This window comes from Medicago truncatula, chromosome 4 (assembly GCF_003473485.1).
Source record: "Medicago truncatula cultivar Jemalong A17 chromosome 4, MtrunA17r5.0-ANR, whole genome shotgun sequence".
Lineage (NCBI taxonomy): Eukaryota > Viridiplantae > Streptophyta > Magnoliopsida > Fabales > Fabaceae > Medicago > Medicago truncatula.
Genome location: NC_053045.1, coordinates 47,850,840 through 47,912,553, shown reverse-complemented (window position 1 = coordinate 47,912,553; position 61,714 = coordinate 47,850,840). Strand labels below are relative to the sequence as shown.

The 61,714-nt window shown below is 32.7% G+C and overlaps 5 protein-coding genes, 1 long non-coding RNA gene and 1 pseudogene across 9 annotated transcripts; 4 read left to right on the top strand and 3 right to left on the bottom strand.

The window, feature by feature from the left end:
- Nucleotides 1–9,586: 9,586 nt before the first annotated feature.
- Nucleotides 9,587–12,497, top strand: LOC11407259 (uncharacterized). The gene is given in 5 exon segments (XM_003608477.4): nucleotides 9,587–9,847; nucleotides 10,153–10,300; nucleotides 11,879–11,949; nucleotides 12,041–12,193; nucleotides 12,195–12,497. Coding segments are annotated over 5 exon segments (774 nt in total). The 5' UTR covers nucleotides 9,587–9,628; the 3' UTR covers nucleotides 12,378–12,497.
- Nucleotides 12,498–15,421: 2,924 nt separating this feature from the next.
- Nucleotides 15,422–21,840, bottom strand: LOC11407258 (adenylyl-sulfate kinase, chloroplastic). 3 transcript variants are annotated; one of them, XM_039833634.1, is made up of 7 exons: nucleotides 21,395–21,840; nucleotides 20,347–20,487; nucleotides 17,076–17,225; nucleotides 16,854–16,972; nucleotides 16,655–16,739; nucleotides 16,391–16,437; nucleotides 15,422–15,992 (listed from the first exon to the last, which is right to left on the bottom strand). In XM_039833634.1, the coding sequence occupies exons 1-7, from the start codon at nucleotides 21,648–21,650 to the stop codon at nucleotides 15,894–15,896; spliced, it is 897 nt and encodes a 298-aa protein (XP_039689568.1). In that variant the 5' UTR covers nucleotides 21,651–21,840; the 3' UTR covers nucleotides 15,422–15,893. The 3 variants fall into 3 exon arrangements, with proteins under 3 accessions (XP_039689568.1, XP_039689569.1, XP_039689570.1); XM_039833635.1 differs by lacking the exon at nucleotides 21,395–21,840 and adding an exon at nucleotides 20,802–20,983; XM_039833636.1 differs by lacking the exon at nucleotides 21,395–21,840 and adding an exon at nucleotides 20,802–20,983 and having other exon boundaries at nucleotides 20,347–20,470.
- Nucleotides 21,841–27,195: 5,355 nt separating this feature from the next.
- Nucleotides 27,196–32,415, top strand: LOC11406848 (calcium-transporting ATPase 2, plasma membrane-type). Its single transcript, XM_003608473.3, has 7 exons — nucleotides 27,196–27,457; nucleotides 28,612–28,666; nucleotides 28,746–30,682; nucleotides 30,832–30,990; nucleotides 31,100–31,271; nucleotides 31,383–31,681; nucleotides 31,988–32,415. Exons 1-7 carry the CDS (start codon nucleotides 27,281–27,283, stop codon nucleotides 32,225–32,227), a joined length of 3,039 nt encoding a protein of 1,012 aa, XP_003608521.1. The 5' UTR covers nucleotides 27,196–27,280; the 3' UTR covers nucleotides 32,228–32,415.
- Nucleotides 32,416–32,538: 123 nt separating this feature from the next.
- Nucleotides 32,539–34,417, bottom strand: LOC25493533 (cyclin-D5-1). Of its 2 annotated transcripts, XM_013602047.3 has the most exons (5): nucleotides 34,104–34,417; nucleotides 33,931–34,023; nucleotides 33,527–33,827; nucleotides 33,278–33,414; nucleotides 32,539–33,178 (listed from the first exon to the last, which is right to left on the bottom strand). In XM_013602047.3, the coding sequence occupies exons 1-5, from the start codon at nucleotides 34,332–34,334 to the stop codon at nucleotides 32,978–32,980; spliced, it is 963 nt and encodes a 320-aa protein (XP_013457501.1). In that variant the 5' UTR covers nucleotides 34,335–34,417; the 3' UTR covers nucleotides 32,539–32,977. The 2 variants fall into 2 exon arrangements, with proteins under 2 accessions (XP_013457501.1, XP_024637555.1); XM_024781787.2 differs by having other exon boundaries at nucleotides 32,539–33,414.
- Nucleotides 34,418–36,717: 2,300 nt separating this feature from the next.
- Nucleotides 36,718–40,909, bottom strand: LOC25493532 (formin-like protein 6). Its single transcript, XM_013602046.3, has 4 exons — nucleotides 39,377–40,909; nucleotides 39,069–39,280; nucleotides 37,881–38,122; nucleotides 36,718–37,758 (listed from the first exon to the last, which is right to left on the bottom strand). Exons 1-4 carry the CDS (start codon nucleotides 40,699–40,701, stop codon nucleotides 36,964–36,966), a joined length of 2,574 nt encoding a protein of 857 aa, XP_013457500.1. The 5' UTR covers nucleotides 40,702–40,909; the 3' UTR covers nucleotides 36,718–36,963.
- A 7,040-nt stretch (nucleotides 40,910–47,949) lies between these two features.
- Nucleotides 47,950–48,535, top strand: LOC25493530 (uncharacterized). Its single transcript, XR_003011064.2, has 2 exons — nucleotides 47,950–48,089; nucleotides 48,190–48,535. It is a non-coding gene; the product is annotated as an uncharacterized lncRNA (long non-coding RNA).
- Nucleotides 48,536–48,779: 244 nt separating this feature from the next.
- LOC112420922 (receptor-like cytosolic serine/threonine-protein kinase RBK2) lies at nucleotides 48,780–49,748 on the top strand (annotated as a pseudogene).
- Nucleotides 49,749–61,714: the final 11,966 nt, after the last annotated feature.

Here is a 61,714-nt window from a genome sequence, read left to right as displayed (position 1 = left end):
GGGGCGGGGGAGGTTGAATTGTGTTGCCTTTTAATGGTTTCTTTTTCTGAGTGTTAAGACTTGATCAGAATCTAAGGTATACAAATTCTGATATAAAGTATGAATACAACATATAGAGTACAAAACACGCAGATAAAGAGATAGAGAAAAAGAAAGTAGACATAAAACAATTTTATACTGACTCCTTCTACAATCCAGGAGTAGTCCAGTCCACTTGCACTTCCAAGGAATTTCACTATAATCATAAAGGATTACAAAATGCTCAAGGACATTTTCAAGAGACTTCTCTTTGCTCAAGCACAACTGCAAGACACTTTTATGCTCTAGGACTTTACCTAAAGACTTCCTGCCCAAAGACAACTCCAAGAAACTTCCCATTGCTTAAGCATAACTGCTTAAGACTTTCCCTTGCTCAATCAGAACTGACTGAGACTTCCTAAGTGCTCAATGTTTCACCAAGATACTTATATGCTCAAGCACGCAGGCGAGAGACTTTCTAAAATGTTTGCACAACTGCAAACAAGTTAATTTATTCTTACATTAGATTTAACAACGATAGTGTAAACTGAACAAATGAATAAATTCCTTAGAATTTCTAAAATATAAACTTGATACTGTGGACTATACAAGATTAGTTTTTACTTTTTTTTATATAGGAATAAGTGGTTGAAGTGTCAATGCCTCACTTGCAATTGATCTTTACAAATTTACAATATATTATTTTCATTTGGAAGGTTGCACCGTATACAAACACGTTTACCTCACCATTGTGACATGTACATGCCCCTCAATGTGATGTGGCATCTTTTAAAATTCAACCTAATCTCTCCTAAACAATTGACTCATCGTAAAACAAAAAACAACAACAATAAGCTCAAGAATAATTTTTATAGTTTTCTCTAGTGCCGACTTGTTGTCTTTCCTAATTTTCCCTACTTTTTCTGTGTAGTTCCTTCATATTAAGCACAAAATCATCATTGTAGAAGTACTTACTTGTCCTTCCTTCAAAAAAAAAGAAGTACTTACTCATCCTATTGGTAAATTTGATCATCTTTCATCCATTTTGCTCATCTTCCATCCATGTAGAATGAATAAAACCATTATCGTGACCTTGAAGTAGTATAGTAATATGAATTTGGACGCTGAAATTAAAGTATCATATGAATTGCACTACTAACAAATTTCCATTCTCATCCTTAACAAATTATATATCTACAAAACCATTTATTTTGTAGAATAAAAAACAATCAACTTAGTCTCTAAATTATTTCATCTCATCTTCAATTTAATCATTAAATTAAACTATGTAAATATAATAATATATAAGAGTCAACCTTCGAACTTCATATCCATCAATTTGGTTTCTAGTATTAAGAAACTAAAGACTAAATCGATGAATTTTCATATATTTAGAAATTGAATCGACGAATTTTTTTCTAAGAATTAATTATTATATTCATATGCTTTATAGAAAAAATGTGATAATTTAAAAAGTATTAAATCAGTAGTTTATTATTCCCTCCATCCTGGATTAACTGAGCCAAAAGCTTATTTCACACGTATTAAGAAAAATGTATAAATGAAGTAGAAAGAAAAATAGTTTTAAGTGCACTTGTTAAGTATCGGTGCATTCTCCACTATCATAAATGTAAAGTGGAATATATTGAATTGGAAATGATGAAAGTAATATTAATTAGAGTTATAAAGGGGAAAAAGTAATTAATATTGTATTGAAAAGTGAAATAACTCAATTATTTTAAAAAAAATTTTGTTTTTTACAAATGACTCAGTTATATCCGCCGATAATTATAAGTTTTTTTTTTTTTTTTTATCTAAGCAAAGACTGCTTGTGGTTGTGGATACGAGTAGGTTGTAACACTATAACAACATAATGATCAAGCTAGATGTAGGTTAGTTGAATTGTTGACAAACCTTGCCGGAATTTAGTACTCACGCCAGACAAGACAACAGAACAGGAATAAAATTCCATGAGTGGCATAAATCGATTGGATAGTTAACGTCCCAGAAAGCGAGGAGCAGAACAGAACATTCTAGTAAATTGTAATCTCTGCCATTAAACCAATAAAGTTGTGAATTTGCCATTTTCTAATGCCATTGTGATTTGTGAAGCCATGCTAGTCCATCATCGACTAAATTGTGAAAATTCTGATGAGCTCTACAAAACATAGTAGTGTATGATTGCAACATGTTCTTCCTGAAGAGAGGATAAGAGGAGATAGCCACACTTTAGACAAAATGATTCCTGCGAAACCTATGCTTTCTCACAGATTGAACATACTTGTACCTATGGTTCCTGTGCATTTTTTCCCAATGCAAAGAATAGTCAATGGTGTTCTAGATTCTTACCATTCAGAAAAGTTTTCAATCCATAAAACTTTTTGGAAAATGCTAAGGAATAATATATACTCTCGTTCCTTTTTAATTTATGCAAATTTTGTATTATACTCCCTCCGTCTTTAAATGTAAGCAAAATTTATTTTTTTGCTTATATTTAAAAACGGATGGAGTATTTATTAGTGATGCTATTCATCGCAACAGAAATTATCACGAGGCACTCACGAAACTGTTTCCTAGTTATAATTGTCCAACCGAATAAAAGGCTGAATTAGTGGAATTCATGTGGCAATAATGCTATGTAATACAAATATATACATCCTGATAAATTCGGGAAATTTTATTCGCTGCACTTAGCAAATATATACAAATATTTATCGATCATTTTTATAGTTCAATACAATATTAGTTATAGAATTATCAATAATATTAATATCGATAATCATATATAATATTATTACCGAGGGAAATAGATGAAGTGAAATAATAAATTATATCTATTTTTATTTTAATTTCTTCAAAAAAATAAATTATGTCTATTTTAAAAGAGAAATAATGGGATTTAAAAGTAACAAAGCCTATTGATTGTTCTGATATGTGTAAAAGAGTCTAAAAATGATATGCAAATAGGAGCCGATGAAATAATAGTTACTATGTTTTGAAAGGTGTGGTAAATGTTCTAAAAGTATAACAATTTTTTTTTTTAATATATTACTTCGATCTCGAATATAAGCAAAAAAGTTAATAAAATTAATGTATTTGATTAAAAATTTGAACCAAATACTTCTACTTTATTTAACTTTTTTTTTACTTATATTTAAAACATAAATATTTTTTTATTTAATAAAAAAATCCAAGCAAATGACATAAAAAAAGCTAAGAAGACAATTCATCATAATATTCAGAGTTCAGCGGAAGTATACAATAGGTTGGAGCACCACATTTGGCTAAGAGAAACCTCACAAATGAGACCGACATCATATTTTGATCCAAAACCTTAAGACATTATGTATACGGGTTATCTCGCTAACACGTTGCTTAAAATCTACTCTTGCATCCAACCTACTCTCACATGACACATTAACATCTCTTTTTAAGTGTGAGACTCTTTATATTTGTGACTTGGTGTGATAGCCTAATAAGGTCAGAGGCACAACATGGTAAAAAAGGTGGGTTGGTGGCAGTTTCAAAGAGGGATGTTTTTTTTCTTTCTTTCACGAGAAGAGAGAAAGTAAATTAGAAAAAGAAATTTGAACATAGAGAAGTAATAAGGTAAAATAATAAGTTGATGTTAATTTTATGGGTTTGTTGAAGAAGTTGTAGATTTTTGAGTAATTATACTACCAAAATATTCGAGTTATTCAAAATATATCAATTTAAAATGTCTAATAAACATGTACTTTGTTAACTTAGTATAATACATCTATGTTTTCCTTTTGTGAGATCCCACAAATGACCAAAGATGATTATTTTTTTAATAAAGGAATAAAATGCAAGGGCATCAAGAGAAAGTTACGACTTCTCATCTATGTTGATATCTCATAACTAGCTTTCTCATTTGCCCAAACTCTAAAAAGGGTGAAGAAATTTGAAATAATAAAGGCTGAATAAAAAAAAATTGCATGAAAACGAATGACATTCAAAGTATCAAAGATAAAATAATAAACAAATGAACTAACAAAGCAAATCATTGTAATGTTTTGTCAAAAAAAAAAAATCATTATAATGTTTGTGCTTCCCATAGAGCTTGCATTGGGTTGTATCATCCTATTAGACTATGAGAAATGACACACGTGAGATTAATATTATATCTTCATTCAAATTATCTTGGGACATATATGTGTGTCATCTCACTTATATGTTATTCAACATCTACTATTCCATCAATTGTAGAACTTTAACTCATATTTGATATATTAGCATTTCTCCCCCAATTGTGTGACTCCCGCGTCCGTAAATATATGACATAGTCAAATAGGGTCAAACAGAGGTTCCTTTCTTTCATGAGAAGTGAGAAAGAAAATTAGATATTATTTTTAGATTGAGATAAATGATACCTGTAAAAAAGTTGTGTTTTGTCCACGATATTATAAAGAATAAAGCGAGTCGAAGAAGTTCAAGATTTTTGAGTAATTAATTTACCCAAAAATTATACTTAATTAAAAAAAACACGATAACATTTAAAAAATTCTAATAAGCACACATTTTGTTAATTCAGCATAACACATTAGAGTTTTTCTATGGTTAAATCTCACCAAAGACAAAAGGTACAGAAATTTAAAATAATAGGGATTGATAAAAAAAATAAATTACACGGAAGTGAACAACAACAAAAAATTTAAATTCAATATAAAAATTAAACATCTACTTATATTGGTCATCTCATTTATAAGTGTCTCAACATCTACTCTTGCATCTAATGTGAAAATTTAAATTACAATTGACACAATAACATATCTCTCTTAATTGTGAGACTATGCGTCTATGATCCGGTGACACAACCAAATAAGGTCGGGCGGAGGTACTCACTCCGTCTCATAATAACTGAGTCATTTGCAAAAACAAAGTGTCCCAAAATATCTGAGTCATTTCATTTTTCAATGCAATATTAATTACTTTTTTTCTCTTTATAACACTGATTAATACTACTTTCATCACTCTCAATTCAATATATTCCACTTTGCATTTCTAACAGTGGAGAATGCACCAATACTTAACAAGAGCACTTAAAACCTTCTCTCTCCTTCATTTATACGTTCTTCTTAATATGTATGAAATGAACAAATGACTCAGTTAATCCGGGACGAAGGGAGTATAACATGATTAAAAAGGTGGATTCATGGTGATTTCATCGAGAGAGGTTTATGATTCTAAATTTCATGAAAAGAGAGAAAGGAAATTGTAAAAAGAAAGAATACGAAAAAGTAATTTGAAAATGAGATAAATGATTGGAAGAAAAAAATAGTGTGTGTTTCGTCCGTGAAAGTATTGAAAATAAAGTGAGTTATTGGTAATTTTATGGTTTAGTTGAAGGAGTTAAAAATTTATGAGTAGTTATTTCACCAACAGAAAAAAAAAAAGACTCAATTGAAAAATGTCACATAATTTTAAAATATCGTTTTGTCAACTCGGCAAAACACATGCATTTTTTTATTGTTAGATCTCCCAAAGAGCAAAAGTGAAAGAATTTTAAATAATAGAGGTTGAATAAAAACATTTGAATGAAAGTGAATGACATCCAAAAATGTATATTTAATATCAAAAAACTTATGCAAATGAAATCCAAAAACTATCAAAACAGTTCATCATGATGTTTGGAGTTCTTAGAGTGCCTACAATGAGTTTGATCATCACATTTGACTAAGAGAAATCCCACATGTGAAATTCACATCACATTTAAACCTAAAATCTTAAGACATTGGATATATTAGTCATCTCATTTATATGTTTGCTTATTGTCTACTCTTACATATAATGTAGAAGTTTAAATCATACATGACACATTAACGTCTACCCCTCAGGTGTGAGACCGTATGTATTTGTGATATGATGTGATAATCAAATAAGCTCAAAGGCACAACATGGTAAAAAATGTGGTTGGTGATAGTTTCATAGAGGATGTCTTTGTTCCTTTCTTTCAAGAGAAAAGAGAAAGTAAATTAGAAAAAGAAAGAAGATGAAAAAGAAATGTGTACAAGAGAGAAATAATAAGGGAAAAACTTAGGAGTGTGTGCTTTATTCGTGAGAGTATAGGGAATAGAATGAGATGCTGATAATTTTATGAATTTGTTGAAGGTGTTGAAAATTAATGGGTAATCATGCTACCAAAATAATAGATTCATTCAAAAAATGTCACATCAATTTAAAATATCTAATAAGTGTATTTTGTCAACTTAGTAGAACACGTCTACATTTTCCCATTGTCAAATCAGACCAAAGACTAAAACTAAAGAAATTTAAAATAATAGAGGTTGAATAAAAAAATTGCATGGAAGCGAATGACATCTCAAAACTAAAATTTAAGATACAAAATTTAACAAATGACACCACAACACTAACAAAACAAATCATAATAATGTTGAGACTTTTGTGGGAACCTGTATTGGATTGTATCATAACATTAGACTAAAAGCAAGCACACAAGTGAGATTGACATCACAGTTACATTCAAAATCTTAAGAGATTATGAGTCATTCCACTGATATGTTATTCAATATCTATTATATGGCATTCAATATGTTATTTTAACCCACACTTGACACATTACCATCTCTCAATTAAATACGATACTCTTTGTGTCCGCGATCCACCACCACGAAGCACTTCCACTCCCCAAAAATGTTGAAGCGTATATGATATCACCATTGGAACTTACGGGGGAGACAACACTTGTGTGATTCGACACATTGCAGAAAAAACAACCACACAGGTGAGAATGATGTCGCATCTTCTTCCAAAATTTTAAGGCTTTAGTATGAGTTTTTTTTTCCACTTATTTGTTCTTCGACCTCCAATATTTTATCCAATGAGATTTAAATGACACTATTTTTTTGTGGTGTCCGAGGTTTGAACCCCAGACCTTCCATATATTATGCATTGTCCATACCAGTTGAACTAAGTCACGGGAATTTTAATTGACACTTGATACATCACAATATTCTCTCCATTAGATATGCCGAAATTCTAGCCCGTGCTTGGCACGGGTGTTCAAACTAGTATACAAATATTTTTCGATCATTTTTATAGTTCAATACAATATTAGTTATAGAATTATCAATAATATTAATATCGATAATCATATATAATATTATTACAAAGGGAAATAGATGAAGTGAAATAATAAATTATATCTATTTCTATTTTAACTTCTTCAAAAAAATAAATTATGTCTATTTTAAAAGAGAAATAATGGGATTTAAAAGTAACAAAGCTTATTGATTGTTCTGATATGTGTAAAAGAGTCTAAAAACGATATGTAAATAGGAGCTGATGAAATAATAGTTACTATGTTTTGAAAGGTGTGGTAAATGTTCTAAAAGTATAACAATTTTTTTTTAATATATTACTTCGATCTCAAATATAAGCAAAAAAGTTAATAAAATTAATGTATTTGATTAAAAATTTGAACCAAATACTTCTACTTTATTTAACTTTTTTTTTACTTATATTTAAAACATATATTTTTTTTTTTATGTCTTCTAAGATGTTAATCGGTAAAAGGATTGGAGTTGGTTAGATGTATTTACCAAAATAAGCCAATCCTTTTTTTAAAATACCCGTCAACCATACATGGCCATTATGGAGAAATCCTTTATTTTTGATATCTTTATCTTATGGAGTCAAACAAATTCTGAATTCATTTTATTGGGGTAAGACGAGTGAGCCGACTTGAAATTTTGGCATTATAAACCCAAAGAATACAATTTGGATTTTCATTTGTTTATCTTTCAAAAAGATTAACTGCATTTTATATGTTTCAAATCTATTTACTTGTGTTTTGAAGGATATTTAAATGTTCACTTTCAAAATTTTAATGGAAAGAAAAATAGTTCTTTCTATTCAATATCTTTAAGACGCAAAGAAGAAAAAGAAAATAAAAAACTCTTAATCAAGGAATTTTTGGACTTGGATTAAATGTTTTTTTGAATATCATCATGGTTCTAGTATGAATATGAAGCTTTTGAATTGATAATATAGGATCTTCTTAACAAGAAAATTATTGTCAGTAATAATAATAAAAAAACCAAATTAAGGAGTTTGAATTGATTGATATATAAATGCATGGCCCAACTTTTTTTTTCTTTTTAAAAGAGTTGCCAATACTTATTTTATATGATAAACCCTGTGATACACAAAAATGTGATGCACCAAATGAGGTCCTTGAGAATAATCATGAAATATAAGAAGGTTCTCGTGAGCTTAGCTCAGTTAGTTCAGATAATGCATAATATATGTAATGTTCGGTGTTTAAACCCCGGTCACTGTCAAAAAAAAAAAAAAGACATAAGAAGAAGGAAAAAATGTTGCACAAAATGTTACACCCGCCACTAGGTCCCGTATTGCAACATCACAAAACTATTGTACCTTTTATTCTAACTTTATCCAGTCTGCAAATACCAAAGACGTCTTAGGGAAGGTGTTTGGTATTTGATATTAAGAAGATAATGTGCATAATGTAGGCAATGTAAGTGATGAAACCAATAACGTGTTTCGTTCGGCATCCCTTAAAACCAAGTTTGAAAACCACACCAACATGGAAGCTATACTTTGTATCTTGTGGAAATCACGGTGAAAAATCAGATGAACGTGTGAAACCAAACCAACACAAAGTCAGTTCATTTGATGCTAAAATTTCAGGAGACAATAAGTTCGATTCAGATAAAGACAATATCTTGGTCATAGTTATTGCAACTGAATATGACTTTTACTTTGATTACATCCAAACCATAAATATATAATCCAGCGGTGCATGTGCCGAATAATGGTTTGGGAAATTTTATGAGTGTGTGTATTTTCTAGTTTTATAAGTGAAATTATAAGTCTTGTAAAAAACATGTGGGCTAGGGGTGAATACATGTGGATCAGGGGTGATAATCAGCCAATCAAAATTATTCGCGAGCAATTCTTGATATTGTTAAGTAAAGCGAAACATTCCATCAAAAATTGTTTGCGAATAATTTTGATTGACTGATTATCACCCCTGGTCCACATGCATTCACCCCTCTCCCACATGTTTTCCACAAGACTTATGAAGTTTCTCTTATAAAACTAGAAAATACACACACTCTGAAATTTCCCGAAACATTATTTGGGACATATAACACTGCTGATATAATATTAACTTAAAAATTATATTAAACTCTCTATGAAAGTAGACTACTCTAAAGTTAGGAGTGGTCTTAAATTTGTTTAGAATTATTGGCTTTTTTCCTTTTTTTTTTCTAGCTTTCAGTTGTTTTTTACAATTACTTTAATAAGTGTAAAAAAAAAAAAGTAGTTTAAATTCTCATAGTAAAAGTCTACTATTTCACCTCAGAATTTCTCACTTGATTAAAAGTAGTCAATCGAGAGTTATGATCCGATCAAATCTTACACACAAAAACTTACAACCCCGGTCAAAAGTAAAATTGAAGTACCTATTGAGCAACTTTCTCTATTCAATTGTTTACAAATTGGGCCTAAAACGAACCATAGCCCAAAGAAAGCCCAATTTTCTTTCACTATCATCTCACTCACCAACGTTCTCATGAAACGAAACCTGAAAGAGTAAACAATGGCAGAAGAAGAACTCAACAATGGCTACTGTAGCAGCAGTGGCGATGAAGACGGTGACGCAGCATGGAAAGCAGCCATTGATTCCGTTGCTGGAACATCCTCCTATGTCACTTCCTTCATGAATGGATTTTCCGCCACCAACAACAATGACACCAAGAAGAAGCATAATGATAATCAAAACCCTAAATCCCCAAAGATTAAGCACTACCAACTTAAGGTCCAATTCTAAATTTCTCATTTTTATGTTAATTAAGTTGAAATTTCTAATTAAGATCCTATTTATTCATTTAATTTTTGCAAAAAAAAATAATTAGGATTTTGGTATTTTTTGTGATTACCAATGCCCACAAAACAAAATTCAGTTTTTATTACCAAGTTCATGTTTTTTTGTTTAGTGGAATTTGAATTACGTTTGTAGGTTTTTTTCTTCTTTTGCAAATTATTGTTCATCATTAATAGTTCTGTATTGTACTTTTTTTTTTCTTCTGGTTTTTGGTTTAGATGATTTATGTTTATTGACAGGCACTAAAGCTTTTGGATGACATATTGGAAAATACAATTGAGATAGTGAAAGAACCTATTCCTGTCCTAGATGAGGATCCTAATGTCGATGATTGCGGTATTCGCTTGTTTAGACATTCTAAACCAGGAATAGTTTTTGATCATGCAGGTAAATTGGCTTGTTAAGATCAGCTTCAATTCTATGATATATAGCTATAAAAAAATTGATTTTAGATTTTGGATAGTTTTGGACTTTGCTGGTTGGTAATGGTTCCTATTTTTCTTGTTAAAAGTTGGCTTTTTGTAGTGTTTCTGGTAGCAGGTAAACCACTAACCAGTCACCATTGTTCTTTGACATTTATATACAAATTTCTCTGAAACAAGAAAAAAGCTGAATTGGGTAAAAGCCACTGATTGGGCTGTAAGCTAAAGCAGAAGTGCTTTTTTTTTTTCTTCTATCTTTCAGAATAGTACTTATGCTTACACACCCTGCCCTTTGTCTGTGGTTAAGAAGTGGAGCCCAGATGAGCATGCCATGCATCTCTTTATTCATTCTGGAATCTTTTGTTTGATTGTTGTCATCAGAATTCATAAGATGATACTTGTTTTACACTGTTTTATGCATGTTATATTGCAATGTGGTACTGCATTTCTATAATCTGTTGACTAGTTTGTTAACCACTCTGAGAGGTTATCATTGTGCATAAGTCACTCCAGAAAAGCATGCTTTGGGGACCTATGCTATAACTTACTACTGAATTGCCAACTAAACCCTGAATAATGGTCCAAGCTATTACTTGGACTGGACCAGTGTTTGTGACATTGATTTGGGATGATATTAGTTGATTATGATTAAAAATTAATTTAGTTAAACAATATATGCTGAGAATTTTTTTTTTCTCAAAAATAAGTTTGAAGTAAAACTTAGTTTAGAATTTTCAACTCAAACAAAACAGCAAAAGCATTATTTTATTAGAGACAAAATTGATTTTGGTTTGGAGTAACCATATGTCAAATTCTCTACAAAATCCCATTTCAGTGAAGTGAATGGAGGCTTTTCCGTCGTTGGTGCTAAGTCGTAACAACTTTTTTTTTTTTTGACAGGCCGTAACAACTACTCCCTCCGTCCTAAAATATAAGCAAAAAAATCTCATATTCTTTGTCTCAAAATATAAGCAAAAAAGACTAATTTTTATGCTATTATTATGTTTTTTCAACCAAATCATCTTTTCCAATGTAAAATTAAATGCAAATTGCATTCAATTTGTTCTCCTTTTTATTTTCTCCATAATTTTTAACCAATGAGAATTATTTTTACATCTTTCCATGAAACTTATTCCAAGGAGAACACAAAAAATTATACCTCAAATCACTAAGTGTTAGTTTTCTTAATAAGTGTGAATTACTGTTTTTTGCTTATAAATTAGGACGGAGGGAGTAGTTTACTTGTCGTAATATATTTTTAGATATTAATGGTTTGAGGAACTAAACACAAACACCGTAAATTTGATGCAACATGTTGCCATGATATGGTGTGCAACCCAGACTCCAAACTGATTTTTATTTTTCACATTCACACAAACTGGTTACAGTATGGGTTTGATGGAAATTCGAGATGATTTTTTACTTTTAAGTTAAATAAATATTGTGTAAGGGGTTGGAAAATTATCAATTTTGTGATTTATATTGCTATTTTACCGAACCACATTTGCATATGTTGTTTACGCTTACATCTATATGGCTGCAGATGAACCCCAACCGCCAATGAAACGACCTAAACTAGTTCCGGGAGAAGATATTGATGAGAAATCAAAGAAGGTGTACTAGTTAATCCATAGATGTCTGTGTGTGTTGCTTGATTATAATGTATTTTGTTTGTTTTCTTAATGACTATTTGCTACCTCAACAGTTTAGAAGACGGATTCGATCTATTGCTGTAGATGGAAATGATTTAATTGCTGCAGCAAATGATGCATACAAGAAATCATTGGCTAGACTAGAAGCTAAAGATGCAGCAGCAAAAGCTAAAGCCAAGAGAGAGGAGGAAAGAATTGAGAAATTGAAAAAAATTAGGGGAGAAAGGTGGTTACCGTCCATGGCCAAGGAGATGCAGGCTAAGATCAAAATCAAACACTGATAGTGTCTTCGGAGATGCAGGTCAAACATCAATACTGACGTTGGCTTTGAATTATTATAGTTTTTACTTCAATGCTATTTATGTGTATCTTGATGATAAAAATTGTTGATTTGTTAGTGGCTTTTTGTACCTCAAAACAATGTAGTTATAAATTATTTATTTAGCTATAAAAAAATATCTTGTATTTTTATCAGTGACATTAGTTTTTATTAGTGTTTTATTAGTGCAAGGCATTGTTGATCATAAAATGAGTGTCAATAAGTTTTTCATACTCTTATGTGTGTTGCTGTGGAGGCTCGAGCACCTCCATCCTACAGCGTGGTTTCGCCCCTGCCACGCTCTCCGCTCTCCTTCCTTTTAAGCATACAGAATTTTGTAGCTCCTACTCCCACACTCTCCTTCCTTTTACAAGAAAAGACTCAACCCCTGCATACAGAAAGAAGTTGAAGACAAACACCTCCCCTTGCAGATTTTGGCCTTTATCCCCACTGTATGTAGTCTTTGTCTTCCTGTCGTTGGTTTTGAATCCTCCGACCTATCACCTTCCTTCATTGTAACCCTTTGTTTTCAGTATTTTGTTTTTTCTTGGAAACATCATGTTTTTGTATGTGTTTTATGTTTGATCCGAAATACTATATCTTTCTGATTGATTTGTAGTACTTAATTTCAACACACTAAATCCAAAACTATGTAATTTCCGTAGGTTGTCTAAGAATTTTTAGAATCTGCATTCTCTACCGCATACAAGAACAATTGGAAGCTTTTCTTTATTTTTTTTCTTTTAATTTGGCTGTCACTGCTTGCAACTTCACCTAGACAAGAACAAACATCAAAGGCTGAAATTTGCATTGCAGCTTGTCCAAGTTTAAAAATTTGCATTGCAGCTTGTCTAAGGTTAACTCCAAATTTTTAAATCTCCAAAATGTAATTAATACCGTAGGATAAACAATGGTATTTCAATAGTTTAGTGCATACAAGATAGTTTAGCTGGAGTGAGGTGCTAACTAAGCTAGATGCACCACAACTCAAAAAAAAAAAAAAAAACAATATACACGCCAACAATAGTTACGAGACTTTAAATGAATAAAGCTAGAGCACCTATACTTGACAATTGACATGAACATGAGAATTAGACGAGAGAATTCATTTCTCATAAGTGAAAAATGGATAACGTACTGGTATCTCGGTATTTGATACGTATCATGCACCGAATACTTTCCGATACATATTTGGAGAGTATTTGGATATTAAATCTTACTTTTTAAAAAAAAACAAGTGTCCCGTACTTTTTAGATACATCGGGAATAGACGGTGGAAAATCGATACATGCGGATATGTGATGTTTCTATTATTTTACTGAATTCATATTAATTAAGGTGCACTTGTTTCAAGTTATTATATTTTAGAGGGGTTTTTTCAAGTTATTTTCGTAAATTCTTGAAAATAAAACGATATAAATATGTATTTTTATGTTTGTTATAAGTTCTCCTTAAAAAAAATGTTTGTCATAAGTTTATTAAATTTGATTCCTTAGTATAAAATATTCTTGACAATAAGAAAACTTTCCTAAATATAAAGCTGGGAATAAGGTTCTCATAAAGATGAGAATAATTTTAAGTGTAACAACTACTGGAATTAACCTTCCTACAATAATGTTTACGAGGATATTATAATGTTAACGAAACAAACATGTTTTTAAAATTCTGTCAAAAAAAAAACATGTTTTTTAAATATTTTAGAATAAAACTCTCATCCTCATCCTCTTGAATCAAAACAATTAATTGGATAAATCTAGTAAACTTGAAACAAATTCTTTTTAAATTTAAACCGTAGCCGAATTTAAAACAAATTTTTCCTAAAATTTGAAAACAAATTGTACTGAAATTGTTTCTGCTTTGATTTATCCAACAAGCATCCTCGTCACTTACATGAAATTATTGATAATAAATAACCTCCCCTTGTATAAGTTACTCTAAAAAAAAAAACCGTTTCCCTCAAAAACAAAAGATAAAATTGAGGAAACATCCCGGAAACAACGTCTCTTTATAAACTGCCAGTTCCCGTAAGCACAAACCTAGAATCGATTCTCTTCCTTTATTATACTTAACTTTTCTCAATCATCATCACAACAATATTCCTTATTCCTCTTCAACAAGCACACATTGATGTTCAATGATGATAAAAAATGTGGTAGCAATGATGGTGGATAGTGTTACTCACTTTGTCAATACACGTTGGGCTCTTCAAGAAAGGAGATGGTCTAATACTTTTCATATTGTCATGTCTGCTACCGTGTCTGTAACCATGCCATTTGTTCTCTGCTTTTTGTCTGCTTATAATCATATGCAAAGACGAGGTGATATTGTATTTTTTGCCTCTTTCTGATGTAAACTAGTACTCCAGGAACTCACTCTTAATCATTTAGCAAATCTTATTAAATTTTTATTTATAAGTGATATGGTATGAGATGAATTGTTACGGAAGCTTTTCTTGTTAATACTACACCCAATTTTCTTTTCTTCTTCTAGACTAGATAAGTGAAGATGGCAGACCATCAACCAGTTCAACCTACGAGTCAGTCATTTTTTCAAACCAAACAGTCAAACACTGGGAAAATTTGTTGAGTGACGTAACATGTTCAATGCTCACGATAGGCAAGGCTTTAAAACAACATATATCATCCTTGAATTTTTTCATTCATGCCCTTTTGAGAACATAACGCTCTTAGCAATGAATGCATTCTAATTTATTAATTTTCTTTACTGATCTTGATTTCATAACTATTGATTCTGCACTTCCTGACTGTCTTTGTATGGTTTGGAACTATGGCCATGTTTTGATTTTCATGTTTCAAGACAAATTTTGATGTGAAAATAGAAGTTGCAAAGTGTATCTTCGCATACAACGCACGCCCACACTCTTGTCATGGTACAAACAAACAGGTTATTACTGTGTTGTTCAAACTTCAATGCCAATAAACAAGAACCAAGAAAGTAGTAAGGCTTACCAAAGCATAAGTACTTTTGTTCACCATTTCAACAGCACCCCAAACTCGGGATCTCCTCTAAGAACAATATTTTATTTTTTTGTTAAAAACTAACTTCCTATCCACTATAGCATTTTGAATTATTAGCTAGACAATTTTCAAAGGTGTAAAAGTCAACTCAAAGTTTTTTTTTTTTAAGAGTAGTCAACCAATGCTAGTTAACTTTGAAGAATAATTTACTAGTACATTTCATGTATCTCAATATAATCTCAATCCCTATGCAGTACCAGGCATCGGTACCACACAGAAATCATAAGAACTCCCTAGTTGCATACCTACACAGCGCTATACATTCCAAACATCCAATATTGGCTAAAAGACACAAATCACATATACTAAATCCTTTCTTCCTATGTGCTTATGTCAATCAGCACCAACTTATAAATCCTTCCCCATGGCTCTCCATCTTATGATTTAGTACAGAAGCAGATGTGCAGGAAACGATGATTTCCTTGCAGCTGGAAGGAACAACTTTTTATGTGCCAAAATCTACAACACAATTTAACTACAGGCTACGAGAAAGGACCCTTTAAAACCCCATTATAGCAAACAAAAAAGAAAGGCCCCTCTAAAGAAAAGTCAGGCCTGCAGATGTCCACTCTTCTCCAAATAGGATATCACTGTTTCTGCCATATCTTTAGGGGACTTACAGTCACTTCCTTTCTGTTGTAATATTATCTGCAAAATAAGGGAAGCAAACTTTACAAATGAAAACAAAAAGCGAAATCAATTAAATGGAAGAAAAAAGACATTGAATAGAATCCCAGAGGCGAAAGTTCAGCAAAAGACAACAGTTTTCCCTTCAAAGTTGGATTAAAGCAAGTAGAACTAAAACATTTCAATAATGAGTCAGTCAGTTATTTATTTTCTTATTTGGCAATATTATTTAAACACCATCTTTAAACCAGTAAATGATGACTCAGTTTTTTTTTTATTTTTTTTTATTTTTTACGGTAATAATGAGGCACTATTGACCATGTCAAAATGGTATTGAAAAAAATTAGTGTAACAATTCTTTCCTATTGCTATTCTCTTCATCTTTGACATAACTAAGATGAAAAATACAAAATACAAACCTCACAGCAACAAGGTGGTTCATATGGATCATCTATACCAGTGAAACCTACAGCATACAAATACACAATTCAACCCCAATACAGGAACAGGTACTCCGCAATGTTGATTAGAAATAAAAAAAGTTAAGCATGGCATATATAGCTGAACTGCTGATGCTAATATTATAAAATAACAAATACAGCAGTACGAGATCATAGCACCTTATTGGAAGATGATACCAAATTAGATTGCAAGTACCAATACGAAAAGTTTTACCAATATACCTTTGATCTTTCCTGCACGAGCAAGCTTGTATAGGCCCTTTGGGTCCCTAGCTTCGCACACATGTAGTGGCACGTCTATGAAAACCTGCAACAAGTGAGCAATTGTATTAGCTATGAAGAACCCCTATTTGTTTTATAATTGTACAGTACCTGCCAAACTATCTGCATTATTTTGATCACCACAATAACGAGAACATACCTCAATGAAATCCCCTTCTGGCAGTAGTGCTCTGCAAGCATCTCTATCCTTTTGATAGGGTGATATCAAACTAGTGATGCAAATAAGACCAGCATCTGCAAAGAGTTTTGCAACCTCACCTGAAATTTTCAAAACACGATATAATTGGAACATATAGGGGAAACATTTATGAAGCCAAGAAATCCAGTGTACATATATTTATTGAAGAAAATAGAACCTCACCAATCCTTCGTATGTTTTCTGAACGATCTTCTGCTCTAAAACTAAGATCACGGTTTAGACCATGCCGAATATTGTCACCGTCAAGGATGTAAGTCAGTTTTCCTCTGGAGTGCAAGCTTTGACTCAAAGCACATGCAAGAGTACTTTTTCCTGAAATTAATGACTAATGAGTCTTCTTCAAAAAAAAAAATTACTAGTGAGTGCAGAACTCAAGGGTGTGCATATGGTATCTAAAAGAATGAGAAGTAATCGAATAGCCTGACATCTCTCAATAAATTAAACTCACGGATTTCAATTTTCATACAATATCAAAAAGAGAAAAATTTAGAAACAGGAAATCCATTTGCCAATTGTTGTATTTACTTTAACATATCAGGGATAAGTAACAGTGTGAGACAAGAATTTCAATTTTAGGGAGGATTCCAATAAAACCCAATACTCTGAGGCAGGGAACTCAGAACTGTGACAGGTGGACAACATCAGAGTGTGGCTTTTGAAATAAAATCAGCTTGGGGACTAGGAGCAAGCTGAGAACATCTCAATTATGAGGGCATGCATCGGAATTGATCATTGATGGCCCTTAGAGCTGAGATAGTTAATTCAAGCCTTGCTAATAAAGTCTGGGGTTAATTATGTTTTTATTCTTTATAAAATCATCAACTTCCATTTTTAGTCCTTATAATATAAATTTTTCCCGAATTTTAGTCCCCTAAATATTTTTCATCAACACTTTTGATCCTTCTATTAATTCCCAGCCTATGTGGCTAACAAAAGTCCACGCGACACTTGCCACGTGAACTTTTGTAATGATGTAGAAGGTTTCTGATTTATTAACACATATTATTATTAGTTATAATTGAAATAATATTAAATATTGGAATTTAGGGTTTTTAAGATTAAAAAAAATCCTCAAATTCTCCAAATCACACACATGAACATAGTCCCAAGGAGAACAAAGAGCGAACCCAAGATCTTAAAAACTATATATGATGGTTTTGGGAGTAACACAACCAATACGTGATGGAATTTGGGGACCAAAATTATTGACGAAAAATATTCTGGGGATTTAAGTCAACAAAACTTTATGGGAACTAAACACGAAAGTTGATCATTTTATAGGTACTAAAAACATATTTGACCCTAAAGTCTGGATCCATATAACTAGTAACTACTATACGACCATGCTGATTGAGTTGCCACTATCATTGGCAGCCAGAATGACTCGGTTGCTGATGTAGTTATGCAGACAAAGCACTAACTGTGCATCATCTAAAATAGAAGCTTTCTGTATTGATTAAATTGCTGCCGGAAGGTTTGGAAATCTTCAAAACAGAGTTAGGCATTTAGCTCCCTCCCTAGAAAAAAAAAATCAATTGGAGCGTTGAAAAATTCCATATGATTGCGTCAATCTTGGGTAACCACTGTGCTCCCAAAACCAACTCACTGCACCTCCAACGCAACACCATCACCTCAGACGTAAATTTAGGTTGTTGAAGCTGCCAAGAAAACCTTCTATAGCTATATGAGGCATCTGCCAACATTTTATCAATCACATGGACTGTCAATAGCCTAATGTTCTCTAATTTACAACTTAATATCTTAACTAGATGAAGGTCCAAGAGATAATTTGCAATGCCACTATCATCTACTAATGGTAGCAAATCTTCAACCTATAGGGGCCACTTACAATCTTTGTTCAATAATTTGAGACTCTAATCAAAGTCTTTATGGACACTAGCAAGTAGCAACTGTTCTTTCTGCAGTCTCCAAACTCGATGGACTGCTTTTACACTTTAGCTCCTCCTTATCCATCTCTATCACTAAGAATTGAGTGTTTTTATGCTTAAAATTGTGACAATAGTAAAAGGTTCGTCACATAACATACATAATACAACTTTTTCCATCTTGTCAGCCATTTCTGATGCATTGAAACTCCCAGTCCTTTGTGTTTTAGACTTAATTTTGTGGACTTGCACATTGGTATTGATATTCATCATAGATTTATTGGACCCGGGGCACAGGACAATGTGATGTGTTGCTTGCTGCTATCAGGGAAACTGCACACACTTCCTGTGTGTCTCCAAAATACTACATAACATCAGAGGTATAGTGTCGCCAGTTTGGGATGATATTAAACCTAGTCCTCACATAATTAAGGTGCCTCCATCACCAAACCTTACCATCAAGATGAATTGAAGTCAACTGTACCTTGGATTCAGGTGGGTGTTGTCCTTGGAGAAGAAATGTTCACACTTGTATAACCACTCCGTCAAATCGAGGAAACTTGATCTTCGAAGTACGGGTAGAAGACTGGTTTTGGGTCGAATTATAGTTTCCCTAAGCATTTCTTGTATTTATCAGGCTCACGTTCGGACTTCAGCTTGTGGGTTCCCTAATTTGCTTGCGGTTGTTCCTTCCAGATGAATCTAGGTAAACCCATCAAATCTGTAGAAGTCAGTTTTTGAGCCCTTGATGAATAACAAACAGTTCTAGGTTGAGATCAAGATCCTCCGAGTATAATGCGGTAGTCGCTGAAAATTCCTAGGAATTCATTGAAGTGATTTCAATCGAGTTCTGAGCATAGCGCTCATTGCCAATAAGCTTTTCATGAGTTGATCAAAACCCAATTCCTTCATTATGTTAGATTCATTGCGCTTTTTTGAATAGACTGCTCTCATTCTAGCAGATTCAGCTGTATGGCAGTTTTGTCTGCATTTCAAGGACAATTATGCCTTATCCACGGGTAAGCACCAGCCTGATGGTCTAATAACAATTGAGATGAGAATTTGGATTTTAAGGAGGACTACATTAAAAGCTCATTAGGCAGGGAACTCATAATTAAGAATGAATTCTGATAAAGTTGAGAGAATTGAGTGTAGAGTAGAAAGAACAGTTGTTTCTGAAATGTTGAGATGATTTTCTTGCTTGACCACTTGGTCATGATAAATGCATGAGAAGATACAGCCATTTGCAAAGGAATATTACCACTATACTCATACCAACTCAGCAAGTGCCAAAACAGAAAAACTAAATGGATAAAATGGCGCAAATATGACTGAAAATAAACAAAATATAAGATAAATCCAACTTAAAAATGACTTAAAGCGCTGCAAGAAGTAAGCATAGTTGGACAAGAATCTTCCTTATATTGTGCTTTATTTTTGCAAAGTTTCACTACCTTATATAGCTGCACAATTGTGCTTTATTTTCGCTTGATTTCATGAAACAAAGCAGACAATTGTGGACACTAACTACCTAAAAAATCACAAACCTGAACCACTGAGACCAGTTAGCCATATAACACATCCTTTTTGCTGAAGCAGCTGCTGTCTATCACATTTTTGAACTGGACAATCATGCCACAAAATGTTCGTCGAGTTCCCAATATTTGACATCTGGCGGAGATTTTTACCTAGTTAGATAATAAATCAGTCAAAAATTGTAATCATCATTTACCCTATCGCTACTCTAAGAATGACCAAAAAAAGTCAACTGTTTGTACATATGCATCAAAATTCAATGCTTGCTTTAAAAATACAATTCAACCAAGCTGACCAGATTTCCAGTTTCATTGACAGCTGAAACCAAATGACTCAGAAACACTCAAATCTTATCTTAATAGATGAGGACGAAAACGTAGGAAAAGATAAACGATAAACAGAAACAACTATACAACACTAATCATCACTCATCCTATTACTTGTGATTATGATTCATGACTCTTACCTGAGAAATCAATAATCAAAACGGTAGCACTTATTAACTCCTGAGAACTAATTGAGAATCTGTTTTTTCAATCTGCAAACAGATGCATCCATCTTAAGTTGATTATTTGGCCAATTGCCACAGTATAAATTACAAAGTTTCTGTAGCTACACGTTACTGAATTGTGAATGTGTGACCCACATAGCTGTACATATTTTATTTTATATGGTTCAATAGGAATCTCTTACTACTCCATCTTTCTTTCCTAATAATTATTATTATAATATCATTGCATGTAACCAGTGGGAACAAATGACATTTATTTTAATTTAATTTGATTAAAATCATAAAAAAATAATAATAATAATAATGTTCTAGATTCTTGAATGAGACAATTCACCTAATACGATTGTATAATGAAGCTCGTTTAAAATGAATTGAAATTGAAATTACTTGATGACTCTAAACATATATAGTACAAATACAAAATACGAATACAAATACAGAGCAAAAAAAGCATTTCACAAAAAGACATTGAAGATTCGAGATTCCAGATCTCGAAAGCTTTTCAATCCTACGAAAAGAAAAAGAATCTGAAATTGAAAAAAAAGTACCAGAAAACGAAGTACTGTTATTATCCGAGCAAGACGATTCAGAATCGTTCTTAGCCTGAATTGGCTTCAATGTGTATGCCTTCAATCTCGCACGGTCGTAGAAGAGTGCTAGGCTTCTCTGACTGCGGCACGATCTACCGGCATTGAGTGGGAAGAGTGTAGGAAACCCTAGGTTTTCCGTCGGCAATTGTCGGCATTGGACCGTACGGTATACGGCGGTGCTACGTGACGGTGGAAGTGATTTCACGGTGGTCATTTACGGCGGAGGAAGAAGAATTAGGCGGCAAAATGTTTATAGTGATTGAAGAATTAAGAGTTTGAAGGAAATGGTGAGGAAGATTTGACTATTGAGTTTTTGATTCCGTAACCGTTTTCTGTTATTGAGTTTTCATTGATATTTGGTTGGTGCCATAAGAATTTTTTTTTAATTCCAACCACGTCCACCAAATAATTTCGTCATTTCTTCTTAAAAAAAAATTAATTTCGTCATTTATTAGCAGTTGAACAAGATATTATGAATTTTGTCATTTATCTATTTGAGGAATTAAATACCATAAATCATACTTTTTCATATCAAAATATAAGTTGTTTTGAAAAGGAAAAAAAAAATTAAATTATAAGTCGTTTTATAATACAGATGAAACATTGATGTTACTTTTTTCTATTATAATGTTAGTCATTTATTTTATTTTTTTAATTCTTTAATTTATCTTATTAATATCATTTATTAAGGACAATTTGGTAAAAAAACTCACAATATTTATACAATTGATTACATTTCATAATATTATGAAATGTTCAAAACAATTTATATTTGAGATGGATAGAGTAGAACACATTTTTTTTAAAGAGGTTAAAATGAAATATATTACTCAATCAAAATGTCCTTCCTAACACAAGGTATACCAGAAAAGAACAAAGAGTTACAAAAATATGTATAGAAAAGGGAAACATAAACAAGAAAACAACGAAAGAAACAACATAAACCGGTTTTTTTAAAGTGGTGGTCAAAGACTTTATTTGTTCCTTTAGAAAAAAGACTTTATTTGTTTTTAAAAAAATGAGGACCAAATTTAAGCTTTTATTTAATATAGTTATTTAAATCAATTTCAATAGCGTACAAATATTGATATAATTAAAATTTTACTTTTATATTTTATTTTGATGAGATCCTTGTGAAGACATGTAAGAATTGAGACAGAAGACTAGACGAGTAAAAAATTGAAAAAATTGTGATAGGATGTTAGTCATTTTTTGTTGTGGGGATCAGAGTTTGAATCTCGAACCTTGCATATATATTATGTATTTTTTCCACCAACTAAACTAAGCTCACAAGCACAATAGGATGTTAGTCTAAGCAAACACTAACAGTCTATATCTTTTAATCTAATAATTTCATTTAATAATTAAAATTAGATACATAAAGAATAATTTTTTTTAATAATAATTTCGGTTAATCCAATATTATTTTTTTTGACAAAGATAGTAAAATTTCATGTGTAATTGTGTAAAAGTAAAATTATTTTATGAATGAAATTAAATGCTTGCCTAATTTAGGTGACGCATTCATGTAATTTCTTTATAAAATTAGATGTTTGCCTTGACACTTTCATGTATTATGTTTTAGTCTTTTTGACTTTGAGGGTAACTCTTTTGACTTTATTCAAATTTCATTCTGTGAAGTCCGAATACGAGATACGATACGGATACGATACTGCACCGATACGCTGATACGAAAAAATTTCAAAAATCAAGATACGATACGGCTGGGATACGTTAATAAAAAAAATATATAATTAAATGCACAATATAATTATAGCCTTTTTTTTTTTAAGAAACTAAAATGAAATTTATTAAAATCACAGTGAATCCTAATCAGCACAAGGAATGCTAGACTAGGTGTCGTATTACAACCATTTTTTAATATGCAAATATATTAACAAACACAAGAAATCAATCATAGGCTCGTAACACATCGACATAAATATAAATAATATTGACGATTAAGAGAGTGGTGATTAGTCAATTACATACACAATATATACCAAAAAGAGCATCATCGGTGTTATACTATATCTAAAAAGAACATTGTTAGTGCTATACTATATCGATCTAAAAAAGAAGCACTATATCGAAAAAAGAACACATCAGTATTCAAGAATTAAGTTATTTTAGTTAACATTAATCGTCTCAATATCCTCTCCTCCATTTCCATCAACAAGATACAAACTAGCTTCCAAATCTGGTTCATCCAAAGACAACTCTATTAGCTCAATTACAAAAAAAACAGAAATCAAAATAATATAAAAAAACACACTTATCTGTGCGTATCGTAACAAATAGAAGTATCCTTCGCGTATCCGGGACGTATCGGAAAGTATCGGATAATTATTTTTTAAAAAAATAAAATTTAATATTCGGATACTCTCCGGATACGTATCGAGAAGTATCGGAACATCATCCATTTTAAAGTATCGGGGCTTTACAGGTTATTTATTTCAACCATTAAACTAAATAAATTTAATGACTTCTAATGGCAGGTGACCTTTTAATTCCTCTAGCAACTCGTATCAAACATCCGTTTCGTATATTTTGGTTGCCCAAGGCGAATCTAAAAATTGGGTGTTAGCTAATGAGTATAAAAAAATTGAATTCTTATAGTGTAAAAATTATTTGTTTGAAAATGATAACTTTTATTGCGTTAAAAAATGATCTAATAAAATCATCAGATTTCATACAAAAAACATCGAAGTTTTATTTAATATTCAATGTTCGTACAAAACAATTCTCATGAGTACTTTTATATATTCATTAATAATTGTGTCCACATCAATATGTTATATGATTAGATTGTTCAAGATTATCTTTTTTTACGATCATTTCATCATTATTTGAATGCTCTTCTACTTCTTTAGAAACAAATTTAAATCCAGCAGACATTTTATTTTTTTTTTCCTTTTATAATTACGAGATGTACCTTTTCGCCGCAATATTATACAATAAAATAATAAAACAAAACAAATAAAATAACATAACCATGCTCGCCGACAAAGTTGTCGTTCGAACTCTTTTTCTTCTTTCTCTTTACGATGTTGTTGCAACTCTGTTTCGGGTGCCTTTCTTTTTTGTTATATGCTGCTACTTTGCTGTTGTAAATTAGGAATTTGAACTCCCTTTAGTAACATCATATGATAAATTCTAAATGGGAAAATAAAGGACTAATCTCATTACTAACAACAACACCATCCTTTAGAATTTAAGTTTTTTTGTTTTTGATTTTTTTGCTTATTAAACCCCTAAACTATTTTTTTAGGCCCCAATTTCATACTTAATTTTTGGGGTCTAGAATAGTCACCCTCTTCACCCTATTTTAAATACAACCCTGACATCAAGCCACAACGCCGTTGCTCAAGAGGTAAACTGCATCCATTCATACAAAAAGTACATTTATCAATATAAAATGCGTGATAAAATGTCATTAGTCAATGCTTTCTGATGTCTTCTTTATAAATATTGAAAAGATTCTTCTTTATAAAATATATTAATATAATATAAGTGATATATCTTTTAAGTGATATATCAATTATCTTTTATAGATATATACATTTATACAATATATAAATATAATTGAAAGGATTCTGTTTTCTAAGTGATATATCAATTGTCTTTTTTTTTTTTATAGCAAAAGTAAGCTAGATCATTTCATTAATAATTAACTGGTATAAATAAGAGGGTACAACATAGAAAATATGAGGGTCAGGATGAGATAAGGAGGATCTAGCTATATTATGAATAACTTTATTTGTTTGTCTTCTGACATAACTCACAATAAAGGTATTGTGAGATGATAATAGATCCTTACATCTAGTAATGATATCAATTATCTTGTTATTTGGAGTAGAATGAGAGTTAATATTATCGACAACAAATTTACAATCAAATTCAAACATCAGAAGGTATGTCTTGGTTAATAGAAAACTTTATAGCCTCAAATAAACCTGATGCCTCAGCTCTTGAAGAAGTAGAGGTAAAAACAGTGCAATTTGAGACACCTATTAGTAGTGCTCCCGATGAGTCTCGAATATAAGAGCCAAATCCTGTAATAGAATTGTTACTATAGAGTGTGCAATCCACGTTACATTTAACCGTAGAATTGGGCCGTTTTATCCACGAGACTTATTGGTGTGTACTCCGAGTTGATTGCCTTGCTTTTTGCATACAACACCATTCGTGAAGTGTGTGTTGTTGACATGCTAGATAATGTGAGAGGGGAACGTGTCAACGCCTTCCCAAAACTTAGAATTACGGCTTTCCCAAAAGCTCCATAAAATCATTGATGTTGTTGCTTGTTGATGAACTTGTAACATGTCAAAAAAATCAAATTATAGACTAATAAAGTCATCAATATTACATAATATGTCTCGAACATACTATCCAACCGAAGTAACTCCCAATATTTCATCGCTTTTGGACAAACGAAGAAAATGTGAATGTGTTTCAGCTTGCTCTTCATAGTGCACACATGAATCATCAATAAGTAACTCCTTTTGAATTGGGCTAGAACAAGTGGGAAGGCAATTGTGAGCCAAACGCCAAAGATGTGTTCGAATTCTTGGTGGAATCCACTACTTCAAAAACCGAGTCCAATTGTGAGATGTGTATGATGGTTGCGTTGTTGAATTTGCTTCTAAATTCATAACATGTACACCGATTTAACAGTGTATAAACCGTCCAGGGAGCGAGCCCAAATGCGAGTGTCTTGCATATTACGTGTGTGGAGAGGGATAGAAGTGATGACAACAACTTCTGTAACAGAGGAAACGAGATTGATAATATCATTGTTCCATTGATTCAAATTCGGGTTCAATAAGTCATATATATACCAGCAGTGAGTTCAAATGAGCAAGAGGAATGATTGATGGTTTTAGTGCAGGAAGGGATTGAATCGAAGGTGACGACCAAACATTTATTTGGGAACCATTGTCTATTTTTCGTCTATAACCCAACTTGATAAGGTCTTGGGAACTCCATATGCTGCTCCATAGATATATCAATTATAGAATTAACTTTTATATTTATGGAATTTATGTTTATTCTAATTTTAGTTTTCATATTCATGTTGTATTCTTTAACATTTAAATATAGAAAATAAGATTATTATGTACCAAAAAAAATAGATTATTCAAAAAAAAGATATAGAAAATAGTTGTGTACAATTGTATGTGTGTGTATATTCCATAAATTTCCAACACAGGGATTGTTCTTAATCTCTAAATGCAATCCATTTTTTGATAGGCCAATTTCATTGAGCCAAAAAACCTAAATAATTTTTTTCATGCTTTTTTTACGGCTCATTCCATTATAAAATAAGAATTAGCCAACACAAAGTGAATAATTAAAAATGTACATTTATCAATACATTTAACGTGAACAATGTTTTGAATAATATATATTATCTAAAAGAATTGGAAATATGTCAAAAATCAATATTTGACAATTTTTTAATTTAATTAACTTAAAAAAATACTATAGGTTTAGGTGTTGTTGGTTCGTTGACCCCGCCAATTTCGTTCATCCGTACTTGTTTCCCGAAATAAAAGACCGTTATTTATTCTCAAACACAACACAAACTAAATTTCGGATCCACACTCATTTCTCTTCCTTTTACTCTAACTAACTAACTAACCTATTCCTTCTGTCTTTTACGAGGTTCACACGTCACTCACTTCTTTTTCTTTCAAACCAACAAAAAAACCATAACCTTAATAGTAACAATTTCTAAGAATGTTACTACTGATTGTTGTTACACCGTTACTTAACATGAGAATTGAAACACTTATATAATAATAACAAACATTAAAGAGAGGAAAGTTTATCAAAAGCGTTATGGAGAGTTATTTAAATGAGAATTTTGGAGGTGTAAAGTCCAAGAATTCTACCGACGAAGCTCTTGAAAAATGGAGGAAACTATGCGGTGTTGTAAAGAATCCCAAGAGACGATTTCGTTTCACTGCCAACATCTCCAAACGTTACGAAGCTGCTGCTATGCGTCGCACCAATCAGGTCTCTCATAAATTATATATATATATATATATATGGCAAATTCTATGGCAAAAATTTGAATGTACCGGTACACCAAATCATCAAATTCATATTGAAACAAATTATTTTTTCGAAGAAAAAGAATTGTTTTCAATCATTAACAATTACAATAATTAGATCTTAGTTACCGAAAGTGTCGACGAAATAAAATTTACATTTTTGAATTTTTGTTACATATAACAAAGAATATTTATTATTTTTTATGAAAAAATGTTAAAAATTTAATATGATTCTTATAAACAAAGAAATGATGTTTACTCTTATAAAATGATGTCTTATAAAATATAAATATTGATAAATAACTCTTTATTTCATAAAATAATCGTTAAATTGTAAATATTTGAAGCAGAAGTACCGGTACACCTCAATTTGTACCGGTAAATAACTCTTTATTTGTACCGTAGAATATATATGCATGTTTGGATTCACGGTGAGAATGACAGCAGAATCACGGTGAGCCACCATGATTTTGGAAGAAGTTACATTTTGGAGCTTTGACGAAATCACATTATCACCGACATTTGGTCAAATTTGTCATCTGAACATACACTTAGTTTATGAAATTATGATGACATTGTGATTTTATGGAAGCTCAAAAGTGTAACTTTTGTGAAATCACAATTATATAATGTGATTTCCGCCAAACTTGCCATTAATTCAAAGATGCACTAAGTCGGGTTTCTTTGTTTCCTAATTTTTGTCCTGGATGTATTAAACTCTGATTAGTATTAAATTGAAATTGATATGCCTTTAGTTTCTAAAATTTGGATAAGAAAGGGAGTATAATTAAGATATTAGGACAATATGTTTTTGAAAAAAGAAATATTTCTTTTGAAAAATGATGTTACTTGATCATTGCATTGCCTCCCTTGTTTCATTGATTTCATGATTGGTTGGTGAATTTCAAAGCATAGTTCCAGATTACTCTAATTGTGTTTCTCTTTTTTTTTTTTTTTGTTAGTAAATGTTGCTTAGTGTTAGAATAAAAGGACCATTTTTGTTTAGACAATACTTGTAAACAATGTGATTCTTCTATTGTGTCCTTACAATAATACCTCATAGAAGGAAAGGTTGTGATCTTATGGATTCTCAATTTCTTATTATCCTTAATGCAGGAGAAGCTAAGGGTTGCGGTGTTGGTTTCCAAAGCCGCATTTCAATTTATACAAGGCAAGATTCATAAGAATCATTCTAAAAGGTTTACTTTATGAATCAATTTGTTTACTCTAATTGATTTTACACCCTGCAGGTGTTCAACCGAGCGACTACGTTGTACCAGATGATGTTAAAGCTGCAGGTTTCCAAATCTGTGCTGAAGAATTGGGGTCTATTGTGGAAGGCCACGATGTAAAGAAACTCAAGTTTCATGGTGGAGTTGATGGCATTGCAGAAAAGATTTCAACATCAACCACCACGGGACTAGGTGGCGATTCTGAATCGCGACATAGGAGACAAGAGCTTTTTGGCATCAACAAATTTGCCGAAACTGAACTTCGAAGCTTCTGGATTTATGTTTATGAAGCTCTTCAAGACATGACCCTCATGATCCTTGGAGTGTGTGCTTTTGTTTCTCTGATAGTGGGCGTATTGACTGAAGGATGGCCGAAAGGAGCTCATGATGGTCTTGGAATAGTTGCAAGTATCTTACTTGTTGTCTTTGTGACAGCAACAAGTGATTATCGCCAATCGTTACAGTTTAAGGATTTAGACAAGGAGAAGAAAAAGATTTCTATTCAAGTTACGAGAAACGGCTACAGGCAGAAAATGTCGATATACAATTTACTTCCCGGTGATATTGTTCATCTTAACATTGGAGACCAAGTACCTGCAGATGGACTGTTTGTTTCCGGATTTTCAGTGTTGATTGATGAATCAAGTTTAACCGGCGAGAGTGAGCCAATAATGGTGACTACACAAAATCCATTTCTTCTCTCAGGAACAAAAGTCCAAGATGGATCGTGCACTATGTTGGTTACCACTGTTGGAATGAGGACTCAATGGGGTAAATTGATGGCAACTCTTAGCGAAGGTGGAGACGATGAAACACCTTTGCAGGTGAAACTGAATGGAGTGGCAACCATTATTGGAAAAATAGGACTAGTCTTTGCCGTGATAACCTTTACTGTTTTGGTTAAAGGACACTTGAGCCACAAAATCCGAGAAGGAAACTTCTGGAGATGGACTGGTGACAATGCAATGGAGATGTTGGAATACTTTGCTATTGCGGTTACAATCGTCGTCGTTGCTGTTCCCGAGGGTTTACCATTAGCTGTAACATTGAGTCTTGCATTTGCAATGAAGAAAATGATGAATGATAAAGCCTTGGTTAGGCATTTAGCAGCTTGTGAAACTATGGGATCAGCAACAACTATATGTAGCGACAAAACCGGTACACTAACAACCAACCGAATGACGGTTGTGAAAACATGCATTTGTATGAATAGCAAAGAAGTTAGCAATTCTAGTTCGTCGTCTGACATACCAGATTCTGCTGCGAAATTGTTGCTACAGTCGATATTTAATAACACTGGAGGCGAGGTTGTGTATAACAAAAAAGGCAAACGCGAGATATTGGGGACACCAACCGAAACAGCAATATTAGAATTTGGTTTGTCACTAGGTGGAGATTCTAAGGCTGAGAGAGAAGCTTGCAAAATTGTTAAAGTTGAGCCATTCAACTCTGAGAAGAAAAGAATGGGAGTAGTTGTGGAGCAACCTGATGGAAGTGTAAGAGCTCATTGCAAAGGTGCTTCTGAAATAATTCTGGCAGCTTGTGACAAAGTTATTGACTTGAACGGCGATGTTGTTGCTCTTGATGGAGAATCAACTAATTATCTTAACAGTATTATCAACCAGTTTGCTAATGAGGCACTTAGAACTCTTTGCCTTGCCTATATGGAATTGGAAAACGGGTTTGCTGCTGAAGATCCGATTCCTGCTTCTGGTTATACTTGTATTGGAATTGTTGGTATCAAAGATCCTGTTCGCCCCGGTGTTAAGCAGTCTGTTGCAGAGTGTCGTTCGGCTGGAATCGTGGTGAGAATGGTTACAGGAGATAATATTAATACTGCAAAGGCTATAGCTAGGGAATGTGGAATTTTAACAGATGATGGCATAGCTATTGAAGGTCCTGACTTCAGAGAGAAGACTCAAGAGGAATTGTTTGAACTCATTCCCAAGATTCAGGTGCTTCATATTTCCTATATGCAAAATAACATCTTCAATTGAAACTGTTTCTGTTTCTGCATTCTGCTATGATTCTGTTTGTCTAATATAATGAGGGAAATGGTTGATTTGTCAGTGCTTTAAATAACAAAATGTTTATATTGTTTTAGGTTATGGCTAGATCATCTCCTTTAGACAAACATACATTGGTGAAACAGCTTCGAACAACGTTCGGGGAAGTTGTGGCTGTAACTGGTGATGGAACAAATGATGCTCCAGCCCTTCATGAAGCTGATATCGGACTTGCAATGGGAATTGCTGGAACTGAGGTGAGTGAAATGCAATTCATATGAATCGCCTAGCTTTGTCCATATAGCATTCTTGAAAACTATGAATTGAGGAACATAAAATTTTGCTAATTTTATTATTAATATGCAGGTTGCTAAAGAAAGTGCTGATGTTATAATTCTGGATGATAATTTCTCCACAATTGTGACGGTGGCGAGATGGGGACGTTCCGTTTACATCAATATCCAGAAATTCGTGCAGTTTCAGCTTACTGTAAATGTGGTTGCATTGCTAGTGAACTTCACATCAGCCTGCATGACAGGTTAGAAAATTATACTAATAAGATGAGATAATATGTTTATATAGATTTTACAAGATGGGGAAGTTCATTTTTATTTGGTAATGATTTTGTTTATGTGTATTTGATCTTCAGGCAGTGCACCACTCACAGCTGTTCAACTTTTGTGGGTGAACATGATAATGGACACACTGGGAGCACTTGCGCTTGCGACCGAACCTCCAACCGATGATTTGATGAAGCGTGAACCAGTGGGAAGGAAAGGAGATTTCATCAACAATGTCATGTGGAGGAATATCTTAGGACAAGCATTATATCAGTTTGTGGTCATATGGTTTCTTCAGTCAGTAGGAAAATGGGTCTTTTTTCTCAGGGGTCCCAATGCTGATATTGTCTTAAACACACTCATTTTCAACACATTTGTCTTCTGTCAGGTAAAAGAAAACCTTCTGAATAACTCCTCTTCAATCTCTTTTTCTGAACAGACATAAGTTCCCATAACCAATTTGCCATGTATGGAAAAAATGAATAGAAAAATGAGCGAAAATCAAATTATATTGTATTATAACGATAGTTATCAGTATTTTACGATACATGCAAGTCATATCTCGGTTCATTTATTAATCATGTATCATACAATACGATTCGGAAAAAGGTAAACCATGATTATAGACCGATAACCATGATTATAACATTGCTTGCAAGATAAATTTTCCTTGGCATATATTTTGTTCCGACAGGTTTTCAATGAGATAAACTCTCGCGAAATGGAGGAAATAGACGTTTTTAAAGGCATATGGGATAATCATGTGTTCGTGGCTGTCATCAGTGCAACTGTGGTCTTCCAAATCATAATAGTTGAGTACTTGGGAACCTTTGCAAATACAACACCTCTATCTTTGGTACAATGGATCTTTTGCTTAGGGGTTGGATATATGGGCATGCCAATCGCAGTTCGCTTAAAGCAGATACCAGTCTGATTCTTGGGAGCATCTATTTTTTAAACAGAAGCTTAAGGTTTTACTGTGGTTACAGTGTTTCAAGGTTCCATATATTCTTTGTACATTCAATGACAGGTCTGGTATTTTTAGAGGCTTTCTTGGGTTGGAACCAGAAGTTAAGAAGGAAAGTGGAAAACTGGAGTCTCATAGACATTATGGTTAGTCAAATATATAACTAAGTTACTATCAAATCACCACATAAACCATACTATATATTTTTATACATTTGTTTACTTTTCAAGGCCAACAGAAAGGTCGGTTGAAAAAAGATAAAAAAAAAAAAATGAGGCCTGAACTTTTGTAGTGGATAATGATTTCTCTTATCATTGTTAGATTCAAAGTGAGTTTGTACAAGAATTCTTCCAAGTATTGTAGCATTTTTCATTCAGAAGCAGAAATGTACCAATTTAATTTTGTCATGAATAGAAAATCAAATTTGTGTACTAAAATTGTTATTTCTAGTACACTCAAATATGATTTTCGTCCCGATAAACATAGATGATTCTGCTTTTAGTCTCCGACTCCCTGCAAAAATTTTGTTTTCTTTATTGATATTTGATTTTTCGTAGGACTCCTTTTAGTCTTCGTCGTCAATCTCTATTTGTTTAGCGCGAATTTTACTAACAGAAATACAAGTCGCATACTAGGTTGAAAATTTTCAAACAGTTGAGTTCATTACAACACACCAATTGATCTTTTCCTATACTCATTGATCACAAACTCTGCAAGCTAAGACCAATGTGATCTTTGCCTAGGACAATTTTCTTTGTTGTCAAAACCAAATTTTCTCCTGGCTATAGAAGAAGAGACAGAATGGTCAAGAACAGATGTATAGCTCCATTGGGAAGTCAAAGTTGAGACAGAAGTGTTTAACTTTCCCTTCTCTTTACTTTTTTCCTTCATTAGATGGTAACAGTAAAACACACCTTCCTGTGTTGAATACAAAATGAAAAGCATAATAAAACTGTGTTTATTTACGATCACACACATGAAACAAAAACTAGATAATGAACTGCTAGGAAAACTCACAGTATCTAAATTTAGCTGCAATAAGATATCACCTATGTGCAAATCCATGATCTCTCTTGTTAATGTAGCATCAAAAGTTACCATCAATGTGGCAGCCAATGCAATAACAGATGGCCTAAGATCCATCAAATTAACATCTAGATAAAAAGAAAAATAGAGTTTTAGAGTTTTTAATAAGATGAATAATAGGAATCTTTATTAATTCATCCTTAACCCCGGATTGATCACATATTTAGGAAAGAATTTTACCTTTTAGGATATCCAGAACATGTTCAACAGCTTGTGAGATTAATGGTTCTGATGAAGATTCAGGGCAGAACAAGTAAACAAAGTAATGCAGAAAATCAAAAGGAGTCACAGTTGTCAATTCCCATTCCAATGTACTAAAAACCTCTACCTCCATCTGCCTAATACATTGCTTGACAATAAAACCTCCCTCTTGGTCGATTTCTGTTATGCATTTAAGTAGAAGCGATAGATCACGCTCTTCTGTCATCTTAGCTGCCAGAGACAAGCACGCCGCATATAATAGTTGAATAGGCCTGTCTTCCTATACATCATTCCAATAAATAAAAGAAAAAATCATCGCAAGAAACGAAATGGAAACAAGAAAATATGTGGTAAGTGTCACTGAGTTGAAGGGACATAGTTACATGGATGTGTATGTGTTGCTTCAAAAGAAACTGATCAAAGTATGTCACTGATAAATAAGCTGTGCATAGCTTGAATCCAAGTTTTTCCCTTGTCTGATTCAAAAGATTATAAACTTTCATTAATTAGCAAAAACTAAAAATAAATAACTACTACATGAAATGAAAAAACTCACATTGAAAATGTGGTCAATGGCATTAACACGTATGTTGTTGAAATGGACAAGGCCTATGGTTGAGTTGGAGCAATAATTGAAGGACATAGATTCTGTTTTTTCAAGTTGAAACAAATACTCAATATGTTCCTTTTCTTCATACTTGGAATTGTTAATATTTTCATTGTGATCATTGTTGTGCATAAGGAGGAAAGTGTGGTCTTCTTCACACAAAAGGAAAGATGTGTCCATTAATTTTCTTCCCTTAATTGAAAGATGTAATGTAGAAAATATAGCCAAGAGTAAGAAGTGGGTTCTTTGCACAATTTATTTTATATAACTGCTAATGACACGAAAGGGAAGTGAAGAGAGAGGTTAACTTATTCCATTATTCAATTATTATTACTACTATTACATGATGATTAATCCAAAAAATATCAATTATGAATTGGTTGGCAAGTAAGGTGAACCACCAATCAAGGGGCTCATGGTGGACCATGACTACTAGCCATTGGATTGGATTAATGTTTAGAATTTCCCTTTAGAAGAAATATGGGTTGATTATAAAGAAAGTGGGACTAGTTTGTTTTCATCTTTCTAGTATTCCAGGTGTGATGCACATTGGTTGCCTTGTGATGTTTTTTCTTTTTGACCCAAATGCCTTGTGATGTTATTAATTAGTGGGCTAGATGTATAGCTTTAATTCTTCTTTCTTTCTTTTTTTTACAAGATATGTAGTTTTAATTCTTATAATTAGATGTTTTATAGGATAACTGCATAAATTAATCTTTCGAGTCAGATATGATCATAATAAATGACAACTTTCATTCGAGAGATTTAATATGATATTTTATAGAAGGATTATGCTGCTAACAAGGGTCCAAATGTGTCCTTAAGGCATTTGTTAAGGATGCAAAAGAGGAAATAATTTATGAATTTCATGTAAAGAAGGTTTCATTTTAAATTTTCAATGTGGTGAAAACATAAGTTTCAATAAAAGATGGCTTAATTGCACTTTTGGACCCTTATCTTTCCAAAAGTTGTGGTTATGGACCCCTAACTAATTTAAATATAAAACAGCCCCCTATGTTTTGATTCTTTGGCAGTTTTGGACCCCAGTCCATTGTTGACTCGGTCAACGCTGACGTGGCACCCTAAGTGAGGTGCCACGTGTCAATTTTATTTTATTTTTGCCTTGGGGGTCCAAAATTGCCAAAGAATCAAAACATAGGGGGCTGTTTTGTATTTAAATTAGTTGGGGGTCCATAACCGCAACTTTTAGAAAGATAATGGTCCAAAAGTGCAATTAAGCCTAAAAAAATTATCTGAACTTCTAAACGTGTCTTTAGACACTTGTTAGCATTTCTCTTTATAGAATTATTTAGGGATGTTTTTGATGTAACATTCCGAAAATTCTTTCTAGGCATCCTTGGAATTTATACACCATAATGTAGGAGAGCTAGGTGTATAGAATTTGCCCATAAGAGTCTTAGGATAAGTAGTCTAAGTATCTTAATCATTAAGAAATTCTATTTTTTTCTTGTGTCGCGTGCAAAACCTGTGACATTCTGCACGAACGGTATGTGTTTTCATTTGCGTGTGTGACTTGTGTTTGTGCACATGCAAAATTGATCTGGTATTTCATGTTTACTTGATAATAAGTCTTGTATGTAAACCATGCCCTTATATGTGTTATCACGTTTCAATTTAGGAGAACTTGTCGTCATGCATAAACATGCTTCTGGCCGTCGTAAATGGGAATTTGAAAGGAGATGTTGAATAATAGTCATATCGGTCTTTTTAAGGAGTGTTTCATGACACTTCTTAAATTATAAAATATAAGCAATTATTTTTTATAAAGTAAAGTATTTTATGTCAGAGTCTTCGAAAGTACTACCTCTTGTTTTATTGCGACAAGACTATCTTCACCGGTTTGGTTAACCTTAATATTATAAAATAAGTAATTATTCGTTAAAAGGTCAAATATTCCATGTCAGAGTGTTTGAAAGTACTACTCCTCTTTTATTGTGACAATATTATGTTCATCAGTTTGGTTAACCTTCTCTCGGTCTATTGAGATCGCCTTGTAATTTCCATTATAGGTAAATAGTTTTCTTTTCACGGTCATGAAGTGAATTTTATTAGCTCCAATATTCAATTTAAAAATAAAAAACTTATTTTAATTGATCTTACTTTGTCCTTGTTTGTGGAGTAACAAATCTAATTATTGTTATGCTTATGTTCCTCTTTTGTGTGCCTTTCTTTGAGATATTTTTGCTTAATGTTGTATTGGCCGGAGAAGCAACCCCGTGTTCAGCTGCAGATCCAATGGTGTAGGGAAAAGAAAAATGTACGAAAATATTTGTAAAAAAAAAAGAAAAAAAAAAAACAGTGGTGTGTAGAGTTCATTATACAATCTAGTAGAACTTATTAATCCAACGACTCTTAATGATGGTTTAAGGTGAGGGACTTGTTAGAGCCTCACCCTACAATCCACCTATTAATTAATTACCCAATTTCAAGTTGTTATATATAGTTAGTTATACTTGTAAAATCAACACATACATAAAAGAATTGCAGCAAAACTGCTATTTATTGATGAGTAAAAATATACATAAAAAATAAAAACATTCTGTAATATGAAAATAAAAGGGACTCGAATCTAATAAGAATTTATCTTAACTAACATATATCTTCAATGTAAATATGGGTCAGAGCTAGTTCTTTTCCCCACCATCCGTATAAGTGTTTAATGTTCAATCTTAACGAAAGCTATGGGCCTAATGATGGAAAAGGGGAAACTAAATCAAATTTGGGAAAACATTATTGTCGTTGATTTGCTTTGAGAAAGTATTGTTTTTTTTATTTCATATTCACAATACTAGGGTGATAAACTTTCATCATCTGAACTTGTATCTTGTCTTGCACGATACCTGCTAAGAACAGGTAACGATGCACTTGCTGCGATCCTGAACGATCTCGATGAGCCAGTCACAGTTCTATCCTGCATCCTTCCCACTTCTTTGCAGACTTGATCCAAAATATTTAGGAAGTCTCTAACAATCATAAAAATTCTGAAAGGGTGAGCTTCTTCCTTTGTTGTATCCCCATGAAAGTATTCTGTAACTTCTTTCACAAGGAATAAGGCCCTTATCTCATCAGCTTTGATCTTTAATATTTTTTCTTCGGCATCTTTCATAAATATCTCTGTTGAGTTAAAGAAGTTCCCTTGCATATCTGGTTTTACATATTGCAAAACCGATCTCACTTTATCAAGCCCCATTTCAAGCTTTATGACATAGCTGCTTAAGACATCCGAGTCCATTCCTGCAGCCTTTTTTACATTACCTAAGTCTCTACTCAATCCAGCCACAACCTGTAACCCTTTCTTTTTGAACTCATCCTCATTGAACTGAGAATTCGTTTGGTTTTGAACATTCTCACTTGCAGATTCACCTGTTGTCCCTTCCGACCTGATAATCTCTTGAACAACAAAATGGAGCAATGTTGTCTTTCCATCTGTACCTTTTATATCTGCAAGTTTCAGGAGAGTATCCAATTTGAAAGATTTAGCATCTCCGCGATTGGTTCCAACATTCATTCTGTTTCCTGTCCTGAGAACAGCTTCAAGAAGTTTGAGGAATAATTGGCTATTCTTTAATTCCTCACTTGCTGCCTGAGATATATTAACAGCTGGTTGGTCAATTTAATTATCAAAAGGCAAAGAAAATGCAATTGAAATCAAGATATCAAAGATAACAACGGATTGATCATTGATATGAAATTGGCCACACACACCTCCAAGGTTTGAAAGGATTTCTTAAGGTAAATAACTTCTGTTTCAAAATTAGCTCTGTAAAGCATGGCTTCAACTCTTTTAAAAGCTAAAGGGATATCAAGCACTTGCTTAAGAAATCTTTCTGCAGGCCCAAGTTTTGAAAGGTCACCATCATAATTTTTTAGTTTTATCTCCTCCTCCTTTGTCGGAGCCATCTTCACTAGAGTTTCCAATAACTCAGCGCCCAAACCTTCAGGATTCCCTGTGTCATCCATAAAAGCAAAACCGCAAACAATGTTTGCAAAGTGAAATTCTGGTGGTTATAGATAAGAAAAATTACTGGTTGATCCCTAGTTTATATCATGCATCAAATAGATTAGTACATCTATATTATATTATTATACAACATACAAGTTGGATGGCCAAATTATATTTGTTAAGATAGGAAAGATAAAGGAACACTGACACGGAAGCAAGAGAAAGATAAAAAAGAATAATCATATGCTTAAGGAATAAAAGATGGAATATGTAAGGGTTAAACTGCTGAAGGCAGTAGCAAAAATAGCAAAATGATCTGTCTTGATCACGTGCTAGTGGTCATGACTCAGACTTACGGGTGCACTGCTTTCAGGGGAAGCTTGAACTACAGCTAAAAAGGTAAAGCTATGTTTTTGAGGTAAGAGGTTGGTTTCATTATGATAGCAAGGAAAGTATCAAGTTTAATAAAAATAACAGGAAAAAGTAGAAGAATAGAGTTCAATACTGATGAATGAACATATCATGGTGGATATTTGGTCATTGTTCAATTCTTCTAGATGATGTTAATGATCATACAAAAAACAAGTCTCACATAAAAATGAAATTAGACATGAAAAGAGTTTATTACAAGTGACACCCCAATATTGACCCCAGAATATTTTATGAGCCTCGTTGAATCTATTATATCCCCTAAAACAACAACCTAATGAGAAACAAAACATGATGCAATTTGCCAGAATCATGATGTTCCACCATAATTTTGATGAAAGCTACGCTTTGAGGCTTCAACAAACCAACAATATTGTAGTGATTTTGTCAAACTTACCTTAAATAAAACATACAGTTAGCCATTTTTGCACTTGATATTAGGTGTAATATGATAACTTTGTTCTTAAGTAAGCTAAGCACTCATTTTTAAAACAATTCCAATTAATATTCAGAAAACTTACCATCTAAAAGAGCTTCAGACACCTCATCTCTTGTGACATTCAATGCCCTAAGTAAAATAGCTATATTTTGGGACTTCTTGGGGTCTAAAACCCTAGTCTCCAATTCAACAGTGGGAAAAACTGGTTTTCTGGTAACAGACATCTCTTTAGGTTTAGGTGCAGAATTCAATGAATTACAACCAAACAGAGTCTCCATCATGTCCTCATTTAACCTGCATTACCATAAACAACACAATAATTAACTAATTAATTAATTTTACAATCCCAAACCAAAATCAAAGTATTAAACTATTAATTAATTAACTTACTGAAATGAGCTTGATTTTAATTGATCCCACACAGTAGCACGATCTGAAGTAGCACGAACTTTATCCCAATGCAGAGCTTTCAATTTAGGTTTTGCTTCATCCATTTCAATTTCATCATCTTCCTTTAAAGCTTTCTTCACATTTACACTGTTACCAGATGCAGAATCCTCTCCATGCTTCATAGACCGAGTCCATTGGTAATTCCTTGGAACAGAGGAAGTAGATACACTAACCACCCGCGGCGGAGGAGGTGGTGGCGGAGGTCTAGGTGGAGGAAGTGTAAGTGAATCCCTTGAGTCGTTTGAATGAAGATGCGTCAAATTCGGCGCCGGTGGCGGCGATGAGAATTTCGGCCTTCTAGGAGAACCGTGCTGAAAAAGTGTTGACGGCGACGCCGGAGCATGCTTTATAGACGGTATCATGACGCGTTTCATCTCCGGCGACGAACCTGATAATCGAGATTTCGGTGAAGTTCTCTTCGAATACGGAACCACCGGAGTTGCAGTTACCGGCGCGGTAGGGCTTCCGTGACTTCGACGCGAAACCGGAGTGTAATAGCTTTCTTCATGACTGAGATTGAGTGAAGAAGATTCCCGCGGCGAATGAAACGCCGTTTCTCGAGTTTCACGGTTGTCTTCCTCCGACGACGAGGAAGAAGAAGACACTGCCGGTGGAGAATGAGAATCCACGACGAGAGATTTAGTTAGCGGTGGTAAGGGATGCAACTCAGGACTCGGCCGGTCATGGTTACCGATAGGATTGAGTTTGTTAAAGCGGTTAGGTTCATTCGCCGGAGTTCCGTTGGGCTCCACAACGGTTCCAATGTAGAGAAAACTTGAAGTAGAAGGTGGTGGGACCAGCGTGGAAGCTTCTAGAATTCTATTGGAATTCTCACCGCCGAGTTTCCTTGTTTCAGTTTCCGGTGAATGCTTTATTCTATGCTTATACAAGAAGAAAGCTACAACGGAGAATATAACAAATAACGAAAATGCCACTGAAACTGCAATTGCAACTTTCTTAGCGGGTTTTGTAGGTTTTGTTGCAGTTGGATTTGCAATTCTGGCATTTGAACCTGACGGTGACGGCAGGTTCTGGTTGTTTGCCACCGGAGGAGGTGGTGGTCCGGTTGGGAGTTCATTGAAAAATGGAATGTCAGGAGAGGGAGGAGTGTTGTCTGGTGGAGGCGGAGAGAATTCCGGCGGAGGAGCAGAAGTTGCCGGAATTAATAACGGTTGGTGTAGGATTCTTCTGTCAGCGAGTGTTGTTGTTAGAGAGAATGAGAATGATGATAATAATATGATCAAAAAGAAGGTGAAATGTTTCATGGTGAAATTTAGTTTAATTCTTTGAGCCAATGCATTTCTTGGTTTTGTTCTTGCAGGAGATTCCAAAAATGAAGGAGGAAACTTCCTTCTGAACTGAGAGATAACTTTGGTGAGAAGAAGTAAGCCATTGGTTTATCTTTTTTGTTTTTGTGATATATTTATTGACTATTTCTTTACTGGCATATTAATTTGTTTAGATAGATTAGTTATGATGTTGATGCTGTGTGTGTATAGAGGGTAAAAATGAATGATATACATATACACAACAGAAATAATAAGTAATGTACATGGATTTGGATAGATAGGGTCAGTGACACCTCTCTTCTGCATCAATTTTAACTTATATTTTAACAAAATCAAAATAGCATATTTTCTTGTCAGGTTACTCTTTTTTTCCTTTCTTTCTCATCACACATTGTTATTTAGTATGAGCATTCAAATTTGAAATTTATTTGTCATTTTGTTTATGTAGTGAAAATTGGTTCTTTAGTGATAAATAATATATTCTCTTTGGCTGGTAAAGAGAGCAAGGCACAAACTCTATCTTTTATGATGCCTCCACTAGCAATTTTGCCACTTTTTATCTTTTCTTCAGCTAAGTAGTGGTTAACTTCACGTTTCCAAGTCTGAATATGTAGCTTCTGTTTACACTTTCAGGGAAATAAATAAAAAATAGTAGTAAGAATAATAAAGAGGGGGAAAAATAAACGAAGATCGTGTCATATATATGGTCAATTCAAAAATGAGCCAGAGAACATGCAAAATCTGTGCCCAATAACAACTTCGAATTGATTTGCTTTGTATGTTACACGGATTAGTCAAGTGGACGGTGTGACAATTGACGTTGATCCTTGATCAAACAGTTACAACACTTAAAGGTTGTACATTACCTATTTAAGGTATGGAAAAGATAAATCTTACTAAAAGGTTTGAATGGTTGTGAGGAGAAAGGATGAGAGAATCAACATGAAAAAATACTTTGGTTGGTTGTAAGTATTTGAACATATTACTTGGATGCTTTCACACTTAAGATGTAGAAAGAGAAAAAAAATGTTAATAATTTATATTTTTAAAATAATTAAATTATATGTATTTTTATGTGTCTGCATCCAAATGTTTTGATCAAACAAGATTTTTTCTATTTTTTAGGGTAGTCAATGTTACCTCAAAAGATAACATTTTGTGAATAAGTAAATATATTTTATTGTTAGATATTATTTTCAAAATGTATATTTGGCTATATCAAACAAATTTATTTAAAAAAAAATAGTTGAACAAACAGATATATTTACCAAATATTAGTAGAAACATGAAAGTTAAAAAGTTATTAATAAATTTATTTGTTTGTTTTATATGTCAGTCTCAATAGAAACAACTACAAAGAGAACTTTCTTAGCAATAAAATATTTCTTAACAAGACACATAAGCAAAATGGACAATAAAATATTGTGTCCATATTGAGGTAGTTGGGTATTTGTAGTATATTTCCTAATGTTGTACATAGGGGTGAGAATTAGTCAAACCGTGCGCGCAGTCACGGGCATATAGTCTGGTCTACTTAAAGCTCAGTTCGATCATTTATTAAATAGGTTAGGGTTAGGTTCAAACATTTTAAAAAACTCATTAATTTAAATAGGTCAAACTAAGTCTTGTAGGAAAGCCTACTAAGTCTACCAGACTGGCTCATATATGTGTAATATATATACTCCGTTATATTAATCAAAATTTTGTTTCTTCAAATTTTCAATACCACAAAATATTTTATTTTTTGCAATTTTGGATTTCAATAAGTTACAAAACTTTTGGTATTACTTTCTTATTTCAATTCTAACGGGTACACATATTTTTGGGCTTTACCCTCTTAATCTCTTAGTATTGTCATTCTTATCTTATTCCAAATTACAAAAGAACCATATTATCAACAAAAATAAAATGCAATAAATCAAGTATACATAATTAAGACTTTAATGATGTATTTTAGTACTCAAGAAAAGTAGTGGAAACTTATGAAGACTTGGAAGATGATTTGGAGTAAGGTTAACATTAGATGTCTTAAAGACTTTGATGATACAAGTTCTGAAGAAAGCATGTTCTGAAAGACATGTCATCAGTCTAGGTGACTCTGACTTGTTTTGTCTTCTTATAAAGAAACGTTGTTTTCAACCTCTGATAATATAGTTTGTCTTCATTTAACCACATGCGAAAACATACAAAGAATACAAAGGTAAAGAGAATGCAACAGATCATTCTTTAAGAATAAAAGGATTTTCCAATGTACTATTCAACGACATTATACAATTGAGGCAAAGTTTTCAAATCTGGTCAAGCTTCTCAAGGACGAATTTGATGAGTTGACATTTTTCAAACAACAGCCCTATTTTTTCTCTCCTATTTAAGGACCTGTGTAGTTTGAAGAAATTAATTGACTTTGTATAGTTTACAAGAGCCAAATCTATGTCAAATTCAAAATCATTCAAACACTTAGAATTTTTTTTACCGCTCTATGAGTTATGAAAGTGTAAACACATACAAATTTATTTGTAAACTCTGATTGTATAAATCATTTTTTGTGAGGTAAATAAGTCTGTGACTTGTGTGCTGGAGCAATTGTAATTTTGTGTGGTTATAGTGAAAAATTCCTAGGAAATGCAAATTTCCCGGTAGTAACCTCGGATTGTGAGGTGGACCATGATAAATTTGCTTGTGTTGTCTCTCTCTGACTATGATCTCTCTTTGATTATCTTCCTACATTGTTCTGTTTAAATTCTTCAAAAGATTTTTCATAAAAAGTCAACACAATTTAATCTCCCTTCTTGTGTTTTTCTCACCTTCAGCTGGTATTAAAGCATCTGGTTTGTTGATTCAACACTCGACGGTGTAAGAAATTAAGATCTTATGAAAAACATGACTTCTTCAGGTGTGTTGTGAGTCATGATTACAACAATACCAATTTCACTACTTATTAAAATTCTTACTCAGATAGATCTTCATCCTTCAATGGAGATGCTGAATAATTTTCTTGGTGGAAAAGCAAAATGCATAGTCATGCTATTGGTTTTGATGTTGAACTTTAGGATATCATTAAAGATGGTATTGATATTTCGGTTAACTCTGATGGAACTAATTTAAACAAACAAATAATTCATTTATTTAACTACGTCTATTAATTTAACTCAATATATTTATTAATTGAAGTTCAATTGAATCATCAAATTAATTTAACCAAATAGTTTATTTATTTTAAGATTTTTCAGTTTTTTTTATTTAACAAGCAAAAATAGAATATATTAACACCAAAGGAGAATCATTATTAGCACAAGGAGTGCCAAAAAAGACCTCGAGAGTTTACAACACAAATAGGTTGCAAATGCATTCTGAAGAATAATTAGTTGATCAAACAAGCAAAGGGGTTCGACCACCAAATATGAAAGCTTAAACTAAAATTAACATGAGTAACATTCATCCACCAAAAAAAGTGAAGCTTAACTTTAACGAACAGTTGATGAATGTTGCTTTCCTTGTTTTTGAATAGTCTGTTATTTCGCTCGTTCCACATAACTCAAGCACATGATAGCCAAACAAGTTGCAAAAAGGAGCGGCGAACTCGCGCCCCACCGGAGGAATACACAAACTGGAGAAAGCGATCCTGAATAAGATACAGATCGGTTGAAAAGACTTCAATCCACTCCCGCACTAAATTCTATAATGAAGCAAAACTCGTGCAAGATAGAAACAAATGTCCCGCCGACTCTATTTCAGCACAGTCCGTCACACACATCTGAGCATCGAGAGGTATGATGCCGCGCGCCACCAAGTTGTCCTTTGTCGGCAACCTATTCCGAAGAAGTCTCCAAGCAAAAATAGAAACCTTCAGGGGTACCTATTTATGCCAAATTGCCAAATAAGATCTAAAACTGCATCAAAAGTATGGTCCTCCTTATTGGTAAGCAGTTTATACGCATTTCGAACCGTATAACCTCCCTCTGGATCAAGCTTCCATTATCATTTGTCTGGATAGTTAGCCTGCAAATAACATTATTCAAGTTTTATTATTAATTAATCGGATTTATTAAATTATCTATTTTATTATTTAGTTAGTTTTTAACTATTTATTTTACAACTATATGTACCTATTATTTATATTATATTTTAAACATTTTGTTGAAACTCTTTTAAAAAAAAAACATTTTGTTGAAATGCCCTGTGAACGTTGTCAAAATTATTTTCACCAACACACATTCAGTTTTACTACAAAGCTATATACAGTGAACATTGTCTGTTTTAAGCACAATAACATTATACTTTTTGTCCCTAAAAGAAAACATTATATTTTTTGTTTCTGTGCTTATAAAAAAGTCTTAAGTTTTTGTCATCAAATTGATTTTCACCAAATACATTCTAGTTAGTTTTGTCCTGCCAATCGATTGTACCATTTTGCACCCCTGGAAAACCGATAAACGAATATTGTTTTTCTCATCTCAGGGAGATAATTGTAATAGCGTGCGTCCGTGAAATGGAACAACCTCAAAAAAGAAAATATTCAACTTTATCAGAGCCTGGTTTCGATCCAGGGACCTGTGGGTTATGGGCCCACCACGCTTCCGCTGCGCCACTCTGATTTATTAGTTATATTTCACAAAACATTATATTTAATACATACTAATATTTCCATCACTTTACTCCTTACTCAACTTTGATGAAGTGGTGCACTAAATGAACGTTTCCTTCGTGCAATATAATATTTATTTATCTAAAGAAAGAGTTTAGAGCATGAGGGAGAATAAAACTAAACAAAATAATTTACAAGAACGTGCCAACCCTTGAGACAAGAGGTTGTGGGGAAATAAAAGATAGAAAAGTTGAAAGCAGCATGAAAAGGAAGTAACGGTTAACGGTGTACTCATAAATCATAATACATATCAAAAAGTTTGATGCTTTACTTAACTGGACAATCACAATGTGTCTTCTCCTTCACATTCCAGCTAGTCATTGATTCTCTTCTCTTTTGTTACTTTCTCAATTTTTAATTTCTTTGTTTACTATATTAAGCTACTTGTTCATTGGGGTTACTCTATTTCATTATTTTTTGCTGCTGTACTTAGGGGAAAATATTCTTCATGCTACCAGTTGGGTTTTCTTATGGTCCCACTGAATACAATTTGGACGAAAAGTACTTTGTTTAATATGCATTATTAGCCAGAGCTAATAGACACTCAAGTACTATAAACTTATTTATGTTTTGATACAAGTACTATAAATAAATTTTTGATTGAAAGTACTATAAATTTTAAGACGTTATGAGCTGAACAGGACATATTTAATTAGATTCTCAGATTATTTTTATGTTATTTATAACATGACATCATTGTTTCCTAAACTCCTAGAAGATTTTTTTATTTGACAACAAACTATAGCTTTCAGAAGCATGTGATCACGCTTTAGGCAATAATATAAGATAAAGGGTTCCCCTTCGTCTGTTTCGTTATAGACAAGAACACTATGCCTATGGCATATGGTATATTTGCTACAGAAAATTTCATGACCAATCAAATTATTGAATGCTTATAATTTCACCCCATTCCACATGGCTGATTGGAAACAAAATATTTCTCCGAGATTGATACTTCAATCATATGTAATATGAAAATAGTGTGTGGTTTGTGTAGTCTGTTACTTGTTCTTCCTGAATCATAAGTCCTCCAAATATAATATATATTTCTTCCACATGATATATGGTCGTTGTCAGATCCTTTCACAAAAAAAATGGGCATTATCAGATCTAATTAAATATGGCAAACATTTATCGGTGTTTATCTAATATATTTATCAAGTATGACATTGTTTGGTTCAAATTTCTCAAATTGTTTGCAATATTGACATAATTAATTTTTTTTACATTTTATTTACTCCGTCTGTCCCAAAAATAGGATATATTTTTTTAGTGAACTATTTATCTCATTTTATAAAACTCTTTGACTTAATTATGCGTGGACCTCTTGTTGATCTGAAAGCATCTCCGGTTGATTCAAATATGAACATTTAAACCTGAAGTGCATGATGATGATACTACGAAATACTTTTCACATTTTAGACGTATATAGCTAGAAATGATTTGATTAATTAGATTTTTTTTGGTGACATTTGATTAATTAGATTCATTGTGAAGCAATAAAGGTAGGATTTGCTATAATTATAGACTAATTCAATAATAGTTATGAACAAAGAAATCCATAATTTAAATTTGCTTGTGAAAGGGTGTGTACATAGTAATCAAGGAGAACTCAAAATGAGGAGATAAGGAGTCAAACATTTCAAAAATAAAAAATAAATACCTTAGGGTTTATGCCAAAAGAGAGAATTCAAATTTGATGTAGAACCATAAAATTTAAATACAATTATGCAGTGGCTAAAATGCATATCAATTTCATAGATTGCAACAAAATCATTAGCATCTAAGTGTCAACAAAATTTTAGTGTGTCGTTCAAGGATGGGGATTCTCTCCAATGAATTTTTCATTGGATACAGTCCAGTGTCAATCTCCACCATTTAATGGTTTTTCAATAATTTTGACTAAGTCAATTGTAGAAAAATATGGGGTTATTATTCCACTGCACTCTCCTGTCACTGAAGATGATTTTCTCCCGTCGTTCAATACACAAATGAGGGAGAAGACAAACGACCTAGGAGAGCAGAGGCAAAGAGAGTGACGACGATTAAGGATAGAGAAACAATAATGGACAACAGTGGCGATAACAAAAATGTATTTCTATGTTCCTGGGAAAAAATGTTACTAGAGAGAATCTAAGAATGTCAGGCAGAAGTGAAAATGGGAATAAAAATTTAGTGGGCCTGGAGCCCTTGAACACCCTGGATCCACCAACAAATAGACATATAGCAGGCTAGGCTAAAAAAATATGGACGATCATACTTTTATCTCACTATATGTTTCTTGCGTGTCCTACTGAATGGTAATTAACCACCGTTCAGTTTTTTTACTAAGTGCCTAAAGAGCAATTTCCTTATAAGGGTATTTTTTTTTTTTATCTTTTGGGGGCTTATGAGGAATTAGGGGGTCCATAAAACAATTCTCAAGTAACAATATCCGTAGAAGAAATATAACACAGCATGGTCTAAAAAAATAAAAGACAAATTGTTTTCCCACCCCCGAATAAAATAAAAAAATCAAAAGTAAATTTTACAACTGTTTCAATTCAATTGATCAGAATAGTGAAGTGTTGGTAACAACAGAAACTATACATAAAAGATGAACAATACTCATTCGCAATATTCGATCAAATCAAACACCATGAACAACAATAACAACAACAAACCCAAACCTCCTTTCATGCCAGCAAAGGATGACACCAAACCTGTTCTTCAAGACCCAGTACTCTCTCTCTCTCTCTCTCACTACTTTCTTTTTCATATATTTCATTGCATGATTCAGATTTTTATATTAATTTTTGTGTTTTTCTCATCTGTGACAGATACTGAGGTCTGATCCAATTGAAACAGAGGAAGCTGTGTTGCTATTACCTCCATTCTCAATCCCCAACTCAACTTCTCCATCTCAAATGACCTAATTGTATATTTCATTTTGAAACTTCTAACCACTCTATGCCCATGTTAAATATTTGTTTCTTCTCTGTTTTAGACAATGGAATTTTGATTTTTTTAGTGTTTTAGCTCTTCACTCAGAAACCTATCTCTTAAAATGTTATTTTTACTGCTGTATTAATTGTCTTTTACTGAATGTGAATTTCAGTTTTGTTAGTTGTTAGCATATTTGGCCTTGGATTGATGCTTTGAGTGGATTATATTTTACTTGCTTAATACTGCATTAGGTAATTGGGTTAGTGAATCTCGTGCTAGGGAGTTGAAGTTGATGATTGCTAGTTCTCTTCATAGAGCTCGTTTCGATTGACTTATTTTTAAACTTATGCAAATAAATAAACTTTTATGTATTATTTATAAGATTGTTAAGGTAGTGTATGAAAAAACAATTTATGAAGATACAATTTCTATTAGTGAGAACTTATTTATTTGCATAAACTATTTTTTATAAGATTGAAAATAAATCAATCCAAACAAGTCCATATATAGTGCAAATGTTGTTCCATTTGTTGCTTTTTGTATTGACCCCGAGGAGGGTATGTTTTTGTGAGGAAGAACGGTGGGAATGGTAGTTCAACACTCCCTTGGTCTATGAGGTACAAGGTTGCAATTGGGCTATAACTTATCTGCATAATGGAAACCGAAAGATGTGTGTTCATAGAGACATTAAGCCCTCTAACAGTCTTCTTTTTTCTTTCTTCTAAGAAGGCTCCGAAGATGCGATTTCGGATTAGCTACATGGACTTGAACCCTTTCCGTTCCTTTCCTTTGTAAAACCGTCAAAGGAACATTTGGTTATTTGGCTCCGAAGTATTTCCAACGTGGAAAAGTATCAGATAATACTGATGTTTATGCATTTGAGGTGGTTTTATTGGAACTCATTAGTGGACAGAAACCAATTAAAACGAAAAGGTCTCCAAGAGAGGTGAGTTTAGTCCTATGGGATGGGACCATATCTACAGAAGGGGAAAGGAGCCGTTGCTTGATCCTCAACTGAAGCGCAAATTTGAGATTCTCAAATCAAATCGGTGGAATGATTGAAGCCGCAACTGCTTGTGTCACAAATGAAAAATCTAGGAGACCTGGCATACATGATATTATTGCAATACTGAAAGGTGAAGAAGAACCTGTTTTCTCTAAAAGATAATTCACGTTTTCTTTAGGAGTGTTAGGAGTTTCAGAGTTTGAGGATGATAATTATTTCTATGTGTGCTAGTTAAAACATGAGGATGACTACCTCAAAATAACTTTAGTTTTTGACATGATTCTTGCTAGAGTGCTAAAGGTTAGATGCGAGGGAGTTGAAGTTGTAAATAGAAATAGGAGCGGAGATGAAGATTCTTTGTGTGTAGATATCTTCCCTTTACCTTTACCTTTTCTCAAAGGTTCTGAAATGTTATAGATTTTCATTTAAAAAATATTGCCTGCGTAATTTATTTTCCTGGTTAAATTGCATTGCCCGTTTGGATTAGCATATTTTAAAGCTTATATAAAACAGCTTCTGCAAATAAATAAGTTTTTATGTATTATTTACAAGTTCCCTCAGAAGAAAAAAAATGTATTATTTACAAGCTTTTAAGGTAGTTTATGAAAAAACCATTTATGAAGATACAATTTTCGTTAGTGAGAGCTTATAAAATAAAATAAAAACTTATTTATTTACATATGCTATTTTTCATAAGCTCAAACCAAACGGGGCCGTTAGGTACTTATCATACAAGTGCTTAGGCATAAGCAGTTTCTATTCAAAAGATAAAATAAAGTCAAACATTTTTTATGTAAGCTATAGTTGTTTCATTAAGCTCTCACAGACAGTCTCACAAGTGTTTATGTCAATAAATAAATTCAAATAAGTCAACGATAGAAGTTTAGGGTGGTAGAGCATCTAACATGGAGTTTCATGTTGTGAAGTTTAGGGTGGTCAACAAACATGGATAACTCCTAAGCTTGTGATTAATTAGTTGTGAGAAATTGTAGATAACATTTTTTTGCTCTATATCTTGAATACACTGATAGTAATCTACTCTGTGAAGGTTGGACAAGTTCATTGTTAATTAGTTAGCATGGCATGCTGGAATACTTTGTTAATATATACTTTAAATTCCTTTACATTTGCTTTCCACCTGGAAAATTTCATCTAACAAGTTATGCTAGGCTTTGAAAGATGAACGAGTTCTTTACTGTCAATAGTAATGGCTCAAGAATAATTATGATTTATAGCCCTTTTGCTCCTTCTTTGGTCATGTCTTATTGAAAATTTAGAATGCACATTGTGTCTATAGAATTATATTATATGTAGGTTATCTACTGCTCTACTTATTGAGACATGACATCGCAACAATCAAAATTCTTTTACGCTTTGAAGATTCAATGGTACTGTTTTTTTTTTCTTTGTTGATAGTGTAGGATGTTTCAGTGATATGTCATATGTCATCTGTGGCAGTTGTTTCAATGTGTGCATTTGGACGATCCTAATCCTATTTTAACATTCTCTTCAACTGCAACTGTCAATGTTGATGACTGTAAAGTAAGGTTAGCCTTGGGTTTTATGCATATTCACCTTTGGAACATGTACCTACAAAATTGGTCAAGTTCGCTATATGAATGCTAATTAATAGCGCTTGCAAAGTCTAAATAACTAATCTGTGGAGGTGAATGAATTGTATCCATTCATCACCCCCTTCTTATAGCTCTTGACATGTACAATTTCTGTTTCAAAGGAAAAACATAAAAAAATTCTCATTGATATATTTTAATTGTTGTGATAAAGTTAGTTCTAGTGAAACCTTAAACGAATTCTACATAGGAAATATGCAAGGCAAGGAATAAAATCATATTTGGAAGGAAGAGTATTAAAAGAGTTTAACATCATTGAACCTGCAAAGATAATAATTTGTGTTGAGGGAAAAGGGTTTGGCTGTCCAATATCGTTGTGGTTTGTTTTGAAGCGAGATTCAGCAAGGATTATGAGTAGTGGGAGGTAGATCATAATTTTCTAGATGGGTAGAAAGGAGGGCTTTTCAATAGTGAGTGTGAAGATTTTAGTTTATATTTGAAAGTCTGCATAACTTACAAGCAGTTAAGTTGCAAGGTCTCAAATAACATGAAGATGTGGAAATAATTCATGTATGACTTCAGGTCAGTTTTGAAATTTACAGCTTAAGTTTGACATGTTTCTTGACATAGACCTTGTTTGGATAAAAAAAAAAAAAAAAAAAAAAAAGCTTAATTAACAACTTATAACATAAACATTTATCATTTAAGTGCTTATGTATAAGTTGTTTCTATTATAAAAGGTAAAATAAATTTGAACTGTTTTAATATAAACTGATTTTATAAGATATTATGGAAAGCTTATTGATATAAGTTGAAAATAGCTTATGCACATGTCATAAATTGTTTTCAGAAACTCTTTCGAACAATCACGCAAGTGCTTGTGCTAGTAAATAAGCTCAAATAAACTGTCCAAACCTGCTCAATGTATGTATGAATGAAAGGTAAGTTTGACAAAATTAACTTGATTCTATCTTCTTCTTCTTTTTTTACAAAACCTTGATTCTATCATTCTTACTAAAAGTGTTCAAATCCAAGTTGATCCAAATTAAAGTCATAAGTTGATTAAAAAAAACCAAAAACCTCATAAAACCGGATATTATTAGATGTTTTTGGATGTCTTTTTTAAGATACCACTTGGATTCTATTTTGGATTGATTTTTCAAAACCAACCAAACCATACATATATTTAAGGCTTAAATATGTAAAACGTCCATGTAATTTCGCGTGTTTTTGCAAATCGTCCCTGTATCTTTTTTTGTTTCAAAATCATCCTTGTAAGTTACTAGCCGTTTGCAATTCGTCCCTCCCGTTAACTCCCGTTACAAAAACGTTGTGGTGGCAGACGGAGACACACGCGGCGAAGTGTGAGTTGGCAAAAGCTTGCTTATGTGTCAAGAGAGATGATGAGTGGTTAGAAAGGAGGGATCAAAACCAAAAACGCAAAATTGCTGAGGGATGAAATTAAAAAAACGTACATTTTGTTCATTCCTCTCTCTCTATTTTTTCTTCTTCATCTCCAACCCCAATTAAAACTCTACCATCTTAAGCATTAACATATTTTAGTCTGTAAGTACCAAGCATCACTCACATGTTAAACCACAACAGGAACAGAAATAAACCCATTTTTCCCATTTAGTGTTAAACCCAAATCCAAAAATTCATAAATCCTCAAACAAGACAGATCCAAAAGCACCCTTTTGTTCATGCAACAACTCAAAAATCCAACACATACATGTTTTAATTCATCCAAAAGGGTACTCGATTCAACAAGAAAAAGCAAATTTTGGAGGAGAAACTTGAAAGGAGAAATTGTGAGTAAGTGAGTTAACTAGAGATGGGTGAAAAGGAACCGTTTACTTGCAAGATTCGAGAATGTCCCACAAATTATTGACCCCCATTGTTGTAATGGAGAATAAGTGATTGTTCTACAGGTTTGAGAGGGATAATTTAAGAGTATCAAATCTCAAACGCTTGATCCAAAAATACACCTAGATGTGCAATGTTTCTTCTTCTCCTTTCCTTCCATGATTCTTTTTCTTGTTTCAATAGAAAAGAAAGAAAAAGAAGTAGATATTTGCAATTCGTTCAGCCATGTTTCTATTGGTGATTCCCCATGTTACTTCTCTTTTTGAACGCATTCAACAACACACTCAGCTCACCCTTCTTTTCTATTCTTCACATGAAATCAATGAATTCAAGTGGTATTATGAGCCTTTACCTAGTGTGAAGTGTTCTTGATTTTGGGGAGAAAAACTAAGAATATGTTGATGCACTCTTATCATCAAAAATCCAACACATACACATTTTTAACTGGGGTTGGAGATGAAGAAATTGGGGTTGGAGATGAAGAAGAAAAAATAGAGGGAGAGGAATGAACTAAATTTACTTTTTTTTTTTAAATTTCATCCCTCTGCAATTTTGCGCTTTTGGTTTTGATCCCTCCTTTCTAGCCACGCATCATCTCTCTTGACACATAAGCAAGCTTTTGCCAACTCACACTTCACCACATGTGTCTCCGTCTGCCACCACAACGTTTTTGTAACGGGAGTTAACGGGAGGGATGAATTGCAAACGATTGGCAACTTAGAAGGATGATTTTGAAACAAAAAAAGATACAGGGACGATTTGCAAAAACACGCGAAATTACAGGGACGTTTTGCATATTAAAGCCTATATTTAAATATTTTTTTTTATAGGTACATAATATACTATTTGTTTGTTATTCAAAAAAAAAATATTATTTGTTGGTTTTTTATTTTTCTTAAATTACTTATTAGCTTATTTTAATCTGTTTTTTTACTATATGATTGTCATTCCAAACACATAAGAAGCATATTTTTTTCACTATATGTTGTTTTATAAGCTTTTTGAGTAAATAAGGGGAGTCAAAAGAGTAACCATCTAAGAAACCTTGCAAGACAAAAAACACACAGGGGAACTAACATGGGCCTGCAATGAACAAAAAGGTTTAGCCCTTTGTCATTTGAGTCCAAAAAAAAAGCCATTACTTTTCCCACCTATAGTTTGTCCCGCGCCCTACTCGGATTTTAAAATCCGAAATGTTTCAACGTGTTTTTGAAGGTTTTATGAGGTGGTTATACTATTCGGATTTTATAATCAGAATTACATAGGGTACGCAAGAAACTCCTAGGGTAGAAAAATAAGCAGTAAAAAAAAACCTTTCTCATTTCACCACCAATTGCCTGGCTCTTTATTCTCGCTTATATAGCTATCAATTGTTTCACACACTAACTCTGGCTTTCTCTATTTTATCCGTTTATGATCTTTTATGGTACTATGTATATCCCTAATATAGTATATAGTTAACTAGCAATCATGATGACTAAATACTTAATTTATCTTCTCATCATAGTATATATTGTTTTTCAAAGAAGTTAAATTAGCCCACTCAAATTAACATCGGGGAGAATCGAACATGAGATTTTGAGAAGCACACTCTAAAATCTCAAATCAATATCATCAGGTCAACCCAAATGGGTCAGAGAATTCTACGTTTAAAGACAAGATATAGTGCAACCTAATTAAAAATCAAACAATACTATATCTAAGCTCAAATCACTTCCTACTATTCAAATTATCATTGTGCTTCAAAGTCAATTGACCCTGACCTATTGCTAAAGGTAGACAAGATTGAAATATCAGGGTAATTCACTAAGCAATTTAATATTCACAGTAAATAAATGCTTAAGAAAAACTAATTAAGTATTCACTTAGTGTAGCAGTAGGCTTTTTCCTCATAGCCATAGCTTACCCTTTTAATTGTCTAACAACAATTTGGATCTAAACATGTATTGAGCTCTTAAGGATAATATTAATTACTACATAGTGTCACATTAACACCCGGCAAGTATGGTCACATGAGCCTAATCCCACCTTAATATAGAAGAAGCTAGGAAAGAGATGTTTGTCCTCCACAATTTTAACTTTTAAGGTGAAAACATAACTAATAAAAAATAAGATTATTGCCAGCCAAATTTGACTTTAACTCACCACTTGTAATTGTCCTTAACCTTCATTTCTTTTTATAGTAAAATTATAAATTAAAAATACCAATAATTAATCACTGTTTAATCTTTTATGTCTCCTTTATTTTTTATGGTAATTATTTAAATTGGCAGTCACTTTCCTCTTCATGGTTTTCTTTTTGTTTCTTGTCTCTAAGCTATATGTGGCCTAAGTGTTTCCACATTTAAACTATATTTATTCGAATGTCACTAGGTAAAGATTGCACGTGCGCATGAAAATTGCCAAACACTTCCACGTATAATTGCCTCTAATCCCAATTAATTATACTGCTGTAGTATATGATTATTATTTATTACTTTAATAATTGATATAAAGAATTGTAATGTAATAATCAAACTTTTGATTATCGTATCTGCTAAATGATAATACAGTGGTGCAATTGTGCAAAGATAAGTTGGCCAATCCATTACTCTTTACTTTATTTTCCTAAGCAAGACGTGGAAAAATAAGAGTCACTTTAATTTTGTGCATTTTATTCAAGATTAGATTAGTAACTACTAATTGCATGTCCCATGGGAGATGAATGCTGCTGAATTAAATTTGAATCTAATAAACAATGAAACATGTTAATGTTGTAAGGTTTCGGTGGAATTGGAATATTTCTGTTGAGAAGGTACGTTGTGTTTGGTTCATACAGAGAAAGTCGCAGATTGTTTGATGATTCTCATTCTCATATAGTAATGCTTATTTGGAAGAAGTGTGAACATTAATAAAGGCATGGTTTCATCTTCATAACACAGTTTTTTTACTTGTATATCATTGGAACAATCCTTTTTTTTACTTAACTGAGTTAAGCTTCTGAGAACTCTCAATCTATAGATTAGTGATACTCATTACATGTTTTAAGGTTTCTTAAATGTATTTTTGCAATATGATTTACCTAAAATATCTTGATTTTAATTGAAAGTGATACACATATTTAGTGTTCATATGCCTCAAATAAAATTATATATTTAGTTATATTCTTTTTTATGTTTCTATGTTGATACACCTAAAAACCTTAATTTAAAATTAGTTTTAGACCTATAAATATATCGGGTCGGGGTCTGTTGATCTTAAAATTGACATCAACTCACCTTGGAACACAAAAATCTAGAGATAAACTTGAATCCAAACATTTGCATATTTAACTTGATTAGATTTTACCTTTCAAAAAAAAAAACTTGATTAGAATTTAGAAATGTTATATAGAAGAAAAACTATCCGAAAAAAGATACAAAGGAATGAACAATCAATCATCCCAAATCTCAAATGATAACATATGAAAAAGAAAGGTGAGGCCACCTAGGTTCACATTTATTTGTTGTTCCGACTAGCCACCTATCTATCTCACGAAGCATGTGAGTTGATAATGATTACAAAAATTAAAGTAAAACAAAACATAGAAATATTGGAGTAATCACAACTTCAAATAAAAAAAATTTAAACCCTCAAAAAAATATACACATTACTTATTTATTTAAAAATATAAATCATTGAATATTTATTTAAAAATATACACCTATGTTCCCCTCTGATTAAGAGTATTTTGAATCAGAATAGGTTGGGATGCGTCTTAACTTGGTCTCATTTGCTTCGGGAGGCAAATCAAATTGCTGATAGTTTAGCAAAGTTTGATCTTTCTTTAGATAACTCTATTCGTATTTTTGATTATGTCCCTGATTTTAGTTTAAATTATGTTGTTGCTGATACTTTAGCGGTTAGTTTCCCGCAGGATTTCTAGTTCTTTTGAACTGTTAGCCCCTTTGTTTCACCAAAAAAAAAATATACACCCATGACTTTATCAATAAACCAACTCGTTCGCTTATCTTTCTAATCGTATGCTAAAGCAATTTGAGGCATAATCTTTACCCCGTTGAATGCAATGTTAAGAGCAAAAAAATGTGAAACACGCAGAAGAACATGTGGTGGGGGAGTTTGCCCGTAGCAACAACGCTTCAAGACCATAAGAGAAGAAGATATCCCACATCTTCATCCAAAATCTTAAAATATTATAAGATATACGAGTCATATCCTTTTATTGTTCATATTTTACAATCTCAAAATTGTCGTGTGACTTAACCATTCACATGAAAATCCAACAAATTTTCTCTTAAACGCAAGTCGTCGGCATCTTATAATTGATCTAAACACCATGATTCACTCACGCTCCTCGACTAAGTCAAAACATGACTCTGATACAACATGTTGAGGAGTTTGCGAGAGCACCAAGAGCATCAACATGTCAATGATTCAAGGCCACAGATAGAAAAACGCCACTTCTCTACCCAAAAACTTTGAAGAATTAGATATATGGGTCATCTGTCTTATATTTTCAACATTGTATGCATGAGAGAGAGAGAGAGAGAGAGAGAGAGAGAGAGAGAGAGAGTTTGACGTGGAGTGATATCGATACATTATATGACACATTCTTTCTAACACACGTATGGTTTAAATTTCCAAAAACGCTTGTGAGTGAAGTCTTATAAATTCAAATAGATTCTACTAAATTTTGTAACTCATTTTAATCATTGAAATTGTAAGAATCAGTCAATTTAGTCCCTCAAAAAATTGCTTACATAAAATTTATCAAAAGTCAAAATTAATAAAAGACGTACTCCCTCTCTTTAAATATAAGCAAAATTGACTTTTTAGATTCACTCATTTAATGATGTATGTGGTTCATAATATGGATCACATACATCATTAAATGAATGAACCTAAAAAGTCATTTTTCCTTATATTAAAAAACGGAAGGAGTATATATTTTTCTCCAAAAGTGGCACTTAAAAAGGAACGGATGGAGTAGTAAATAACTCAAGAAAATGAGTAAGTAAGTTGATATTTTTCTATTTAAGAAATTATTATTTCGTAAATCTGAAAACAAGTTCAAATACTAAAATGTCTATTTATAAAAAATAAAATAAAAATAAAATAAAAAAATTCTGGTATATTTTATCCTTAGCTTGTTTTCTTTACGTCACTATCCCTAAACGTGCCTTCGCTAAAGTCCCAAACTACAATCACAAAAGGAACTGGAATCAAATTGAGAGGGAGAGGTCATGTAAAGGTCAACTTAAAGAAATCAATACATTATCTTACTTGCACTATTTTGTTTATATATAGCCGTACTTAATCATGATATTTAAACTTAAACTTCAAATTATATCAGGACCAAAAATGAAAGGCAAATATATCTTTCACAACGATGTTGAAAAGCATATCAGAGCACAAAGAGACAAATAAATTGAGAGAAATATTTAAAATTGATATGTTAAAAAACTTGATCACAATATGTTTAAGATATTTTTTTTTTAGGAACACAATATGTTTAAGATATATTTTAATTATATATGTATAGTGAGTTTAAGTGTATTTTTTATTTTTTTTTTGTGAGTTTAAGTGTATGTTTGATTTAAAAGAGAACAAAATTAATTGTATATGTGTATAACTAATTATGACATGTTTGATTGTTTTTGGAGTGAACCATCAATTTCGTCCCTGAATTTTTACAGGTCGGCCAACTTCGTCCCTCAATTATGCGAAATATCAATTTAATCCCTGAATTTGTTAAATGTCAATCAAGTTAGTCCTTCGGTTCAAACGGAGTGTTAACGGGGCTGACGTGGCCGTTAACCTCTCACCTGTCAGACGCCACGTAGGCAGAGACTAATTTAGCCGATAATGACCTAAATTTTCAAGGACTAAGTTGATTGAATTTCAGGAAATTGCTCTTCTTCCCCAACGGCTCTCTTCCTTCTCCAACGACTATTTCTTCCCCAAATATATAAAATTGGAACCCTAATTTTACAATGTGTAATCTACACTCCAAAATCTCCAAATTTTCTTCCAATAATTAAGGGTCACGTTCTTCCCCAAATCAAAAAATTACAAACCCTAATTTTTTTTAATTGAATCTGAAAACCAAAATCTGCAAAATTCATTCAAGCAAAACTGTTGAAATTGAATCTAAAATGATGGGAGGTGGTCATATGGGCAAAAGGAGCTATCAAAGTCAAGCTTCATCTTCATCCTCCATGTTTAATGGTGATGTGAGAGTGCTTGAATGTTGTGTGGGTTGATGAAGCTGAAGAACTAGGTTACTTTAAAAACAATGGAATTTGTGCTGCTCATGGAAGAAAGACAAGAATGATGGAGAAGGTTCAGTCCATGCTTAAGGCTAAGGAAAGTGGCAATGACGAGGTTTGGAGTGCAAGGTTGATGGAAAGTGAGCTTAGGGTGATTAAGTTTATGATAGTTATAATCTGCTTGTTTGAGTTTTGCAACATGCTAATGTATATTTCTAAGGTTGTGTAGAGTTGTAATGATTTTACCATGAAAAGAGGTTGAAGATGAATGAAATGTTGCATATCTGTTATAATTTTACCATTAGATTAGTCCCTGAATTATTTGTGTTACTATCAAATCGATCCCTGAATTATTTTAAAAACCATAAAAAAAGTCCCTAAATTATATTAATAGAAATCAAGTTGATCCTTGAGGCATAAATTTGCAGAACAACATAAAAAAGGCAGTAGATACCAATCAAAATAGTAATAAGTCATAACTAAATGATAAAAACATGAAAACGAAAATCATAAAAACGGAAAAAATATGGGCGAAAACGAACAGAGAAAAAGGAGAAGAAGATGAACGAAGTTACCTTCAAAACATACGAAATCTTCCTTCAAAAATGCAATCTTGATCGCCGGAGAGGATGATGATCTTGGAGAAGTGAAAATGGAGGGAAGAAGAACAGACAGGGACTTAGTTGATGTGTTCTGTATGAAATATGAGGATGTATGGTAATGGCAAACACAGGGGTAAAAAAGGAATTGCAGAAAAATGAAGTTAAAAAAGTGAAAATTGAAATTTTCGTATTTTCCATCAATTTAGTCCCTGTACACGTGGCTTTCTTTTTCCCACTTGTACAAGCCAACACAGCACACTAACGGACCTTTTGGACGGAGGGACGAAATTGATGGACGTCAAACAAATTCAGGGACTATTTTGATATTTCGTTAAATTTGGGGACGAATTTGGCCGACCCCTGAAAATTCAGGGACGAAATTGATGGTTCACTCATTGTTTTTGTATAGAATTGATGTTTACTTCAAGCTAAAAATTAGAGCTTCTAAATCTCACATTGATTTTAAGATTGAAATTTATTATTCAAGGACTCTTTCGTCAATGTAACAAAACATAAATCATTTTATGTTTAAATATAAAGTTTTTTGCCAAAATTTTCTACCAATTTTGCGTTCTAACCAAATTTGCAGAATCAATTCAATCAATATTTATCGGCGCAAAACCATAACATAAACAAACAAAGTTTTCCATCAATTCCTCATTCTAACCAAGTTGTCATTACTTTTTTAACAAAAGTTTAGGGAATTAGTACAATTAAATGTAAATAAAGTGATATGGGCTAAAATCTCTTTTTGCCTCTCATACTTTTATGCATGCCTATCCACAAAGCCTTTGCATTTGCAATATGATAGTTTCTTTTCACAAAAGCTCAACTCCAACTTATAACTCTAGTGAAAAGCTAAACCAAATCAATAATGATAACCGGACACAATATTTGTGACAAAAATACGACACCATACACTACTGTTCACTTATACTTCATTTTTATTTTATTTTTTTATTCCTTTCCCAGCAACTCAGACGCTCTCTTCTTCTCAATTGCACGCACCACCATCCTGTCGCTGTCTTTTCCAGCCACCACCCCTTGCGCTACCGTCTCTGCAACTCTCGCACACCCCTTCCGACCACCTTGTCCTCGACTTTTTCCATCTCTGCGAATCCGTCGACAACAACCTGTCCTCGTCGGCAAATCAGATCTCTTTTCTCTCTTCTTTGCAGATTCAAAGTACTCGGCCACCGTCCTTTTCAAATCTCTCTCTCCCCCCATTCTCACTCTTCTCTGCTTCTCTCTCTCTCTCTCTATCTCCTGCCGATTTCTCTCCTGTCAATTATTTTTTTCTATGCAGCCTGATCTATAGAACAAGAAGAGGTGTGGAGGTTAGGGCGGAGGGAGGATGGGACAAGACAGCATGGTGGTGGAACGATGAGCGGCGGAGTGGTGGAATGATGAGAAAGTTCAGAGAGAAAGAATTGGAAGCAAACTACAAAAATACCCTCTCAATTGCTGTTGAAAAATCAATTATGCCCTTTCACTTTGGTGGAAATTACGAGTTTGCCATTGGTGTCGTATTTGTGTCTAAGATTATGTGTTTAGTTATCACTGCTGAAATCAAATATAGGCACAATGGTTCAATACTTCAATCCAAAATACCACATATATAACTTCTTATAAAAGGTTCAAAAGAAAACCGTGAGAAGTCACCGACCAAATTCCTTCATCTGCACTCATCCTAAAAAAAGGTTTAAACTTAGAAGAAACACTGGAACATCCATACATCATATCAACGAAACATGTATGTCCCATGATGAATCTTTGTAAATACCTTCCTCTCTATTACTGTGGTAATTGGGAGAATGTCATTGTAATTGTCTATATTAGGAGACTTCCACAAAAACTTAATGGGCACAATTTGATTCCCACTACCTTCAATAAGTAAGATACTAGGAACCCAATAAAAGAAACAAACACAAAATTTAAAGTTGTGGCCTTATAATATAAGCCCCCACATCGAACATAAACAAAAAATTCAGTCTTCTAACAAATCCTAATGGATATTCTGATTCACCCACGTTAATGAGTAGCACTTGGATGACAAAATATTTGATGATATTAGTGACATTGATCAACCATAATATTACAAATGTAAAAAAAAACAATAAAAATTA

Coding starts and splice junctions, on each gene's coding strand:
- LOC11407258 (XM_039833634.1), bottom strand. CDS start 21,650: ATGACCACCGTGAAATCACTTCCACCGTCACGTAGCACCGCCGTATAC. Junction 16,740..16,853: donor CAGAAGGGGATTTCATTGAG/GTATGTTCTCGT, acceptor CACTTGTTGCAG/GTTTTCATAGACGTGCCACT. Junction 16,438..16,654: donor TCGTGCAGGAAAGATCAAAG/GTATATTGGTAA, acceptor TGTATGCTGTAG/GTTTCACTGGTATAGATGAT.
- LOC11406848 (XM_003608473.3), top strand. CDS start 27,281: ATGGAGAGTTATTTAAATGAGAATTTTGGAGGTGTAAAGTCCAAGAAT. Junction 27,458..28,611: donor CTATGCGTCGCACCAATCAG/GTCTCTCATAAA, acceptor TCCTTAATGCAG/GAGAAGCTAAGGGTTGCGGT. Junction 30,991..31,099: donor TGGGAATTGCTGGAACTGAG/GTGAGTGAAATG, acceptor ATTAATATGCAG/GTTGCTAAAGAAAGTGCTGA.
- LOC25493532 (XM_013602046.3), bottom strand. CDS start 40,701: ATGAAACATTTCACCTTCTTTTTGATCATATTATTATCATCATTCTCA. Junction 39,281..39,376: donor TTAAAATCAAGCTCATTTCA/GTAAGTTAATTA, acceptor ATGGTAATGCAG/GTTAAATGAGGACATGATGG. Junction 37,759..37,880: donor AATCCTTTCAAACCTTGGAG/GTGTGTGTGGCC, acceptor AATATATCTCAG/GCAGCAAGTGAGGAATTAAA.
- LOC25493533 (XM_024781787.2), bottom strand. CDS start 34,334: ATGGACACATCTTTCCTTTTGTGTGAAGAAGACCACACTTTCCTCCTT. Junction 34,024..34,103: donor CCATTGACCACATTTTCAAT/GTGAGTTTTTTC, acceptor CTTTTGAATCAG/ACAAGGGAAAAACTTGGATT. Junction 33,415..33,526: donor TGTTCTGGATATCCTAAAAG/GTAAAATTCTTT, acceptor CTTTTTATCTAG/ATGTTAATTTGATGGATCTT.